The sequence below is a fragment of the Lontra canadensis genome, unplaced genomic scaffold (genome assembly GCF_010015895.1).
Source record: "Lontra canadensis isolate GAN:19392208 unplaced genomic scaffold, GSC_riverotter_1.0 scaffold33, whole genome shotgun sequence".
Lineage (NCBI taxonomy): Eukaryota > Metazoa > Chordata > Mammalia > Carnivora > Mustelidae > Lontra > Lontra canadensis.
The window spans coordinates 18516731-18588819 of NW_022631027.1; the positions used below are offsets into that span (position 1 = coordinate 18516731).

At 37.0% G+C, this 72089-nt stretch overlaps 1 long non-coding RNA gene across 1 annotated transcript in view; it reads left to right on the forward strand.

Moving 5' to 3' along the window:
* LOC116873482 overlaps positions 1–309 on the forward strand; it is a 3160-nt gene extending 2851 nt beyond the window's left edge. Inside the window, exon 3 of the long non-coding RNA XR_004383817.1 lies at positions 1–309. This exon is cut by the window's left edge and continues 222 nt beyond it. This is a non-coding gene — a long non-coding RNA (uncharacterized LOC116873482).
* Positions 310–72089: the final 71780 nt, after the last annotated feature.

A 72089-nucleotide genomic window follows, 5' to 3' on the forward strand; every position in this document is an offset into this window, starting at 1 on the left:
TGTTAAATGTACCAAAACATCAAGAAAAAGTAAGGACAAAGAAAGAACTGCTGCAATTGACAAATGAAGACATTGTCAGAAACCATTTCCGTGAGCAATCGCACTGGCTTAGTGAAAGAAATCATTAGGTTGTAGGGAATGGAGGCAATAAATAGACCCCACTCATTCAGTAAGTTTGGCATTAAAAGATAAAAAGAAGTGTCTCAAGTGTCAAGCAGATGTGTTAGTCACTCCTCTTTCCCATTCCAGATGTTAACCGCAATCCCAAACCACTGTTTCAGAAGTGCCTGCTTTTGACTGCTGGGGAAATGGAGTAAACAATTATAAATGGCTTGATGCAGATTCACCAGCGTTGAAGAAGAATGCATGTCGGTGATGTCCAGAGATGGCATTATCTTTGTAGTTGAAGCATGTGGTTGATTTTTCAAATACTACACAAAATTCTGAAGCCCTTAGGAGACAGGAACTGTGTTTAAGAGACAGTCAAAAGGAGAAGCTCTGCTTGCTATGTGCTGAAGTGCTCCCATCTGTACTGAATTCTAACAGAATGTCTCCTCCGTCATATACAGATTTATGGATGGGTTCCTTTATTACCACACATCTTTCCTTCTTGAAGATGACAGAAACCTACAGCTGTCAATCGCTAATAAGTGTAGTTTTCTTGCATTACAATCCACTCTACAGTGTGTTTTCCTTGTAAAATCCCAAGGGTAAAAAAAAAAAAATATCTGCAGCTAACTGCAGTCAAGCTGTCAAATATCTAAACTCATTCATCTCTCTATCTCGTGTCTATCTATCTCTATCTATCTATATCTCGAATTAGCACATACAGTTCTGGAGCATTTATGTCTGCTAAGGTGAAACCAAGAAAACATGCCATTCTATCATTTCTTTCAACACATATTATGACAAAAGTTACATACCAAAATACACAGGGATGTTTCAGATGTGGCAGGAGATAAATTCTTAAAAAAATTGTAATGCATTATGGTAATGTGACAAATGCCATGTAGAATTGGTCCATCATGGCCATGGGTACACAAAAAGGACATTATTAAGGAGAAAGTCTGGATAGAAAGGCAATAGGCTGAATAAAGACTCTGAAGATTATTTAGAGTTAAATTGATAAAAAATGTTTAATTTTTTTCTAGGGAATTTACTAATTTGCCACCTCAACAGGCTTTTTTTATGATTTCCTTCAACAATGTCACTATTCCTCAATCTTGATTATGCATTAGAATCACTTGTGGAGTTTTAAATACTACCAGTATCTCAGGTACAGAAATTGGTACTTTTTAGACTTTTTGTGGCATTCATTATATGCAGCCAAACTTGATTGCACTGTGCCTACTTACAAAAAAATGAGGTAGGTATAGCAAGTAGTATCTACTTACTCTATCTGTTTATGTGATAAAAATAAAGTCAAAAGTTAAAATGACCTTAACATTAAATAAGATTGCATAGCTATATCATGGCAGAGCCTGACGTGGAATCTCTGTGGTCTTAGAAGGGGTTTATACTGCTTTCTAACATTACAAACATCTTGAATGTCAGGACAACTTGTGAAAATGGTCTTTGAGGTGGATGAATCTATTCCATGTGGGCAGTGCTCAGGAAGAAGTGCCTGGTAACAGGAACAGCAAGTGGGAACCTACTAGAATATTCTGGGCATGAAGGGATGCTATAGATCTGCATAGACATGGTTAACTTGTGAGGACATAGATTGACCAGACAGCAATGTGAATTTATAGTAACATCTCCAAATTTCTAAGAAAAAGAATCTTAGAAAACCTAAAAAGCCTACTATATTACCAGATTATTTATAAATCTTTAGATTTTAATTCTTTTAATTACTGGTTAGCTGCCACTTGCTGGTGATGACTATGGAAATCAACCCTGAAAGCACTACTGTAGGTCAATGAGTTGTAATTAAATTTGAAACATCTCTACCTCATGATGAAAATGCAAAACCTCTGGTTGATTAGATACCTGGAAATGTCTGTTAGATAAAAATTCTGTCTCATAAATCACTAAGAAAAGAATGAGTCATACTTACCTGCATAAATATTGCTTAATCTCAACACTTAACTACATGTGCATTATTAATTAATAACATGTGTTGCTCATAAACTACTTTTAATGCTTGTTACCAAGTATAGTAGTTGACCTTGAATAGATCCTCTTTTAATAAAGTTTCAAATGGCATCATGCTTCTGAATGCAAATGAATTTGACACATAAGGGGGTTGTGTGTGTGTGTGTGTGTGTGTGTGTGTGTGTGCGCATACTCTTAAATTTCTGAAAAACACAAAGATTTATGTTAAGGTTTTATCAAGAAATTCTCTATTCTGGTGGAGACTGAATTTGTTTAATATTAAAATGCCATTCTTGGTCAGAGATTTAATCCTTTCATCTTAGAATTTAGTCCCTGATCGAAATAACAAAGAATGTATTATGACAGAGAACTGGTTGACCTTCTTGTCATTCACTTGAAATCATCCATAGCTTCTTTTAGGAAATTGTTATGGATCTCTGAGCTATGATTTAAACTCTAAAGATCTGAAATATATAATTGTATTTGTCAGTGTGCAGCTATTTTTGATTATTATTTTGAATCTGTGTAAATCTTCAGGGTAATGAGTTTTATTATTTCACCTAAGCTTGCTGCCTGCTGTGTCAAGCAGTGCTCTTATTTATTTAAAATGTTTGGAATGCTCTGAGTGATAACAGTTAATCATTTGATACATGAGGACAGATAGCCAACTGAAACACCCAAAGTAAAGCAGCTCAGAAAGCCACGTTGAGCAAAACATGCAAGGATAAACAGCTAAGCATCGTCACTCTCTAGAACCTTGAAGGAATTAGTTATCAGGAAGAGCTGAGTTTTCCAGGTAGCTAAAACTGTCTTAGAGTTACAGACTTGATACCCACCAGACCCACGCAGACAGAGTATGACATGGCTAAAGGAGATGGCGGCTTTTCGGCTTTAATTATGAGTTTGTTTCTCTTGTCTTTAGGTTGATTGTATTTGTTGGCACATAAGGTATCTCCAGTAAAATCCACAGCAGACAAGCATAGAGCTTAATATTGGCAAATGTATAGAACCACCACCAAAATCAAAATAAACAATTATTTCCAGCAGCCCACAAAATTCCCTTTCCAGTCAATTCCAGTTGCAATTCCACCTCAGATCCCCCAAAGACAATTACTATTCTGATTTCTAGCACTGTAAGATAATCTTTCTTATCTTAAACTTCATTACATATGAAATCAGACAGGGTGTACTTTTTATGCCTGGCTTTTTTTTTTTTTTTCCCCTCCATATACTGGTTTTGAGTTTTCTCCATGTTGCTGTGTATCACTTACTTGTTTTTGTGTTTATTGTTGTTTTAGGGTTGCATTCTACTGAATGGCTGTACCATAATTTGTTAATACATTCTCCTGTTGATGGGCATTTGGGTTGTTCCCAGCTTGAAGCTATTATGACTAAAGTTGTTAGGACCATTCTTATATAAATAATCTTTGTGGACATATGCACTGATTTCTTTAGGTTAAATTAGGAGTAGAATCTTTGGGCCATAGTTTAGTTTTATGATAAGCTTTCAAAATTTTATAATAACATTATAATAAACTTTCAAAATTTTCCAAAGTGGTGACGATATTTTTTAATTTTTAATTTATTTTATTTTTTAATAAACATATATATGTTTTATTTATATATTAAACACATATATGTTTAATAAACATATAATGTATTTTTATCCCCAGGGTACAGGTCTGTGAATCGCCAGGTTTACACACTTCACAGCACTCACCATAGCACATACCCTCCCCAGTGTCTATAACCCTCTCCCGACCCCCCTTCCCCGAGCAACCCTCAGTTTGTTTTGTGAGATTAAGAGTCACTTATGGTTTGTCTCCCTCCTGATCCCATCTTGTTTCATTTATTCTTTTCCTGCCCCCAAAAGCCCCCACATTGCAAGCGGTGACGATATTTTTAATGCCATTGATAATATATGAGAGTTACCATACAGTTGTCTTTTGGAAAATAAGTACATAGGTTCATTATCACCATATTTTCTAATTTTTCCAAGAAATGGGAGCCAATTTTAGGTGAAAGTTTCTGATTTTTTAAATATTGGCAAGTAAGTAATTCAATTGTTTTAAATAAACTAACCAATTATATTCACCAAGTCAGAGTTCTCCTGCAGGCCACCAATTTGGCAAATCTGGTATATTCCTTCTCTAACTTCTCACACAAAGTAAGGTAAACAGGTCCAATTATTTTTGATGATTTAGATCATGTATAAATATCAATTATTAATTCTGTATATTATAATCTTAGATAACATCAGAATCTATTGAGGTAAAAAGGAAGATCCATCTCATTGAAAAATAGCTCTGAAAGGTTCTAGGATTTATGCTTTTACATCATTTCTGCCTTCTGAAATTTTCTATCTCCTTTGTTGTCATCAGCCATTTGCTAAATTCTTGATGATATAGATAAGATCAGTTTTCCCGTTTATAATTTATTTCTTCCTAATTTCCTTCACAGGAATCCAGATAATCACTTTTCCATAGGAACTATGTATAAAATGAGGACAAATAAACTTTGAGTGAATGACTAAAAAAAAAAAAAAAAAAAAGCCTTTATAAGTAAAGAGTAAGAATTTGGGGCATAGGTTTTCTGACATCTACTTTTTCTTTTTTTGCCTAGAGTGGCCTGTTTATTTCCTGGTGCTGAGCCATCATCGTCCAGAGAGAGTTTTCCAGAGAGCTGAATTTTTAGATAGCTAAAGTATTAGTCTTATGTCAATAAGGGATTTCACCCAAGGACAAAGACCCAAATAAGGGATTAGTAGGCAGAGATATAAGATGTTCTCATAAAGCAAGTTTCTTCAGGGAAAAAAGCACATCTCCAAATGCATTGGCCTTTCTTTATACAACAGAGTAATGTTTTATGGTATTTACTGTGAAGATTTATAAAGGCTGGTATGAACCATTGGTTCTCAAGTAATCAGTAATTATTACATATTTTCTGGCAATGCAGAAAGTATCCCAATTTCTGGTTTAATTTTGAAACAATAATAGCTAGCAAAAATCAAGTGTTTTTGTGGTTAGTATTATCTCAGCCTTTTACATATATTGTTGGGTCTCATCATGTAATGAGAACAGTTATCAGACCCAAATTCCAAAGGAGAAATCTGTAACCCAGACACGTTAGTAAGAGGACCAAATTCATTTGGCTAATAGATGGTGGGAGCAGAAACTGAACCCAGAAAGTTTTCTTATAGAGCCCGTAATATCATCCACAATGCTACACACCTCTGTATCTAAATCTTTTTTTTTTTTCCCCTTCTAGGTTGAAATTTTGAGCAAATAATTTAATGTCACATCTTTAGTTAGTATAATAACTTACAATAAATCACTGTCACAGTTCCCTACATGCTACTGAAACTATCAGAAATCACTACTGAATGAACAACATATTCTGAATAGCCACTTTTAAAAAGCCTCTGTATTAAAGGAGAAAGTGTTAAGCCGAAGTGCTTGCCTACATGATAGATGCCTTTGAGGTATTATAAAGAAGGCTGTAAATGGTCCATTCCATTTACTTCCACAGCCATATTTTCAATATACTCACAAGTAGGTACTGACTATGTAAGTTAGTTTGATATGCCAGTTAGAAAATCAAGTGATTTGTATCCAAGGTACTTAAAAAGAACAATTAGCATTCTATCAGAAAGAAAAGAATCATGCAATTGTACATAGACACAGTACAAGCTGCGGAGTGTTTCCTTGTGCTAAATAATTAATTATGTATCTTTTAAAATGTTCCACTTTATTGATTTAAAAGGAAGGCTTTTCCATGTTTGCTACTTAGTTCACAAAGCCCTGCCATTCTGACAGCTATAATTAGGAATGAGTAGGATTTCTAAATTTGAAATATTATTTGCTTGGTAATTAACATAACTTTTAATATAAATGTATGAGTGGGTTTGAATAGGTTCTTAAAAAAAACTCCTACAAGAATATAAAATATGAGATCCTTGAATTGTGACATTCACCACAATCTTACCGATCCTCACCCTTTTCCTACTTCTACCAGCATTGGAAAGGTCAGCCTGGGGGATGCTCCTGGTTTGGAAAGACAATCTCTGCTCATGGACTATTCATCCTCATCTCAGGTCTACCAGGCCTTGAGAGGATGTGCTCTTAGAACAGCGGGGGTCCTATTATTCATTCAGCTCTTCAGTGGGTCACTGCAAAGTGCCAGGCATTGTACTGGCTTCTTCAAGTGCAAATATGAATAAAGAAAACATTTACTTTTTCCTAATGACTTAGCAACCTCTGCTCCCAACATGAACCATTGTTTCTCCCAATTTGTTAAAAATGCTAAGAAATTTCTTTTTTTTTTTTTACTTAAAAAATTAAACTACAAATAATAATGCAACTGGAGGATGTTGGTTTAGATATAAATTTAAAGCACTCTTGTTTAAAATTTGCCAGATACTTTGAAGTAATTGTCATTTTTATTTGGTTTTCTGTATAAGCTTTCAAATTATTGTTGCATGGTAAAAGATTGAAGAGGACTAAAAGATTCTGGTAAATAATAGCATCAGCTGTTTAACATAGAAGTGAGTTTTACAAACAGATACAATAGTGAATGCTGGAGAACAGCAGGTTAGAGTCCCATCAACCTACAAAAACCAAAATTCACTTTTGGAAGACCTCTGTTTATACCAAGATGGACATGCGGAGGAACACAGAAGTCTTGGCAGGTTCAGCTCATTCATTATCCAAAGCAATTGCCGTTATTAGGAAGAGCCTTTGAGGTTGTTCACGATATGACATTATGTTTTGACTAAGCATTCAGTATTAGGGATAATTAAGCAAATTTAAGCTATCAAAAGCTTTCAGAGCCACCAGGAGTTCCTTCAGTGTTTTAAAGACACCCCACTGAGAAAAGACAAGGCCCTCTTTTCCTGTCTCAAACAGGTTCCATCAAATCCCCTTAGCAAAAATCCTGAGAAAATTGTATGTGAATGATATTACAAGAATATGTTGGTACCATTTCACTGGGAGATTAATAAGTTCTCTGTGGGGTGGCTCAATCATTTTTAAATGCATTGCATTTTAATGCAGATAATGGATAGCAGTCATTGTTCTTCTCCTTAAGGACAAAACAAAAAGAAAATGGGGTAAGAATGAACACATAATAGTTTTATGACATATAAAAGGAATAACTTCCTTAGAGAAGCAACTGATAATTATTGGAATATATACAAGAATCTGTTTCTCTTGAGGTGGCCAACTAGTGACCTGGGGATTGAATCTGGCCATGAGACACATTCCTCTGCCTGCACTGTATTCTAAAACATTGAGAGATGCCATGCAAAAGTTCAGATTTCATGCTTCCATCAGATGCTCTGTGCTCCTACAACTGCCTGACTGCAACAGGTGGGACTGAGCCGGGACTGGCTTTTACACACTGGACATGCTCTCCCCGATTTACCTTGGTCCCCTCAACTTCCCATTGCCTGTTTCTCTGCCTACTTCATACTTTTATTTTGCCTGCATGACCCTTATAGGTACCTGTTTTCAACCCCTATTTCATTCATGAATCCTAGCTAGTCACCATGTGCTATATTTACGTTTCTAAAGTTTCAAAAATATACTCATTCCCTTTCCTCCTCCATCTTGACTAAAGTCAGAGAATGAAGTAGGAATGCACCCAGTCTACAAAGAATTAGAAGGGAAGGCAACCCAAAGCACACAGCCGCATATCGTCCAAAATCTCTGGGAACCCATAAGGGTTAAAATATTCAGCTTAAGAATTAAGTGTCTTCTGAGACCTCATATGGGTAAGAAAATGTTTTCTCTATTTCCACCCTCATGTTAAGTGCTGGATGCAAATCAACACAGGGTGAAATCTAGGCATCTCTCAAGTTCCTGTCACTCTTCAGATATGATTAGAAAATCTCTTGCTTGGGGCACCTGGGTGGTTCAGTCAGTTGAACAGCAGCCTTTGGCTCTGGTCGTGATCCCAGAGTCCTGGGATGGAGTCCCACATCAGGCCCCCTGCTCAGTGGAGAGCCTGCTTCTCCCTCTCCCTCCGTCTGCTGTTCTGCCTACTTGTGCTCCCTATCTCTCTGTCAAATAAATAAATAAAATCTTAAAAAAAAAAAAAAAAAGAAACTGTCTTGTTTGGAAAAGGCAAGACATGAAATACTTAAGATAAATAATCCTTTCCAGGAATAATCATTGGTCAGCACTAGGTAAGCTTTAGACCATTCTAGCATTCAAGTTCAGTTGACCAAACTACTGTCAGGAATAGAAAAGTCAATCACTATACTGCACATCCAAAAGTAATATATCACTGTATGTTAACCTTATTGGAATTGAAAAGAGAAAAGAAGAAAGAAAAGAAAAGAAAAGAAAAGAAAAGAAAAGAAAAGAAAAGAAAAGAAAAGAAAAAGAAAAGAAAAAAGAAGTATCGGTACCAACTCAGCTTCTGAAGTATTTAAGGCATCTCCTAGAACTGTGCTTTTCAAGCTTTATTTTGCATATGAATTATCTGGGGATTCTTATTCCCTGGGTGCAGGATGGGGTCTAGGATTTGCATTTCTAACTGTCAGATGATGCTGATACTTCTGGTCCCAGAACACAGGTTGGGTATCTTTGGTCTAGAAAAATCTCATCTAACCAGTCTCTTCCTTGATTCTTTCAGTACCTCCCAAGGGGCTTGGATACTGTCACTGAAGCATGATGGGTTTGCCGCATTATCCCCTTCAGCTATTTGGGCAGATATAACAAAATACCATATACAACAGAAACTTACTTCTCATAGTACTGGAGACTGGAAGTCCAAGATCAAGGCACCAGCATGGGCAGATTCCAGGTTGCAGACCTGTCCTCATATGGTAGGAGGGGCTAGGGAGCTCCTGGGTCTATTTTATATTAACAAAAATCCCATTAATGAGGACTCCATTCTTGTGACCTAAGCACATCCCAAAGGCCCCACCCCCTAATAGCATCACTTCTGGCATTAGGCTTTCAGCATAGGAATTCAGAGGGGGCATGAACATTTAGACCAAAGCACCAGTTAAAGTGCCAGAAAGAAGGAAAGAAAGTGCAAAACTGGGTGATGGGATAAGCATAAGTCTGAAAAACCATTCATGCAACGGTTGCAAATTGTTTAAATTAAACTTTCAAACATCACAATAGTTGATCAGGAAGTATGGTTACCAATATCTGATAAAAGATTATTTTAGTTTCAAACTTGTTTATCTGTTTATCTTTTTTTTTAAAGATTTAATTTATGTATTTGACAGACAGAGATCACAAGTAGGCAGAGAGGCAGGCAGAGAGAGAGGAGGAAGCAGGATCTGCTGAGCAGAGCGCCCAATGCGGGGCTCGATCCCAGGACCCTGAGATCATGACCTGACCCAAAGACAGAGGCTCAACCCACTGAGCCACCCAGGTACCCCGAAACTTGTTTATCTTTCGATTAAAAATCATGTGCTTTAATTTTTGGTGATTGTCATAAATAAAAATCAAGTGATGCTAATGATTCCACAAGTCTATTCTGTGTTATTCTGATTGTGAATTTTAATGATCATTGTTAAGTGATTGTTAGTAAATCGCATTGAGGCAATTGCTAATTTTAGATCATCCCAATGCTGTAAAAGTCCAAGTTAATTTGCAGTTTATCAATATTTATATATTAATAAAAATGTTAATTCTTCATACAATTGACATAGCACTTGAATAGATTCTTGGTACTCCTCCAAGTTATATAGGTTAAAACAACTGATCAGTTCTAGATTTTTTTGTGTGATAAATTCCATCTGGCTAATGCAATGGAGAGATTTCAAAGTCATTTCTTTGGTCCAGATTTCAGAATCAATCCTTTAGTATTCTTATGTCTTCCTTCCCTGCGAGGTAACCAATTTAAGTGAAATAAAGCGATTTTTAATGGAATAGACTGTTCAAATGACCCTATTTCCTGAAGAGGGCATTTTCATGAATATTTATTTAATCTCTTTTACTTTTCTCAGGTTTTATTTTAAATTATGTTCACCAGTATAACCTCAGGAGTTGAAAAATCTATTTTTTCATGAAGGCATTGAATAATAAACATATACCTGTTGCATAAGTTTCTAAGAGATTTCTATAACTTGCTTTTAAAATATTCATGTAATGCCATCCAGACACAAATAACAGATATACCTGCTCTTTCCTTTAGATTTTTAAAAAATAGGGTAAAAAAAAATACATAGAACTGATATAAGTGAAAGATAAAACCAAATAATTATATTGTTTAGAAAGCTATTACAAAGTGTTGATCTATTTGTGATGAAATGGGGAAATGTGCATACATACTGAATGCAAAATTTTATCTCTCTGAAATACATAAACAACACAAACAGTTTACATAAAAAGTTTGAAGACTGTTTATCCCACAGAGGAAGTTCGTGAAATTTTTACACTAGCTTAGGCAAGAATAAGTCATTATAAGTCTTCCTTACATCTGCTTTAATCAGAATCATTAAAGTCTTTATTTAAATTCTGGTTTGGAAGTGTTTTGAGTAACCAAAAATAATTGTAAGTAAATTTGGTCCACAAAGATTCTTTTCCCAAAAGATCACCATTATTTGAGTCAGTGAGAAAGAAAAAGATATATATAGTTTCCAAAAGATGTTCTATTATGATTCCTGCAAGAACTAACAAAGAAAATAGAAAACACGCATTGCATGGAGCACTGGGTGTGGTGCATAAACAATGAATTTGGAACTCTGAAAAGAAATTTAATTATTTTAAAAAAAAGAAAACATGTCGCACTGGACTTGAGGTTACAGATTTTTTTTTTTTTTAATTACCTCTAGGTACACATGGCTTTGGCCAAATCCACCTTATCTTGACCCTTCAACCGCCTGGGAAATTCCTTCCTATGCATCCTGTGTTTAAAATCATTACCAGCTAATCTTTCACAGAAACAATGTCAAAAATGGTATTTAATAAAAGAACTTGGCCTGACAACTTTGAACAACTTTCAACTGCGTTTAACCATCACTTTGCACACTTGTACCTCTGGAAGCCCTTTGAGCTTCAAACAAACTTACAAAAATTAGCACATTAACCTGTACATAGTTTGGAGACTGCTAAGTTGATTAACTTCTCCTTTTCTCCGTTTCTGTACCTTCTGTGTATAGAACAACATAAAATGATGAATGAACATTGTGTAGCATCATGTCTGATTTATAGAAATTAGTCCATAAAGTAAATGTTTCATTTTTTCCTCTCTTATTGTTCTCCCCAACAACCTATTCTAGGAATCCCTGAAGTATATGGCTACTTGAAGTTGGTTTGGGGTAGGAAAGGTATTATGGTTCAGAGCCTATGGTCAAGAAAGAATTCCTGACACAACTTTGTTGCAAAAAGGTGATTTTATTAAAGCATGGGGACAGGACCTGTGAGTAGAAAGAGCTCTACTGGGGTCATGAGGAGAGGCTGGTTATATACTTTCAAGTCGGGAGGTTGTTAGTGATAGCTTAAGTCTCTAAGGAAATTTGGAAGCAAGGTTTCCAGGACTTTGAGGGGGCTAGCTATTGTTAGGGAAAGGTCATTTATTACCGTCTAATAAAACCTTAGACATGAAACACTTCAAATGCATATGGGTGGGTCATATGCTTGGGGAATGATCAGATGATTTCCAACACATATCTTGGGGCTAGAGATATAGGAAGTTTCCAAAGGGACTTTTATATGTGAAAGTGACTCACAGGATCCTGGGGTTTGGGCTAAGGTTGCCTTTTGCCCTTAACAAAGTATGAATATCGAGGCAGTTGAGTCCCTACAGGAATGTCACTCTGCCTGTTTCAAGGACTTGTCAGTGGGCTGTAGGTAGTATGGAAATTTAATTTTTCTTGTTGCCTTTATTTCCCATATCAGTTTGTCCTTATATGAAATAGTTCACCTCTTAATTTCAGATTTTAGAGCCAGAAAACCCAAATGTGCATGTTAGAGCTGACACTATCTATAGTGTGAATCACAAATGTGTTCCGTTTCCTTATTAGTAAAATAAGAAAAAGAATAATCCTAACTCCATGGGCTGTTGTGAAAAATCAAAAGCAGTAATGTATGTGAAAGTGCTTTGTTAGCCAGTTCAGTTAACAATTATCATGAAAGCAAGCAAAAAGCTAATTCTAAACTCAAAGGTGGATAGCAACTTAAGTAAGCCCCACTAGAACATCCAGAAAAAAAAAAAAAGAACTGTTAAAAAAAATAATAAAACAAAAGAAAAGAAAATAACAAGCCCCTAAGCAAATTTCTATCTTCATACATTTCTTTCTCCAGAAAACCAAGATGAGGACTAGAAAGGCAGCTCCAGCATTATATAAAAAGCAGCAGAGTGCCGGATCCATTTCAATGCAAAACCAAGAATCAAATTGCTATTTCTCTTCACCTTGATATTCCTTTCTCAGTGCTGTGGATAAAGGCCACAGGCATTAAGTCTGGTTCACCTTGGAATTTCCCATCAACCTTCAAAAGGAACCAAAGCACAGCAAGGTCTGAGCTTATTTTGTTCATAAGTATGAGATTGCAAAGGAACTGACTTAACAACTCTTCATGTGAAAACATCCTGAGGCTTTTAGTTGACTGTAAATTCAATATAATCTTGCTCTGTGAAACATCTGAAAATAATACTAGTAAAGGGAAAACAATAATAATGACAACAGTTAATATTTGTTCAGTATTGACATTATACCAGGGTATTGTTCAAAGAGCTTCCTGTGCACTGACTCATTTAATTCTCCTTTTTATACTGTGAGGTAGGTATTATCACCAGCCCCATTTTTTCCAGATAAGCAATTGATAGTAACAGCTACCACTGACTGCAAGCTTATTCTGCAAGCTAACCTAGATGCTTTATACACCTAATTTCATCAAATTCTTAATATAATTAAGTGGCCAGTTTGTAAGAAATGGAAGTCAAAAATTCTTATTCTTCTTATCATACACTAAAACTCAAATGCCACAAGTGTTTTTCAACAGAGGCGGACAGGGACTGTTCAGAGTCCTTCAAAATATCACTATCCCTGGTCCTAACTGATAAATGTCAGTAATGACCCTTCCCTAGAAATTGTGACAACCTAAACATTTCTACTCGTGTGTCAATCCTTTGAAGGGGACTATATTAGCCCTTTTTGAGGATTAAATAATAAGAGGAATGACAAAATAATTCCTTGGTTTGAGCCAGGAATGGATTTTAGATATTTGTTCATTCATTCATTTATTCATTCATCCAATAAATATTTATCAGGCATATTGTGTTTGGAAGGCAACAGATTCGGTATCACCATGTCAGAATGAAGAAACACAATCCATGTCTTGTCTACAGTCCTTGTTTTACAGGAAGTAAAATAGGAATAGGAACAACTATTTAAAAGAAAGAAAGTGACATGAAGCATAAGACATGTGCAAATGAGAATGTTCTTAGAGCTTAGAGACGAACAGTCATTACTAGCTGGGAAGAGACAAAGAAGACTCCATGGAGAAGACATGTTTGGGACCTGGGCTTTGAAGGAAGCTGGGCTCAAGTAGAGTCTGAAATGAAGAGAATATTGAGAAAAAGAGCAAAATGAGTCAAGATACAGATACGGTAAAGTGTAGGGCATTTTCAGAAACTGTGATAATACCATTATGACTGAAGTAGCCTGGTGTGAGGGAGGAGTGGAAAGATAATAGGAGAAAAGGAAGAGAAGATTGGAAGGAAAATTAAGGAGTATCATGAGGGTCAGGCTAGGATGGTGAGGTAGAGTCACTGAATAGAGAACTACGGCAAAAACTGTCTTTTGGAGGTATTTATCTGGCAGCTGAATTTAATATATTGAAGAGGGCACAGCTTGGAGATAGACATATAGAGTCCATGTCCACAAGAAAACCCCAAACCAAACCAAGACAAGCAGACAAGAAACTAGCAATAGAGGGAAAAAGAGGTGGATTCAGAGAATGTTCCAAAGGTAAGCTCAACTCTTTGGTCACTGATTGGATGTGAGTGGGTCAGCTTCATTTAGGTTTGAAGTTTGAGCTTAAGTGAATTCATGGAACTATTTATTCAACCCCACGTTATGGAATACTTATGCCTAGTTGGGGAAGTACTCCATTAGGCACTGGAGATACAGAGATAAATGATTCCCAGACTTGGGTGAATGGACAGAGATTATACCAGGTCCAGAAGGGGAAAAAAAAAAAAAGTCAGGAAGAGAAGTAGATTTTAATGGCAAAGACAGATGCAGTTATGGAAACACGGAGTTTGAAGACCTGACTAAAAATCCAGGAAGATGTGTCTAATACGTAGATGAAACTTGTCACAAGCCAGCTTTACTATTCCTTTAATGAAGTACTTTCCTGACTCATTCAACAAACATTTTTTAGAGTGCCATCTATGTGCATATCACTGCACGAGGCTCAGAGGACACAAATATCTAAGTGTTTTTGACTCTGCTTGATTTCTATCTTTCCAATCTGCCCCAACCTTCTTTATCCCCCAGTTACCCTAATTCACGGTTTCATGGCCTCTCAATTCAATTAGTCTAACTAGCCCTCTTACCTGCAGTTTTAACCCTCTACAAATCTATTCTCTGTACTGGAGCTCAAGTGGTTTTTTAAAAACATAAATCTGATCATGACCCTCCCTTGAAAATACCTTCCAAAACACATATTCCAGCTTGAAAAGTCAAGTCCAGATCATTCAACATGACCCACAGCTCCTGACTCTTGCTCACCCCTCCAGCATTTTCTCTCAATATTATTCTCCCCTTATGCTAGACTTTAGTCACACACTCAGATTTTCAATTATGCTGTTTTCTATCTCACTGTCAAGTCTCCTAGGATGCATTTCCTTCTCTGTGCACTACTCTAGTTCCCTCTTCATCTGCCTGACCACATTTTATCTTTCAGTCATCAATTTTGACACCTTCCCCTATACCCCAATGTATAGATCAGATGTTCCTTTAAAGCACTTTCATAATAGTATATTTCTCCAATCATAGCACTTATCATACATTTTCATTTTCTGTTAATTCTTAAGTGCCTGTCACCTACTGGTTAATACATCATGAACTCTTTGAAGTCAAGGATTACATTTTATAATCTCTGTATGCCTTGTATATTCCAAGCTGACTTTAACATGGTAGGAATTCAATAAATTTTTGCTAAGTGAAAAAGTGAATAAAGGCTATTTCTTTACATATACTATCACACCTAATTTTCCCAGTAACCTTGTTATATTAATAGATGAGGTGTGTGATACTTTTGCAGCTTATCAGCAAAGCCAATTTTCTAAAATTCTAGATAGATGCAATAAATCCATGATAGTTTATAGCATATATTTCCCCAAGATATTCACTCCAATCAATTGCCACCTTCCTAAGAACTATTTAGGGTGCTAGTTAAACATACAGATTCCTGGCCCTACCCAGAACTTTAATCAAAATCTTTTGATTAACAAAGTTTGGGAAGTGCTGGAATAAAAGAATAAAAGAATTCTCATTCATGCTAACCTGAAAGATTCATTTCCTGTAATGTAACAAAAATCCAAACTGTTGTCCTTGACAAAATTATAATCACATCTGTTCTCAGGAATCTCTATTTTAGGATCTAGGCATATTTCAATTACCAGTTAAAGAGCAAAAATTAAAAAAAAACCTGCATTCTTTGAGCACTTCTTATGTAAACATTGTTCTCCCTTTATACTCTAAGGCAATCACATTTTTGACATTATTTAGTAATGCATTGCCCCCTTGCAGGAGCATAATTGATCCTTTGATAGGACACAAAGCTTGTGCTGGGAAGAGGATGTATTTACTGTCTAAGTACATCCATATTTAGAAAGATGCAGCTGATGAGGCAAGTGCTGTTCAGATTAATAGTCACTAAAAAATGAGAAAATTTAGCTCATTCAGAGTTCTCTTAAGAAAGACCTTTGGGTTTTTATTTTAAGTCCATCATTAAAAATGTGGCTAGTGCTACTGAATGTTCAAATTCTCATGTTTTTATTAGTATATATGTTTATAACAGAATGTGATTTTGGAACTGGGTGGGAGATCTATTTGTCAATAACAGAAGCTTCATTATGTGAGAATACACCATTTTGTTCTCTATTTGAACAGCTTATGAAGGAAACATATGATGGGAAATTCATGGATCACAACATCTTGCAAAACTGTATTATGAACTCTGGTCCTGGTGACACCATTTTGTCATTCCAGTTGTCTCATCTTCTGTATTAGTGAAGGTTCTTTCAACTATAAGCAATAGAAAGCAATTCTAGCTTACCTGAACAAAAACAGAATGTACTGAAAAGATATTAAGGTATCTTATGGATTTCAAAGAAGAGTTCAAAATTTAAAAAATAAATAAAAGACCCCTGAAAGTAAAGGATGGGAACAAGTCATAGTATTTCAGTAGCAGCTCATGCTGTCATCAATGTATCTCAAAAATCTATTCAGCCTTTTTGTCCCTAAGTTCAAAATTTTAAATTCTAGAGAAGCAGAGCCATTTATTGACCCATTCCTTTTCTGGCATGATTGCTCCGAAGTGAAAGATTTCTGGTCAATAAGAATACTACATACAAAATCAAGAAAGAGATGACAGAATGGGAAAAGATATTTGTAGTGCTCAAACTGATAAGGTATTTATAATCAGAATACACGAGAAACTCCTAAAAATTATCCAAGAATAAAAATAGAAAAAAGGATACAAGTAATGCAAGACAGAAAATGTAAAAATTCATGAAGCATGGAAGAGATGCTAAAACCTTACAGCAATCAGACATGTAAATTACAGCCAGAATAAGATGTCAATCTAAACATATTAGTTCAGCACACATTAGGTGGTAATGCCAAGTGTTGGCTGTAATGTGGGGCTGTAGGAACCTTCAGACTATTGCTGGGAGTGTGAACTAGAGCAGCTATTCTGGAGAACAATCTGGCTCTACATAGTCAAAATAGTATGTGTACAATTTACCATCTCCAGTTCTATTTTGGATATGTATCCCCAAAAAGCTTGTGCAAAAGTCCCAAAGAGGACATGTGCAAGGATATTCCCTGGCGTATTATTTGTGGAGGCAAACTTGAATGTCCACTCCTGGAAGAGTGATAGGTAAAGTGTTCTGAATGCACACCATGGAATTTAATGCACAGTTAAAAGCAACAACTTCAATGTAATCATGGCAACATGGATAGATTTAAAGACATCCCTCAGAATGAAAAGCAGAGCCTGAATAAAGAATGTCATACAGTGTTATTTATGCTAATTAAAACTGCATACTAACAAAACAAAAATATGCATTTTGCAAAAGTACATGCAAACAAAAAGATACAAGATGTATACATTTGAAAATTTGCCTTTGGTGGAGAAAGGGAGGAAGATGGGAATTGGGACTGGAGATACAATGGAATCATTAAATAAATGAAATAAGAGAGGGATGTGTATGGACCAAAGGTGATAATGAATCATGAGATATGTAGTTAACCACAGTACTCATCACTTGCCTATGTATTTACATATGTTTCGTTTATGAAAATCTGATTAAAGAAATTAAAAAAAGAAATCCTTTTAAACATAGTATCTTTATTATCTAAAGAAGAATCTAGGCTGAGGAGTAAGGAAGGTAGATATGAACAGAAATAAAAAGTAGCCTCTCTCAGCTTCTGAAAAATTTTGTGATCCACAATCCTTTTACTATTCTAATATATTTTACAATGTTTTTTACTTTACTACCACAATTTCCTAAAACCCCACAGAACCTGATTTTAATTGTACAAACTGTATATGCATTTTCTCTTCAGCCTGATCTTCCCTTCCATTTGTATTGACTTTAATGTCCACATCATGACACATTCATTCAACTTTCAGTGTCATTTTTTTTTAAAGATTTTATTTATTTATTTGACAGAGATCACAAGTAGGCAGAGAGGCAAGCAGAGAGAGAGAGGAAGGGAAGCAGGCTCCCTGCTGAGCAGAAGCCCGATGCAGGGCTCGATCCCAGGACCCTGGGACCATGACCCGAGCGGAAGGCAGAGGCTTTAACCCACTGAGCCACCCAGGCGCCCCTTCAGTGTCATTTTGAGACCCCTCCATGAATCAGTCAACAGCTTTCTCTACCTTGTAGCATTCTCACACCAGCTTCATCAAGTCTTAGACCTCATTGTTTCATGGTTTTCTTCTATACAGGTCTCTAAAAACTTCATTACAACATATTCCACCACCTCCTCTCATTCACCAACACTGCTACGTTTCACTGCCACTGGTACTTCAATAGCACAAACATAAATTATTAAGAAACTTGATTCCAATTGACATTTTGATACCATAATCACTGATTTCTTCAATATCTAAAATCTCACCACTTCTCTTCACAGATGGCTTCATTTCAGACTTTATTAAGCAAACTGAGCCCCCAAACCACCCTGCCCCTCAGTTTCCCCAATGTGATCATTATCCCTGTCTATTCATCCTTTTATCACCTTCATAGGGACAGAAATATTTCCCCTTATTGAACTTCTCCACCTTTCAATTCCTGAGAAACTTTGCCCCCATTTTATCTCATCTCTCTTAGAAGCTCCAGTTTCTCTATCTTCACTAGGTTCTGTTTTTCTTCAAGCATCCTTATATCTTCTCCCATCTCGAAAACAATCTTTGCACTGAAATCATCCTTCTATCTTAAACCTCCCTCTCCCTGATCCTATGGAAGGACTGGCTATATTTCTTAAATGAGGCATTTAAACACATAGTATCTTGCATTGTGGCTTCATATATACACACACATATATAATATATTATATGTACATATATAATAGAATATATAATAGAATATATATTATATATAATATATACAATATATAAAATATATAATATTTACATATTATATATTGTATATGTACATATAATATATTCATATGAATATATTAATATATATTGTCCAATTTTTTCATTCTTTTTTATATATTTATATTTTTTATATATTATATAATATATATTGTCCAATTTTTTTTTCGTTCTTTTTTTTTCCTTTGCCATGGAAGTAGCAACATCAGGACAAAAACACTTACATGCATAGATACATTTATTTTACAGAGATACAATAAAAGTGTTTGTGATAGAATACCACAAAAGCCACATCTCTTTCCTTTTATCTCATGTTCAGTTTTGATTTAAACACATTTCCTTACAACACTTAAATATACAAAGAGCAAATAGAATGTTGTTAAGGTAAAACACAGGGTACAAACTCTGGCCAGTGCCCTGCTAATTGTTAATGAGGGTAGAAAGCAGATTTGAATGCTTCTTTTAATTAGCTTCATTAGTCGTTTCCCTCCTCCCCAGCTCCCTTTCCCCACCCAAAGATGTCCTCCGGTGGATCTTTTTTCGTTTTCTCTACAGTCTCCCATTAGCCCAGGTTCATGGAGTCCTTAATGTTCATATTCAGTCATTTTAATACACCAATAAATGCAGGAAGGGCAATCAAGACTAAAGAAGGTGCAGTGCACAGAGCTGGCACTGGTGGCTAGCTACAAAGGTGACTTGTCTACTGAAGATGCATGGGATCCACCTGTGATGAATGAAATCTGAGATGAAGGCACGCATTCTGCATTACTCTGACCTTTTAGCAGACCTTCTGGTCTGGCAGTAGTGGATTGCTCTGAAGTGAATTCAAATGGCCATTGATGAGAGCTGTGGGTCTATCATGTTCACAAAATAGACTGCCATTGATGTAGTGAAACAGATGTCCCAGGACCAGGCAATTCCAGCAGGTAGAGCATGTAAAACACTTAAGATGATACACATTGCCTTGGGCCCTCATGACGAGTTCACTTGCAGGGATTGACTGTCCACAAGCACTGCAAGCACCGCTATTATATATATATAAATATATATATAATATATATTCATATTAACATATATTCTAATATTATATTATATTATATTATATTGGGTAATTGTTTCACTGTACCTACTTCCCATTCCCCACCAAACACACACATACATGTGGACACATACAATTATTTTCTTAGAATATAAACTCTTTGTTACAATTTTAGAAACAATGCTCACTCTGTAGACATATCCTTTCAAAAGCAAAGACCCAAAAATATGAATTATTTACAACTCTTGCCTGGATAATTTCCACTGTTTCCCAACTGAATTCTTTGTTTCTGTTTCTCCCCACTCCAACTTTGTCTCTTTTTATAACACAAATATCTCTATTTCTCTATTTCCTGGAAAATAAACTTCATTTTCAGCATAACATGCAATGCTTTAGCAAAGCATAAAATCTGTTGCAAAAGTTTACTCCCAATTCATCTCCCCAGTTTCACCTTCTATCAGAACCCTTTTTCTATATGTTCTGTGTCCTAATAGTATCAAACTAAGCATTTACTAAAAAACAATCTGCTAGCTATCTGTTTTATTTCTATGCTAGCTACATTCTGTTCTATCTACCTGCAATATCTATTTTCATCTCTACCTAGTAAATTTGTATTCAACTTTTAAGATCCCTCTCTAATATTATCTCCCTTGTGATACTCACAGGTATTAGGTGAATAGTCACATTCTTTCTGTTCCCATGGTCTTCTGTTAGCACCCCATAGTTCTGCTATCATAACACACATCATACTTTATAGTAATGACCTAAAGGATATCTAAGTTAACTACCATATTGCAAGCAGAGACAGTCTATCTTATTAATCACTGTATCACAGTATGTAAGTGACGGTCTATCATACAACAGATAATCTGTAAAGGCTCTTTGGATGAATAGGAGAAGGAGTGAATGAATTAGTTGTATTCATCTTTACAAGTCTTCCACTTCATCCACTACCTACAGAATTGTTCCAGAGTAAGAGTTAGTGCTCAGTAAAATGAGTGGATAAATAGAGGGATGAATGAATTTATCCTATTTTTCTTTGCCTGGGCTTTTTCAAACCACTTCCCTTCCCACCTGAAATTTTACAGAGTTTTCTTTTTATCGTTATTATATCAGGGGCAAAGGAGTGGATTAATCCTAATCCTTGGCTCATGAACATTATCATTATTGGTTATTAATGCCCTTTCATATTTGATTTGTTTGCTTATTTATTGAATGGGTTTCAATAAATCCACCAAACCATTTAAGAATAGAATATTGCCAGTGCCTTATATCTATCTCTGCATTACTTGTTATTCCGCACCTCCCCTTCCTCACTGTGCCAGAGTAACCTCTATACTGAACTTTGTTTTTATCGTTCCCTTGATTTTTTTTTCTCTTTTCCCACATATAGATGTACAATGGCTTTGGAACAGTATAAAAAATATATCATATTGTACATATTCTTCCAGGAATTTCTTTGTTTACTGAGTATTACACTATGAGGAATCAGCCAATTTCTGTTTTTCCCTACAGTTTTAATTTTTTTCTTCTGGAATGATTAAAATCCCTTGTATCATAATTATACAATTAGTTACAGGAGAACAATGCTTCCTTTCTGAGAAGTCTGAGTCCTAGATACGTGATTTCTAAACACTTATACAGTGATAAAATTAGTATGTTTTTAGATTGAGACTTAAAGGTTATATCTAAAAACTCTAAGCACACATTGGTTTTGTTTGTTTTTTTTTTTAAATAAGACATAAAGTTTTAAGCGTATGAGTCTGCAGCTAACTACCTAAATACATCTGGGATTACTCAATGGCTCACTAACAAGAATGCAATCTCTTCGTGTCCAATTTGTGCATTCAAGAAGCATATTTTTAGCCTGCCTACTGTGCACTCAGCACTGACTATAATGTCAGGTTCTCCTTTTGTTTGGTCATTTTCCTGATTTATCTTTTATCAACCACTCACATAAAGTGTGCAGTGGTTGGTATATAATTCTCACCAGCCAATAGAAAATGATTTTAGCATGAGACAAAAAGCAGGGAAAGCAACAGCAAACATTAAGGTAGTACCATGAGATTGACTCCAAAGCAGCAGAAGGCAGCAGAGTGTAACAATGAAGGACACGGCCTTTAGTACCCAGCTCTGCCATTTTTTGTCTGAGTATTCTTGAGCAAATTATTTAACCTCTCTGTACTTCAGTTTGTTCATCTGTATAAAGAAACTAATGACAGGGTTGTCACAAAGATGAAATGATTTAACATTTATGAAGCTCTTAGAAAAATGTCTGTTGCATAATACAAGCCAATATAAGTATGTGATAGGTAAATAAATGATTTTACTGATATTTCATACTTGTTTGCTTCTAACTTTATCTGCATTTGGATTCCTTCTAAAAGAATTATAATAGTAGTCGGGTGGCATTGTATGTTGATCTTTCTTTGTTGAATATCATGATTCTTATCCAACATACCAACTCCGATATAAGACCCTGTCCTTGATAATTTGCATATATGCAAATTTCAGGTGAGGCCACCATGTTGACCTAACTCATTCATGCAGTTACGCAATGAATATTTATTGAGATCTTAGTTTATGCAGAGAACTGTGCAAGTGCTTCAGTGAATATAAAGATAAATCAGATAGAGGATTTGACTTTGAGCTGCTTATAACCTTGTAGCACAGATGACATGAAGATGTCATATAAGAAGTGAAGATAAATTGTTATGCAACACAGGAAAGGGAGATCTTTTACCCAGACAGAACTACCAAGAATTTTTTTTTAATAGTTTTATGCTTTTTTTAAAAGATTTTATTTATTTATTTGACAGACACAGATCACAAGTAGGCAGAGTGGCAGACAGAGAGAGGGGAGGGGAAGCAGGGCCCCTGCTGAGCAGAGAGCCCGATACAGGGTTTGATCCAGGACCCTGAGATCATGACCTGAGCTGAAGGTAAAGGCTTAATCCACTGAGCCATCCAGGTGCCCAGTACCAAGAATTTCTAAAGAGAATGTAATTCAGGAAGACCCTGAAGGGGGAGCAGAACACGCATAAGCAAAGTGTTTCCAGTGTGAGAGAACATAGCATTGTGTAGTTGGGCAGTCAGTCAGCCAACTTTGGCTATACATGTAGTAAGAATAAATTAGGCTAAAAAGGTAAACTAAGACTAGATTTTAATAGCTAACCATTATTAAGCATATGTTATGCTCCAGGCACTGTGATGACTGTTCAGAATATATTCTTGTATTTAATTCTCACAATAACCCTGTAAGTAGGTACTAATATCATCCCATTTTATAGATGAAGATGCTGAAGGTCAAAGATGTCAAGAAGATCGCTAATGTCTCACACTAGTCAAGCAGGAGATCTGGGTTTTGAGTTAGGTCACTCAGAGACTGGTCTCAGCTAAAACTAATAAGCATAATGCCTGATATTTATTTTGAATTATTTTTTTTATTTCCATTTATGTTATAGTTAAAGCCCCCAAAAGGAATATTTGAATTCTAAATGAGTATTAAAATCCTTGTGGTGCTATTTGGGGAAAGGTGCCATGCCTATATGAAAGAATGTGAATCTGGGATGCTTTTATAGCCTTTAACTCCTTGCATCCCTGACAGAGATTGCCCTGCAAGACATTCGTATAAAGGGAGTGTTCTCAGTATCAACACCTGTGGAAGGAAGAGGGAAAATGCAGGACTGGGTAGAAGAAACTGTTCTTAATGAAGTCTCAACAAAGTCCTCAGCCCACCCCATAGAGTGCTTTGTTGTCAAAATGGCTTTTAGATTTATCCTTAGTTGAGTTTAGGGGACCATGAGAACAGGGGACCACCTGTTCACCAGTCATTGGATGGAATCCTGTCCTAGAAGGGAGTATGACTTTGGATACACAGAACTCTTCAGTTCAAGTTTTCTCAAAGGTTACTGACACCTGGGGACTATCTGCTGGTAGCACTCCCTAGAAATAAATCCTTCATTCCTAAAGAAGAATCTTTTTGAAAAAGGCTCATCATAGTTTTTACCACAGGTAACAGATTATCCCCAAAATCTTGAAGACTTAATCCAAGAGAATTTAATTTCTTGCTCATACAAAGTCTAATTGGCATTGGGAATTGCAGGTTGCTCTGGTCAGAGCACCAGTTAGGAACTGAGGGTCATTCTGTCTGTGGATTCTCTCACCTTTAACCCTTCAGCACAATTTCCATTCATCCAGAGGAAGGGGAAGGAAAGAGTAGTGAATCACAAAGGAGATTTCCATAATCCAAGACTGGAGGTAATGCATATTACTCTTGCTCATATTCCAAGGGGCAGGATTTAGTCACATAACCATACTTACCTGAAAGGGAAACTAAGAAATGTAGTTAGTCCGTGTACTCAGAAAGAAAGAGAAACACTTTTTGACACAACTAGCTAGTCTTTGCCAAAAGGACTTTCTCAATACCAATTTTTCTGTCTTTTTATTATTCTAAAAAGCAATGTGATTTCCAGATCATTCAGCATGGACGTCAGCATAGTAGAATTCCTTAGTAGTGAATGGCATCTTTGAGATCAGGCATACCTAATAACTGACCTAGACTTAGAGAGAACTCGGAAAATGTGCAAGTGTATGATAGTAGGGTCAAAGTGATTGTTCAGAAGTGCAAATTTGTTGTACTTGTATATCTCAAGTCTGTTTTTCTTCCCCAATGCTCTCCCTCCAAAAAAAAAAAAAAAATTACACTATAAAACATTTGGTCTATTTACAGTAATATTCCTTTGTAAAGATAATTATATTTTTCTTCTTTTGGTTAAACTCTTTAGAGTTTGGGGCCAGGAGTCAAGAGAAAACCACCAGTAGTGCTTACTGTTAGGAACAGTGCAACATACCTACTGAAAATTTTTCAGTGAGTAAAGGGCAAGTGGCAAGAACATAGCAAATACCACAGTTTTATATTCATAAAATTCCAAGTTTTTAATAAACATTTATCCTAAACCTAGCAGTAAAAGAAATACATGACTTTTTTTTTTTTTACTTATCTCTTGCTCAGATGTGTTGGCATGCTAAATAATATACCATGATGACATACTTATTTCCTTGAGCTACACAATGCAGTCACTTCTCTCCTTCACTTACATTGCTGTATTTCTGAAATAACATCCTGACACTTTATATCCTCCATTTGTATCATTCCAGCACTTCCTTTCTTCCAACGATAGCATGAAATGTGTATTAACAAGTTATAAGACATCCAGGGATTGTTTCATATGTGCAAACCAGCCCTGCACTAAATGCAACTTGAAAACTCAAACTTGTTATTGCTCCTCTTTCTGCCTGAAAAAGCTTTAGGGTCAGACTCCTTAGGTCCATCTGTTGCTACTTTCTAAACCCTATGTGTAGGGGCAAATCAATTCACCTTTTCATCTATGGAATGGGGGTAATGATAATGTGATATTGTGATTTATAATAAGAAATCTCTATTCAGTCTTCGTCCCTATTTCTGGCATAGAGTTCATAAAACCATTGGAATTTCTAAAGTGCTGAGAGTTACAAGGGTATTTTCTGGTAGGTTAATGAAGTGATTTTTGGAAAGCAACTAAGGATGAGGGCTGGTCTCCCGCCTGTGATGAAAGGGTTGGAACTTTCAGTCACCCCCTGAACTCCCTTGAGGGTAGAGGGTCTAAAGATTGAGTCAGTTGCCAATGGCTAATGGTTTAATCAGTCATGCCTATGTGATGAAGCCTCCTAAAAAAATCAGAGTTCAGAGAACTTTCAGGTTGGAGATGCGGGGAGATGCACATAGGAGAATGTGTGGACACTCCACAGCCTTTCTGCATACCTTGCCCTCTGCATTTCTTCCATCTGGTTGTTCCTGAGTTACATCCTTTTATAATAAACCAATGATCTACCAAGTAAAACGTTTTTCTGCATTCTACGATCCGCGCTAACAAATTAATCATGCCCAAAGAGGGAGTCTTTGGAACTTTCAATCAGAAGCACAGGTGACAACCTGTGGGGTGGGGTGGGGGGACAGTCTTGGAAGACTGAAGTGTTAACCTGTGGAATCTGATGCTATCAAAGGTAGAAAGCTTCAGAATTGAGCTGAATTATAGGACTCCTGGCAATTGTGAGCTGGTATGGGGGGAAAACCACTCCCATACATTGGAACCAGTGACAAGAACATTTTAGCCTACCATATACAGAGCTGTTGGGGATCATTAGGAATTAACACTCATTATTATGTGCCTGCTACTGTTCCTAGTGATTTACTTGTTTAATTCTTATACACCTAAACTGCATGAGATGAAAGCAGTTATCCTCCTGTCTCCTGTTTTATAGATAAGAAGAGTGGTGGATAGAAAATTTAAGTAACTCTTCAAAGGTCCTACTGATAATATGGGAAGGGCCAGAATCTGAGTCCAGCCAGTCTGACTCCAGAAGTTACACTTTGAACCAACACACTATATACTGAAAATTGAAGCTAATTGATTCAGGGTCACTTAAAACATCCCTGCTAGGCAAAAAAGCACTCTGGGTTACAGAATGGGAACCTAAGTGACATCTATGACTTACTGGCTCCAGACCTGTGCTGTTGCTTGCTTCTCTCAGTTGATACAGCAGTGGAAAATTTACAAGTCCAAAATCCTTTGAATTCTCCAATAATAATGATGATAGTAATCGATACAAGTAGCAGTTTACCAGTACTCAGTTTATTTCCTGGTAATTATTCTGTATGGATCCAACAGGTAGTTTTAAGATTGTTTTCTTTAAAATAGAAATAACTTAGTGGAAACTATATAAATACTAACATTACAGAGATAACAAGTGAAATCAATCACGGTTCATGACATGAAAACAAAATCTCCCCAAGAACTAAAGTTTTGAATGAGAGAATTGTTTTTTTTCCAAGTACAACTTCATTTTCCATGTATTCTTTCTTTGTAACCCCTAAGAAGTGAAAGATAAAGTCCAATCCTTCATTTAAAATTGTCACTTTTTAGGGGCACCTGGGTGGTTCAGTTGGTTGGGTCTCTGCCTTCAGCTCAGGTCATGATCTCAAGGTCCTGACATCGAGTCCCTCATTGGGCTCTCTGCTTGGCGGGGAGCCTGCTCCCCCCCGCCCCCACTCTCTGCCTACTTGTGATCTCTGTCAAATAAGTAAAATCTTAAAAATAAAATAAAATAAAATTCTCACTTTTTAAAACATAAGAAATTGGAGGTGTCTTCTCTTTTTGTTACTAAGCAAATCTTCCTGAAAAATAACTTTTTCATATTTATATGGCTCACTTCTTTAAGAAACTCAAACTGAAATACTCATTATAACAAATTATCCATGAAATAAAACTTGAACTGTAACATGACAAAGTGTTCAAATTTAGAATTTCATTGCTAAAGTACCTCAAAGAATCTAAAGGACTCCTGATTTGACGCTGGCTCTGAGAAAAATTGGAATGGAGTATTGCAATAGTGACATGGAGGGAAAAAGCTACGGATCTATTTGTTTTGAATACCTATGTGCTCCTCGGAAGCCACTGCTCTGACCTCTATGTTTGGGACCAGGAATTTTTAAGGTAGGATACCTAATCCTCTTGAATGATGTACAGTGGCTCACCACAAACCTTAGCTGCTATTATAGATGTTGGCCAAAAAGAAATTTGTTTTCCTGTCTTCAAATATCCTACAGCATTTTCATTCTTCATATGAAAATTCTTAATGCAGTCTACATTCTATCATTGATTGTGAGCCTGTATCTTCCCTACTAGATTAGACATTCCTGAAGAAAACTGATCATGACTTTAGTTTTGCATCTACACAACACTTTGTAGATCCTCACCATTTATTGCATGAATGAATGAAAGAATAAATGAGTGAGTAAATGAATAGACGGATGGATGGTCTGTGCATTCCTGTAGACAAATAGTCCCTAGAATTCTACTCCAGTCAAGTTTTGCATTTCTTTCTAATATAAATGGAGACAGCATATTCAGGAGCTGGGAATTGTTGAGCCTGTTCCTGATAAACTACTACTACCTACCAATTACTGAGTAGCCATAATATGTCAGGCAGTGTTTGGATAATCATCACAATTTTTAATCCTCACAAACATGGTTCAACATTCACAAATCAATCAATGTGATAGAAAAAAATCAGTAAGAGAAGAGAGAAGAACCACATGGTCCTCTCAACTGATGCAGAAAAAAAATACAGCATCCATTCCTGATTAAAATGATTCCAAGTATAGGGATAGAGTGAACATTCCTCAACTTCATAAAATCCATCTATGAAAAACCCACAGAAGATATCATCCTCAATGGGAAAAAGCTGACAGCCTTCCCTTTGAGATCAGGAACATGACAAGGATGGCCACTCTCGCCACTGTTGTTCAACATAGTACTAGAGGTCCTAGCAACAGCAATCAGATAACAAAAAGAAATAAAAGGTATTCAAACTGGCAAAGAAGTCAAATTCTCTCTCTTTGTAGATGACATGATATTTTATATGGAAAACCGGAAAGACTCCATCCCCAAACTACTAGAACTCATAGCAATTCAGTAATGTGGCAGGATACAAAATCAATGTACAGAAATCAGTTGCTTTCTTATATACCAATAATGAAAATATAGAAAGGGAAATTAGAGAATCGATTCCATTTACTATAGCACCAAGAACCATAAGATACCTGGGAATAAACCTAACCAAAGAGGTAAAGGATCATCTGTACTTGAAGAACTACAGAACACTCATGAAAGAAATTGAAGAAGACACAAAAAGATGGAAGAGCATTCCATGCTCATGGATCAGAAGAATAAACATTGTTAAAATGTCTATACTGCCTAGAGCCATCTATGCTTTCAGTGCCATCCTGATCAAAATTCTACCAGCATTTTTCAAAGAACTGGAACAAACAATCCTAAAATTTGTATGGAACCAGAAAGGAACCTGAATTGTTAAGGAAATGATGAAAAAAGAAAAACAAAACTGGGGGCATCACGCTGCCTGATTTCAAGCTTTACTACAAAGCTGTGATCACCAAGACAGCATGGTACTGGCACAAAAACAGACACATAGATCAGTGGAACAGAGTAGAGAGCCCAGATATGGACCCTCAACTCTATGGTCAAATAATCTTTGACAAAGCAGGAAAAAGTATACATCTTTTAAAATAAGAATATTATCCCCGTTTTCTTAATGGAAAATAGATGCAGAGAGGTTATGTACCCTGCTCAGTACAACTAGTAAACAATAAACCCTGGCCTAAATTCAAAGTCTGTGGTCTTAAAAAGGCATTTGAAAGGAAGTTTTTTCTCAGAGTGCATTGTTAGTATTATCCTAATTTATAATGTAATAGACAATAATGTGTGAAGGTTAATGCAGTGTCAATGAACTACTTGCAGACAATAGGAAGATAAGTGTTGTATCTTCAAACCATTCTTTTCTTGTTGGCAATTTTTTGTTTTTCCTTTCTTTAAAACCTTTCTTTATTTCTCAGAACTCAGGGTATCTCTCACCACTCCTCTTTTCCAGAAATATATGGAGAATTTTACTAGCCAAAGCCAAACAGAAAATAAAGTTCTAACTTATCAAACTGTGTTGTATAAACTCGGTTGAAAAATTGTAGTGTTGAAGAAGACATGTAGGCCTGAGCCTGAAGTGGGATTTTCTGTTCTTCCCCGTTAGTGGAAAATCGCAGGACTCATGGGATAGCCCCAACAGGGCTTACCTGCCACCTCCAACAGAGAGGCTGACATGCAGAGGGAATTGGAGGGAAGATTCTGGTGAGATGTACTCCTTCAAGCCAACCAAGAAAGCCAGCCATCCTTAGGCTCAGGGGGTGAAAGAAGTCTTATGGAATCGCTTTCCTGCCTTTAGGTATAATGATTCCTTCCACAAGTAAATTTTAGTCCAGTGAAATTCTTAATTCTTAGATCATAACGATTCAGATAAACCACTCCTGTCCACTGCAGAGACAGGGAGGTTGTAGGCTCTGGTTTCAGTTCTCTCCCTATAGGTAGAGCAATGAGGAAAAAAAGAGAGAGAGAGATTCCCTTCCCACCCAACCCACATAGCCTGTAATACTAATATACAATCTGTTTTACAATGTAGATTGCATTTAGATGTCACCTGCTCTGTGGGGCCTTTCCTGAACACAAACTCTAAACCAGTTCTCACTCCAGAACACTATGACATTGCCCCATTTTATTTGCTTCATAGTATTTACTACTAATGAAAATTATTTATTTTTTTCCTTGCTTACTATCTGATTTTTGCCATTAAAACATAACCTCCATAAGAATAAGAATTTTTCTTCAGGGACTTAAACAGTGTCTGGAACCTAATGAGTATTCTAATTAATTTTTATAAATGAAAAATGCACTCTTACTCATATGCAAATATTTGAGCTTATCACTGAGATTGCTTGTTGTTTTATGGGTAAGAGCCATGTCTTATACTTCTTTCAACACACCCATAGAATTTGCCACTTGGTGAGAAGTTAATAAACATTTGCTCTTGTTGATATTTTTGTTCAAGTTTTTCTAGCAATTTCTTTGATGGGTTCACAGTCTTTTTCCATTAACTACTAACCATTTTCTCAATAAGAGAAATGTCTGATAATTTTCACTCAAATTGACAAGTGTGAAAATCAAAATTACTGGCAATAAATGGTTTTCACTAGGCCACACAAGTCTTCTGGGAAGAGGGACACTAGGAGTTTCTATTAAGAGAATAATATTTCATGACCCATCCTCACCTGTTATTATGAGATCATAGTCCTAGAAGATATCTCTCCCAACAAGTAAAAATGATTTTAGAATCATAGAATCTAGGAGAGTTTTTTTTATTAATAAACTTTATTTTTTAAGATTTTTAAAACTATTTTTGCAAGAGAGGAGAGAGAGCCTGCGCTGAGCACTGGTGGGGGGGGGGGAGTGGGGTAAGACCAAGAAGGAGACTCCCCACTGAGTAGGGAGCCTGAGGCAGAGCTCAACCCCAGAACTCCAGGATCATGACCTGAGCTGAAAGCAAAGCTTAAGGGACTGAGCCACCCAGGAGCCCAACATTTTGTTAAGTTTATTTTTGCACATGTGCTCATGAGAGAGAGAGAGAGAGAGAGAGAGAAAGAGAGAGAGAACACCTGAGCACAAGTGGAGGGGGTGGGGCAGAGGGAGAAGCAAACTCCCCACTGAGCAGGGAGCCTGATGTGGGGCTGAATCCCAGGACTCTGGGATCATGACCTGAGCTGAAGGCAGACGCCTGACTGAGCCGCCCAGGTGCCCATTGAACTTTATTTTTAGAGCAGTTTTAGATGTACAGAATTGGACAGAAAGTATAGAGTTTCCATATATCCCCTCCCCCATCTTCCTGTACAGTTTGCCCTATTATTAACATCTTGCATTGGTGTACTGCATTTGTCACAACTGATGAACCAAATTTGACACAATTATTATTAACCAAATCCATTGTTTACATTAAGGTGCACTCTCTGTGCCATATTGTTCTATGGGTTTCAGAAAATGCATAATATCTTATATCCACTATCACAGTATCCTACGGAATGGTTTCACTGCCCTAAAAATTCCCTGTGTTCTACTTATTCATCCTTCCTCCTAGGTAGAATCAGGTTTTAAGTCCTGTATGTTCATAAAAATCTATTGGCTGCCGTGGGATGACTTCTTTTTTATTCTCCTGTTCATCTTCTCTCAGGCAGGTCTATGGTCACAAGCTGCCTCACTTCACAAAGATCTAGCGCCAACTTGTGGAACCGTCCCACACAACCAAGGTTCATTTGGTAGCCTCTGCTTGTGGCAGCCAGAGCTCCACAAAGCCTCAGTAGCCATCTTTAGGAGAGAAAAGCCACCATGTTTCAGGCCTCTGCTCTTTTCTTGTGCTTTATTTGGTCTCATGCAGACAAAAATGGTAGTCTTCTCTCCAGTATCTTCAAAAATCTTCAGTGAAATCACTTGTTCAAGTAATATTCGCTACAGTTTCTCTCCCTACTGTTGAGAGCCAAGTTCCATGGGGTAACTGACCCCAGCAATGATTCTATGGGTCTTGGCTTACTGGGGGGACTTGGGATTGCTGACCCAGAGCTCAGCAAAAGTTCTCCATAAAGGGCCAGACAGTAAATGCATCAAGCTTTGCGCACCTCATACAGCTGCGGTCGCATATTCTTTGTTTTCGTTTTGACTTCTCTAAGAAACCAAAAAAGTATACACATGTTTAGTTTTAAAGGGGCATAGAAAAACAGACCACAGTCAGATTTGGCCTGTAGTTGACCAAACCCTGCTCTAAAGTCAGACCAGTCTGGGTTCGGATCTGTCTCTGCCACTCACTAAATACATAACAGATGTGTTTGATCTCCCTAAGTTTCCCCATTAAGAGATGGATCATAGTTAGTACCTTAAATAGGGCAAAATGAAGATTAAGCAAGATAATGCTTACAAAGAAACTCTTAGTACTATGCCTGAGATTTGGTAAACACTCAATAAATGTTACCTATTGATATTATCATTTGTCAGAAGGACATCTCCCTGACTGCTGGGTCTTTATTACTGATCAACCTTGACTGACTTCATCTGCCTTTAGGATAAATTCTCTTCCAGGACTTTCCTTATTCCCTTATGCAAATTGAATCTTTATGGACCTTCCCATCCATCTGCCAGATATGTCCACATGTGTTTACTTGCACTGTGGAATGCGTTCAGACCCAGGCGAGGACTCCTCCTACCAGCGTGGAAGTAGATAGTAAAAGATAAGATGGATATCACCAATTAATACGTGTGTGGCAAGTTATCCAATAATGAACAGGCCAGTTCAGTTGTGAATGCCCCAAGGACACCTGATATAAACCAATTAACAAAAACCAGGGTGGATTATAGCTAAATCTCATTACACAATTTCTTGCTGAATTTAGGTACTTCCCCAATCAGTTTCCAGTGATAAAAAAAATAAATAAATAAGGCAGGTTTTTTTTTTTTTTTCTTGACACAAACTGCAGTTTTTCAATTCAACAAATATTTACTGGACATCTGTTTTGTGAAAAGCACTGATCCAGGCCTTATAGGGGAAACAAAGATAAAAAAGACACAGCTCTACCTTTATGGAAGAAGGAAAAAAATAAGGTGGGTGTACAGACAGTCATGATAGAAAGTGTTGAAGAAGAAAATGAGGTATAAAGAACAGAGTCAGGAGTTGGCATAGCTACTCTGAGCAATGAGAAATGGCTCCAAGCAGCTTTTTGGCGGCATCTTAAAAGATGGGTAGGATTTCAACAGGATAAATTCAAATCATAAGAATGGTTGAGTGAGATACTAGTGAGAGGCACAGTTGACCAAAGCACGGGGATCAGGATGGAGAGTGGTTAAGTGCTGAGTGACCAAAGCACGGGGATCAGGATGGAGAGTGGTTAAGTGCTGAGGCTGGAATTAGAGCAACGTGCGTGTTCTTTCAGTCCTCAGTTCTTAAACTGCACCCGAGGAAACTGAATCACAGGGAGAATTAAGTGCACTTCCCATGTTGCACAGCTAATGGCTGAGTTGAGGTGCCCCTCAGCAACCCAGCTTCCCAGGCTGGTTCACTTTCCATTACCTAATAGCTAGGGACAGATAATGGATGAAATTGAATACCATACTGAGCTTCTTGGTTTTCCTTCTGTTAGAAGTGATTCTACACTGGAAAACTTTGAGCAGCAGGGTATCACGGTCAGAGGTGTAAACCTCTGATTTCAGCAACACCATGAAAGGGAACCTGAAGAAGAAAGGCCAGGGGCAGGGAGACAGACAAAGGTGGGGCAGGCTAGTTGAGGGTCTGAGCCAGAGTAGTGGCCCTGGGAAAGCCATGGATGGGACAGAGAGAAGAGTCACTGTGCGAGGAGAGCCAAAAAAACTGGAAGAAGGAGAAGTAGAACCGAGAAATGAGAAAGAAGAAATCGTTACACCAGCTGGGTCACTGTGGACAACTTGTGCAACCTCTCAGTGCCTCCTGTGTGTAAAGAAAGAGCAATTGCTTCTGGCCTTGTTCTCTGCAGACCTCATGCATTACCCTGTTCTACATAAAGGAGACAGAGCAGAGTAGAAAGAATTCTGTGCTCCATCCCTGACCAGCTGCTGACTCTGCACGTCTTCTAGCAAGTCACTTCTCAGAGCTCTCATTGCCCCCACTCTAAAACGGGAGGCATTGCCCGGATGAGGTCTGATGCCCTTCCCAATTCTTATGCTGGAGGCTCTAAATCTCAGTTGCAAGCGGGAGCACAGGGGACCAGAGCTGCCATATAGAAAGACGCTTCTGTTCGGAACAACTCTGGTGCCCACATCTTTGGAGTTGCAGGGGCACAGACTTGAAGAAGTTGCTCTTCTGTCTGAGCTCAAGGAGAATCCTGCTTGATTGTTCCTCATCCTCCCTGAACTCTGAAATGAAACACATAGCCTGATGAGATGGCAGAAGAGGCTCCAGAAAGATGTAACTTAGCAGCTTGCTTGTGTGCAGCCAAGTCCAGAAATAGCACACCCCACATAGGAGGCTGCTCTGACATGTGCCCTTCTTGATGGTTCGCTCAGCAAGTCTCTGAAGTGTCACCTGTCATGGCAGCAAGGCGGTTAGGGAGTTGTCCTCGGTGCTCAGGAAAAGGGTGTCTGTGAGTACACCTCCTTGAACCGTAAAGCTTTCTGAAACCATAAAGAGGTCTTGGGGAAGACCTCTCACTTTTCATTCTGTCGTCCATAGCTTGGTGTCAAAAACCAGTGACTAATCAATACTTTACCCCCAGCCCCCACAGTCTTCTGTATTCACTGTGCCGAGTCACCAACGAGAGCTCCAAACATGCATTCTTCTGAGTAGGGCTCTGCCTCGGAGCCTATGAGAGTGCCCTATGGCACAATATGACGGATATATCTTTCAGTATCAAGTAATCAATTATTCAGAATGCTTCATTAACAATAACTACTAGAGTCAATAGCCAGGGTCATTGAAATGTGGCTCATCTGTGCTTGAATTCACTGACCCCTCCCACTCTCCTTGTCAAGAGATATCAAGGAACAGATTCATCAGGAATAATGGCCAGATGTTTGCTTGTTAATGATCGTTCCATAACCAGAAATGCGATGACCATGGGACACTTAATCTTGTCAATTTTAGTGACAGAAAACATGCTTAATTTATCACCAGCTTTGAAGAAAATGGAGCTCTCGTTCCTCCAAACCAAACTGGAACACAAAAAGATTATAATTTCGTCTTAGTTGCACTATAAGCCCAATACAAGTTTTGCCTAGCTTGGTCAAACTGCTTCTGCTTCTTGCAAATCCCATAAAATTAGCGTTGGTGCCTTGACTGACCAAGCTCCCTTGACCAAGCAGCTCTGAGCGTTGCTGCATGTTGTGCTAAAATGAGCTGCTAACGGGATTGATGCCACACTCTTCATCTGGCCTGAGGTCTGCATCAGCGGTCTGTCTCACCTGCACAGTAGGGAAACCCCTCACCAGCGTCTGCTGCTCTCATTGCTCACATTCACCTCTGCCTTGCATCATCATGCCCTCCACCCTCTTCTCTGGCAACCTAAACGTCCTTGTCTCAAGGTGTGCGCACATGTGTGTGTCTGTGTGCATGTCTGTGTGCGTCTGTGTGTGTGCTCCTTCAAGGCTACCATTAACCATAATGCACTTCTGTTTTCCAAATGAGAATGAGCGTGTAGTCTACACTCTACACCATGTGTATGCAGTGTCATCTGGTCATTTGATAACCTGTCTCCCCAGCTGAATCAGGCAAGGCCTGAGTGAAAGCTGTCTCATAAATTCCATGATTGATGAATTGGGTGGAGGTGAAAAACCCTCACAGAGGCCATGTAAGAAACATAGACAAGAACATGGGTTTGGAAGTCCAGAGCCAACTTTGAAATTATAATTCAGTCTTCTACCAGTTGTAGAACTGTGGGCAAATTATTTAACCTCCCTCAGCCCCAGGTTCATTGTGTGTAAAATGAAGTTCTTGCGAGGACCCAGACAACGTATGTAAAAAGCTGGGCACAGAGGAAAGACTCAACAAATGTCTGTTTCCATTTCCTTTTTGAATGATCCAATGAGAAGACCAGAATCTGAAATCTTAGTCTCTCTCCCTCGGCCTCTGTCTAACTGGCTCATACATACACAGTCACATGCACACACTATTCAGTCTCACGGAAACATGATGCCCAACAGTTTATACCTGTCTCAGAGTAATGTGAAAGATAAAGAAACAACCATGTTGAAACCAACAAGATAAAAAGTATACACCCGGCCTAATGAAAGGTCTTGTTTTAATATCATCTTGATCTTCTCAGTTTAAAAAGTATACAAATACACAGAAGCATTAGAGCCATGCAAACCTAGTCTAATCAGTCTATTTGCTCTAACAATACACTGTAGACTGGGTGACTTAAATAGCAAAGACTGATTTCTCCCAGTTCTGGAGGCTGGAAGTTCAAGATAAGAGTGCCAGCATGCTGGGTTCTGCTTAGAGCCCACTTTCTGGCTTGTAGATAGCCACCTTCTTACAGTATCCTCACATGGTCAAGAGAGAGATTCGTGTCTCCTTCTCTTTCTATAAGAGCATTAATTCCATCATGAGGGCCCCACTCACATGACCTAATCTAACCCGAATTAGCTCCTAAAGGATCCACCGCCAAACACCATGATACTGGGGATTAGTTCTTCAACATATGGATTCTGGGGAGATATATTCAGCCCACTGCAAATACCATGTAAGTATTACTCATAAAACTGCAAAATGTAGCCATCTTCTCATGTTTCATGACTGTGAAAGTGTTACATGCTTATTTTTAACACTAAAACGGTCCTTTATTGGTTTTTATTAACATTATGAATAATATTATATCATCAATAATATAAAGCAGAAATTATTTCTCCAACCCTTTATGTATAAACGAATACTGAGAATATAAACTAATACTGAGTCAAACAAATTAAGAGGTTGCTCTAAGTTAGTTTTTAACTGAATTTGTATTCCAAAAATAATAGAGACACAATAGACAAAGAGAACAAAACACTTGAAAGAGGGAATGCCACTCCATATCCCCCATTACCTTCAGTAAGGATGTCAAAATAGTTTATAGCCTTTTTTTTTTAAGATTTTATTTATTTATCTGTCAGAGAGAGAGAGGGAGAGAGAGCGAGCACAGGCAGACAGAATGGCAGGCAGAGGCAGAGGGAGAAGCAGGCTCCCTGACAAGCAAGGAGCCCGATGTGCGACTCGATCCCAGGACGCTGGGATCATGACCTGAGCCAAAGGCAGCTGCTTAACCAACTGAGCCACCCAGGCGTCCCGCGGATGTCAAAATACTTTAAAATGCTATAATCACCATCAGGACAGCAGGAGTAAAGCAGGCAAAAAGTACCATTTTCTCCATATTTATTTACTCTTGAGTATGAGATTATAGCAATGTGGAATGTCCTAGCATTCTCTAACTTTTGGAATTGAGAAATCTCCTTTATTGTTCCCATTCAACTAACAGAGCAAGCTCTTGAGAGAACCTCTTCCCTTCTTCCACTTCAGTGGCTGGTGTCTACACTTCATGGTAGACACCATTTTTTATAGCATACTTTTTCCATCTTATTTTTGTCTCTCTTCAGACAGATTGCATGGAGGTAAGTGCCCACGATGATGGACTCTAAGGTATGAGAGAGAAAGGGGGCAGAGAAGGAGGATAAGAAGGGGGAAGACAGAGAGATTCCTAAATAACGAAAGATGTGTATGTGTAAAATCCACTAAAAACACCAGAAGTGGAGCGGGGCATACATAAAAGGAAAGAGCTTTTGCACTGGAAATCTATATATTTGGTACTTTATTACAAAACGTTATGAGGAAATATTTGATTATGCCTTCCCAAATTTAAATTGACAATCCTGACACCAAATGATATTAATCTATTTATATAATAAAAGAGCAAATCCTTAATGGCTATCTACGAACCTTGTCAACAGCAATGTTATTAAGTGAATGAGCTAGCTTATCAGGAATTGACATGTACATCTATCTATTTGCTTGAACCAAGACATCAGTGAGTCATCCTTCAGCCTGCCTCTCTTTCACCCCCATGACTCCAATGCACCACCAATGCCTCCCACTCCAAATTTCCGAACACATCTCTAATCCAATCAATGTGCCTATATACACTCCTACCGCCCTCTTCATTGCCTTTTACTGGGACATCTCCAGTGAAGGTCTACCTTCTTTCTGTACATGCATTTCTTCCTTGCCCTATCCAATCTCAAACAGTAGCCAGAATGATCTCTATAAAATAGAAGTCTAATTTTGTCCCTTGCTGTGCTCCAACCTCTTTAATTGCCTCATGACATTTTTTAGAAGAAAATGTCAAAATGTCAATAAAAGCCTAGAAGTTTCTGCATGACCTGGCCACTACTTGAATCTGCAACTTCTCTCTTCACTCTCCCTTCCCCTCTCTCACTCTCCTTCTTCTCATTGGCCTACTCTCTTTCCCTCAAATAGGCCAGGTTCATTACTGCATCAACCCTTTGGTACACACTGTTCTCTCTATTTGAAGCACACACTGCCAGCTCCAAACCCCTTTTATCTGTCTAACTCCTACCGATCCTTCAAGTTTTGCTTTGAATGTTACCTTCTCAGGAAGATCTTTCCTGACACTGGAGTCTAGTTTAGGGTCCCTATTATATCTCTTGTGGCATTAGTTATATTTTCTTTGAGTCATTTAGCATAATTGTATAGAGCTATTTGAGTGATTATTTATTTTTAAAGATTTTATTTATTTATTTGACAGAGAGAGACACAGCGAGAGAGGGAACACAAGTGAGGGGGAGTTAGAGAGGGAGAAGCAGCCTTCCTGCTGAGGAGGGAGCCCTATGTGGGGCTCAATCCCAGGATTCTGAGATCATGACCTGGGCTGAAGGCATATGCTTAAGGACTGAGCCACCCAGGCATCCTGAGTGATTATCAATTTAAAGCCTGTCTCCACCCCTCCACCCTAAACACCATGATAGCAGAGATTAGTTCTTTTGTTTGTCATTGCATCTCCAATCCTAAACAGCATCTATATACAGTAGCAGTGCTTTGTTGAATTAATGCATTAGTAAATGCCGTTTACCTCTCCATAATCAAGCCGCTGCATCTCCACATTTCTGTGCTCATCAGTGGCTGACATATTTTGAGTACTTATTATGTGCCAGGCACTGTGTTAAGCATGTCTCATACCTTTTTTTTTTTTTAATTGAACTATAGTTGACACACAATGTTACACTGGTTTCAGGTTTATAACAATGTGATTTGACAATTCTGGATGTTATGCTAAATGCACCACACATGCCTTATCTTTACGGCAACTATATAATGTCATGCAGTTATCATTCCCATTTTATAATTAGAAAACTGCATCACTCGAGGTCACAGATTAATAAAACTGAGATTAAAAAGCAAAGCCTTTCAGACTCCTCTGGCCCATATTCTTAAAGAAATCTCTATACAGTTCCCTTGCATGTGGAGGTCAGTTACATTTTTGGGGTGGGAGAGGGCACAGGAAACCTGTGTTCTGTTAGAGGTGGGTCTATACATTGTTACTGTTTCACGCTGACCCAAGTATTTCGTTTTTCTCTGTATTTGTAGTTTCTATTGACAATTACCTCTACCATGCCATGCTAAAAGGGGAAAATGTGTTTCCAGTTTCTGCAGGACACTGAGCCACAGACAGGAATAAATTGCAGCATGTTTCTTCCATCTCTTCCAGCTGTTTCAGCTTGTTTGCTTGTTTTAAATAGAAACACGTAAGATTGCTCCCATACTGCCCTCTCACTGGTCTCCCTGCTTGGCATTCTTGCCAGTCAAAGATTGTAGATGACAGAAACAGCAGTGTGCATGCGACAGAATTCACCCCAGGGTAAAGGAAATAAGGTTATTTTCAAGGGAAATTTAATAGACACCAGTTTGGCTTTAATCAAAATGCTGAATGAGGTTGTTTAATCACTTTTTTAAAAAGGTGACCACCTCTCCCACCATTGGATTATTGTAGCCTGAAACTGTATCCATTAAAAATTCTGGAAATAGCCGACTCCTCTGTCTTATAAATACCCCTTCAGCCTTTGCTCCTCCAAAATTGTTCCCTTGGTGACAAGTCTGTTCCCTGGGTGATAACTGATGGATTCCTTCCTCATGTCACTCAGATGATGACTTTAATCTGAAGAAAGGCTTCAGCTCCTTTAAAGGCATTAAAAACAGGAAGTAATCATGGCTCTCCAGAGGATGAAAAATGGAACTTTCCTGTAAGCAAGGAAAAGCCCCATTGTGTGCTAAAACTTCAGGAAAATGCCAGCAGAGATGTCTTGGAGAAATATTTCCATGCTCTTGTCCATTTTGGCTGGTTCTGCCCTGTGTCTGGACTCTGAGCAAAGAGGAGTGAAATGTCTGCATTGCACAGAAATGTCACTAGTGACTACAATTTACTTAGCCTCCTCTCATCATTGAAGTGACAGTATTTCGCGATCCTGGAGAGATCCTTAAGACAGCACATCCTGTTAAGCCAATTTATGGAAGAGAGCCTTATTTTTTCTATTAATCTATTTTTGTGGGAGGCTTCAACTGCAGTCAATAATATTCTTTTTTGCTTATTGTTTATTTATAAAAATGTTTATTCTCCATGTACTTGTTTGTGCCTGTTAAATATCAGGTGTTTCAAGGGGGAAAAAATAAAGCAATTAAAAACTTTGAAGCTAGCCAAAATCATTTTTACAATACAATTATTTTTCTCTGATTTCCTGCAGATGATAAAATAGCCTAGTCCACAGGGGCGGGAAAGCAAAATTGATGTCCATCTAAGACTGCTTAATGTTTTTTTTACAGAAATTATTAGGAGACAAATAAAATATGCTAGTACTAAATGTCCCTTTTGATCCTCGTTCTGAGAATCCTATATTATTTTTAGAGTGTTTTAGGTAGGAATGCACCTGGTACATATGTTAGCTTTCTAAATTAATTCTTTCAGATCACAGTTGAAGTTTTATTTTAACAGCCTCTTTTAGATGCCTTGATATAACTTCACTTCAGTCATTGCTGCCATTAAAAATGGGATTTTTAGAGTTGATGTGTGACATATTAAAATGCTAAATTTTGGTTATTACACAATGGATCATCTTAAAGTCACAGATGAATATATCAATAGGCTACCAGATAGAGCTTTTAATACTCCTGTCCCATTGCATTTCAACACTCTTGGCTCTTCCAGTTCCTTTTCAAAACTCTACAATAAGTAATCACCTGCCAACTTTCTCTTAATATCTTCTAAATGAATAGTCCAGGGGGACAAGGAAATACAGAGACATTGCCACATGAGTGGCAAGGGAAGTAGAACTGTGAATCCAGAGGTGAAAATGAGAAGAAACTAAATTTTAACCAAAATTCTGTTTCTCATTTCTTTGGCTATTTTACTCTGAGCTCTCTGGTTGATTTTTCCGATTATGCTGTGATGTCCATACTACTTTTTTTTATCTTATTATTACTCAGAATATCAATGTTGATATAGTACTTCGACTCTCTAATTGTGAAGACAATGAATTAGAAGCAGCATTTTGCTAATCTCACATTATGTAGGGAGAACACTTAAAAAATATTTATTTATTTGAGAGAGAGAGACAGACAGCACGGGCAGGGGGAGTGGTAGAAGGAGAGGGAGACCTCACTGAGCAGAGAGTCCCACATGGGACTCGATTCCAGGACCCTGAGATCATGACTGGAGCCCAAGGCAGACACTTAGCCAACTAAGCCACTCAGGCGACCCACAGGAGAATATGTTTTATCTCAGTTTTCAATTCTATTGCCATTTCCCCAAGTCACAACAATTATTAGCAGACAAGAATGGTAAAGGTGACCTAAGTAAGCTGTTCAGAGGCAGACATTCTTTACCATTTTTGCTTAACATTACTAGGCATACAATAGGTATTTAATAAAAACTTTATGAATGAAAATACAGTGGGTGAAGGGAGGGAGAATGTGATCTGAAACACCAACTACACTATGGGAGCTTCTGCTTCCCAAGAGAACGGCATACACATTCTGGAACATAGCAAAACACATTGATGAGTTACTTGGTTGTGGGAGAAAAATAAATTTCAGAAGGTAGAGGAGAGAAATGAGAAGAACTAAATTATTTCTCTGCATAATTAGGTACAAATGTGGGTGTTTCTAGGAGGATTGGGAAAATGGAGAGAGGAAGAGAAGTTTGCAGAGAGAAAGAGAAAGTAAAGCACAGAGTGAAAACCAAGCCATCTAGAGGCAAGCCATTAAGAATAGCTTAAGGACTTTTAAGAATATGGTTAAATCTCAATTTTAAATTGTTTGCCTATGGGTTGCAATGGAACCCACTGCCGACAGGCTTCAGTAGATGACTGTTAATCACAAAGCCTGGGGTCACTGATACCTGGCACAGGAAGGATCAGACTGTTATCCAGTTGTGGGAAGTCACTGGAAATTAGTCACAACATAGTTGCGGTGATGAGATAATCTACAACTAAATGAATCCAATAGTAGCAGAAACCCAAAGCCAAGAGAGGACAAGAGAAATGTAAACCACTCAACTTGCCCCAGATATGTAGAGAAAGACATTTCAAAAGTCAGGATACCCCCACATATATCTCTGCACCAGCCGTAAAATTAATAACTTCTCATTAAAATATGTTTCCAGGCTTCCAGATACTGGTAACATAAGTGGTATGTAAACAATAAACTTGAGAAGTAAGCCTATACTATGCAACATTTTGTTGGCTCTACCTAATTGTGAGGTTTTTGTTTGGTGGGTTTCATATATATCTTGAACTGCATAAATATAGTGCTATGATCTCATTTAATGCCCACACAAAGTATATATAGTGTATCTATATCTCCATTTCACCAATGAGAAAACTTAGGTTCAAAAATTAAGTAACTTGCTCAAGAGTCACACAGATAATAAGACACAGTGTTAGGGACTGAACTTACGCCTACCTGGCTGCAAGGCCTATGAAAATCCTATATTTTGGATTGAACTCAAAAGAGAGGAGGTGTGTCTTTCTAGAAAGAGAAACAAGGAAGATCCCCCTGAATCAATCTCTGGTGCTGAGAAGAAGTTGGTCAGCGGGAAGCCTTTAATCAACCTGTGTTATATGGAAAACTGTGAGTCCCAACAGGCTCAAAGATAAAGAAGAGAACTCTAAGTCCCTCCTGTAACACATGGGAGAGCCAAAAGAAGTTGGGATAGCCTTAATAATACAGGATGAGAAGGAATTTGGCAATGTGGTTAAGATCGCCTTGAGATATGCAGTGAAAGCCTGGGTTCAGATCTCCACTGCAATATACACTTCTCTGATGGGCACCTGGGTGGCTCAGTGGGTTAAGCCTCTACCCTCGGCTCAGGTCTGATCTCAGAGTCCTGGGATCGGGTCCCTCATCAGGCTCTCTGCTCAGCAGGGAGCCTGCTTCCCCCTCTCTCTCTGCCTACTTGTGATCTCTCTCTGTCAAATAAATAAAATCTTTAAAAAACAAAACAACAAAAAAAAATATATATATGTATACACACACACACGCACACACACACACACACACACACACATATATATATATATATATATATTCTCTGTGCTTCTATTTCTTCATCTGAAAAATGGGTATTGTAATAATGTCTACGTCCCACAGTGGTTGTGTGGATTAAATGAGATAAAGCATCTGGGAACTAGGCATATTCACACCAAATGAAGCTAGTGATAAAGACAAAGGTATGGAGCACCACCACTCCAGCTGAGATAAATAAAAGTATCCTGGAGTCTAGGTTTTGGTTTTTTATTTTAGTCAAAACTCCTCCTGATATATTGGATCAGGAGTTTTCATAAGGGGGTAACAAAAGTCTTTCCAGTCAGACCCTTATCTCAGTATTTTTTATGACAACCAAGGCATGAAAACCTAATATAAATAAACTGAGTCCGTCACCTTGTGTAGGTAATGACAGCAAAAGGAGGTTACTATTTTCATTATAAATGAAAATGGCTACTTTCATTACATGCTATTGTTCTAAACTGTACAACCATTTGAAGAAGAATGTACTCTAAATATGGCAGCCCCTGGAGGACCAAAAATATAGGAAGACGTGTTTCCTGAGTGAGTAGTATTGCTTTTGAGACTTCTTCTTTGTTAACCTAGGAAAATCATAAAAAAAAACCCAAGCTGGTTAATACAAAATAAATAAATGAAAATCTCTACATAGGTCAGGAAGAAGATGAGAAAAATGGCACCTATTCCCAATCTCACTGACAAAAACACTTAAAAAAAAAAAAAAAAAAAAACAAGCAGACACACTGCTGGCTCCTAGGTGTGCTTAACTAATTGGAAAAACACTGAATTTTGAGCAGATCCCTCTACCTGCCAAAGGCCACATTTTGCCACCCAGGAACATAGCTGTTAATGGGAGTTCAAGCAATGCACTCAGAACCATCTAGGTACCTTGTAGAAGAGACACAGAACATGGGGTGATGTGGTCTGTCTCTGACCAATGGACTCCAAGTGAGCCATCATATCCCCAAAGAGTTAACCACAGTGACATGTTAAGGGGGGAAAGAAGCGCTTGGGAAATAATCAATTTTCATTGCTGTATGGTACTTCCAAAAGGTTGCTACAGTAATAAAATTAGGATGTCATTTTATTATTGCAGTTAGAGTAATTTTATTTACTTTTTCAGTCAAAACACACACAGCAGTGAGAGCAATCAGCTGCTGCACTTGTTAGCTCACTGATTAAATATGTTGTCACCTAACTCTGAACTAATTAAGAAAATTAAAGCCGTTTGTGCATTAGCCAACATGGTATTAACATTGTTAACTGAGGTTTTTGAGCTTGCTTACTCTTTTCTTGGCTACAGTTTTTTAAATTACTCTTAAACCACTTTTCTTTTTCACTAGCCATTACCAAAACCCGTTAGAGTTATCTTTGAATCTTTGGGATATATATATATATATATATATATATATATATATATATATTTTAAGATTTCATTTATTTATTTGACAGAGATCACAAGCAGGCAGAGAGGCAGGCAGAGAGAGAGAGACAGAGAAGCAGGCTCCCCGCTGAGCAGAGAACCCAATGCGGGACTCAATCCCAAGACCCCGGGACCATGACCTGAGCCAAAGGCAGAGGCATCAACCCACTGAGCCACCCAGGTGCCCTGGGATGTATTATTGATAATAGCTGTTCACATCTCTTGCCATTTGATTGTCAGGGAAAAAGCTCCAGTTAAGAAGCATTAGAGAATTATAGAAGCCAGAAATGCCAAATTAGTTTGTATAAGTTATAACTATTTTCCCCTACAGAATGCCTCTATTTGTGGCTGGATCTATGAATGTCAATAGAAGTAAGCCTGTGAATGGTCTCAAGCAGCTGACCCTATGAAACCAACCTGAATCTTGAGAACTCTGGGACTCCACTCCCCTGACTTCTCTTTTCAGATGCCTGAAAGTATTCTGGCCAATTGTATTGCCCCTGTGTATGCCTTTATTTTTGATAGCCCCCTAATCCAGCCATCCCAATATCCTAATGTTGATTTGTCTATTTCCAAAAGCAGAAAGATGTCAGTAGGTTGTTTTTCCCCAAATGCTAGCTGTGAAATATTTATTTGTTGCTTTGCTTATTCCTTATGCTAGTGGAAAAGCAACTTCAGGGCTTCAGGGATCCAAAAGGGAAAACTCTTGAAGTACTTCAAAAGAAAGGGAGGAAAGAAAGAAAGAAAGATCTAGAACAAAAGTCAAACTACTGTGCTGTACCAAACCTGCTTCACCCAGGTTACTTTCCCAAATAAGAAAATATCAGTACTTTGTATTTGTATGATGCTTTTAACTTTTTCAAAGCACTTTTACCTATATTATTCTGTGGAAACCAGGAGCTAACTTTTATAAATGGAAAGGACATACATAAGTGATCCTAGGGTGCTTCTAGAAGTTCCAAACCAAAAAAGCTCTCGGGTTTAATGAAAAGAAAAGTGCCCAGAAGAGAATCAAACCAGTGCTAATCAAGCAACATGCAGGTTATCAGCAGAAGACAAAAGCTGTCCATTTAAAAGGTTGAGAATTCAACAGTTTAAGCAATGTAATAGCAATTCTAAGCAGGACTAAATGTACAGGGATCAGCTGGAACCACTGTTAGCCAAGATTGATTGATTTAGTTTTCACAACACCAGCCAGCCAAACAAGTAAACAAAGGTTTTTCAACTCCAACTGGTTATATCGACTTTAAACTCATTGTCAGTATTTTACCAGGTTTTGAAAATTATGAACCCAGGAGACAGACAATCTGGGACCAGATCAGGGGTAGGGGTTGTGAAGGGGGGAGTGGTTAATGCTTGTGGATTTTATAACACACACAACAAAATAGACTACATACACAGCATGAAACAGTAAGTGGAAAATAAAATGAGTACAGATAGTGAGCAACACACCCATTATATTAGGTTGATTTTTTTTTAAGAATTGCATGTCTATGATTTAGAAAAGAAAGAACCTGGGTAGGTAAATCACTGGACAAGGTTTTTTCCTAAAATCCCTTGCAGCATTAATAGATTATAATTCAGTGAAGAACACCTTGAAAACATGGTTTATCAGCAATGTCTATCTTCAGTTAGAGTAGCCCATAGTTGTTTACTTTGTCAGTTATTAACAGAAAACGGAATGACCAGTTTATGAGAGAAGAAGGAAGGAAGGAAGAAAGGAAGGAAAGAAGGGGGGAGGGAGGGAGGGAAAGAGGAAGAAGAAGAAAAGGAACCTTCCTAGGGGCCATCAAATCCATTTCTATACTTTGTTTGGATACAAACTCTCTCAGAATTTTCCATGAGCTTCCAGACACAGTCCCAATATGCTCTGGTGGCTGGCCCTTGTTAGCTGCCAACTTAATCCATCAACTGCTTTAACAGAAAGCCCTGGAGAGCTGAGGCAGCCAAAGTATTGGCCTCGCCCAGCACGGCTGAGAGACATCCCCCTCAATAGCTATGGAGACATGGCTCAGGATGGCTTTTTCACTAAAAGGATGTAATTGCTAATGTAGTTATTGACTTGATGGATCTGTCCCAGCTTAGCTTATTTCATTAGGGCTGTTTCCTCAGCCATTTAAGGATGAAATTTCCTAGGTATCTTACTACAAAGAAGATGTCTGTCTTCCTTTCCTCCATTTTTTTCAACATGTCATTCTAATTGATTCATGGTTTTTAAGGGCTCACAATGTACTCAACACAATATAATACACAATTGTGATCCCTTAGCAGTTTATATTCTAAACATGCCCCCCTGGTGAATACAAAACAAACAAACAAATCCCACAACAAAAAAAACAGCCTCCATATTTGAGATCCCTAAGATGTCTGTGAAAAGCTTTACTGATTTCATGAGTCAGTTATTTTAGGCCACTTATGGTTCATTGATCCTCTTAAACAGTTGCTTGATCATTTCCTTGTTCATCAAAATGTGGGCAACATCGCCAAAGAAACAGTTGTAGTCAAAAGCCTTGGATTTTCCTTTTGTAGGACATGAGTTTTTGCAGTCATTTCTCAGTTGCAAATTAGAAGACCAAGCTTCTTATTCTTCTGTTAGCCAAAGGAAGGTCACAGTGACAACAGTCCAAAAGCAGCTTGTAAATCCAGGTCTGATGTTTGCTACAACAGCCTAGGAAGTTTCGTTAATTCAGAGATGGCAGATTGCTTTGATCCAAATCTGAGGAATAAAACTTAGAACTCTAAAGATAGTATTTCTTGGAAGGGACAAAGAAACCAAAATAAAAAAGAACGCATGTACAACCCCAGTGACTTTGAAAACCATGTTTTCACGATTGAATCACAAAGCCCACCTGGATCTGAAGGAGAGGGTGAGTGAAGGCAGCCTTCTCACCCCAGTCCTTGCCACACTGTAATTAAAGTGGTGTCAGCCTTCCACTATAAACTAGTGGTATGATTTTCAGAGGTTTATGACTCAACCATAAAAATTCACTCTGGGCTGGAAACTGGCACAAGACAATGAAACTTGAGAACACAATTTTTGTAGAGAAAATTATTTCAGCTCTTTTAAGGTTATAGAAACATTTTTTTTAGTCTTCATTCTCACCTAATGAAAATAAATCTGCTTTATATACACAAATTTTCTATGGGTTTATTGAATTTCAATAATCTATGATGTTTAAAGCCCTAAAATATTTATTTTTATGCTGTTGTTAGCCCTCAAAAAAAAGTTTTTGATGCTGGGGCGCCTGGGTGGCTCAGTGGGTTAAAGCCTCTGCCTTTGGCTCAGGTCATGATCCCAGAGTCCTGGGATTGAGCCCCACATAGGGCTCTCTGCTCAGCAGAGAGCCTGCTTCCTCCTCTCTCTCTCTGCCTGCCTCCCTGCCTACTTGTGATCTCTGTCTGTCAAATAAATAAATAAAATCTTAAAAAAAAAAAGTTTTTGATGCAAGTAAGTATTGACTTTGTAGAATTTAAGTCAGAAGAAAGCATGACATTTTCCCTGAAGATGCTTCTCTTCTTCGCCTTATTTCCTTCTGCACATTATTAATATGTTAAGACAAATTTCTTCCTTGGGTTTCTCAAAAATTCCTTTTTAAAAAATATGTAACACTTCTAGGAAGATGGCTATAGATATCCTCATTGGAAATAAAAGGGAATTCCACTATTTTTATAAACTATCACTGGAAGAATCTATGTAAGGAAGGGAATGTGATTGGTGCCTCAAAGACCATTGATTAAAATAGTTGTTTTGGCTGTTCTGGATGGTAAAAGAAATCTTCTCCCTTTGGGAGGAAAGGGTTCATTCTAAAGTAATAGAATGAGAAGGATGGTTCTATTTTTCAGATATAGGAGTTACAAACCTGTTATTATAGTAGTTTCTTTAGATAAAACCCTGATAAAGTCACCAACCATTAGATGGCATTCGCTTTATATAAGTTCTCACTTTAAGAAGATCTTAAAATGTATGAAGATCCATTTATGAATCCAAAATTTCTCCCTTGAAACAGCAAACAAATATGATTAGCCACAAAAAGAGAAATTCATTCTTTAAACATATTGGTTTCTCTATTCTTGTAAAAACTATAAACAAATAAATCTAGCCCTAAATCTGTTCTTGGATGAACTATACATCTTTCCATATTAAGCATGTTATTTTAATGCCATTGATTTAAAACAATTTGAAAAGTGAAGGATATATTTTGGAACTCCTTCAAAGAAAAAGGGAAGCATTATTATTTCAATTATTTTAAAGGATGAATGAACTGGAAGACATGAAATAAAGTTACCACTTAATCAGCATCCATTATGTGTCAGGCAGTTTGCTAGGCATTTCACATTTACATATTACATTTCTTTACACAGTGAAGCCAAAAAAAAAAAAATTCCAATTGAATCCGATGCTTTCTCCAAGGGGTTAAAAGAGTCTAAATCTGGAGAACAGGGGGATGAGTGGAAGCAGCAGATCAGAGTAAAATTCAACATTGCCACTAAAGAATGTTTTTACATTCTTGTGCCTAACATACCATAAGCACCAAGTCCACAGGCAGAGGGCATACACTGTCCTCAGAATGCACATGGAAAAAATTAACCCCTACTCCAAATCCATCAAGCCAGGCTGGCAGTGACTTACACTCTCCAGATAGTATGAGGGCAATGAAGGAAAGTGCTCTCACATTCTGGCTCCTTTTGCAAAAGTCAACTCCAAATGGCAGAGTTCCACCCTAATTCATTTTTGAAAAGTTGAGCTTCCTCTCCCAGGAAAAGAATAGAATACTCCAAGGGATCAGGAGAATAACTAGAGGAAACTGAAGGAGTTTTGGCTTGTGTGCAGCAGGCAAGAAAAATGTTCCCAATGACCCAGTTTAAAGGACTATAACTTTGTAAGGCACAGAGAAGACACAACAGCCTGCAGGACAAGTAGTAGTTCCTTGATCAGAGGTGAAACAATTCAGTTTGACATCACTCTGACTTTGAGGCCAAGACCACCAACAGAGCGCTCTTGGCAAGCTGCACTTAGAATCCTTGCTCAAAGGACAGGCTGGACTGGAAGTAAGAGTGTGCAAAAACTGCTGATTGGCCACTGGGATTTTCAGCCACATCAGCACACACAGGAAGGAACACTGTCAACTTGGCCCCCTCTAAACGCAATGGACAGAGATGGAAAATGAACATTGCTTTGAAAAACAGGGAAAGATCCTTCTGAGCAAACAGTTTTTGAAAACCAAAAATATTTTTCTCCCAGGTAGGACATAAGCTTTTCTCTGTTTATTGTTGCTGTTTGTTTTAATGTGCTCACATTAATTTGCCAAATGAGAATATGCACTTTATACTTTCCCTCTAATATTATTTCTCTAAGACAAGAAGGTACTTGATCAAAGGCTGTATTTTGAGCACTTTCTACCTTCATTCCAATCTGAAAGTTTGGACAAAGCAGGATTGAGGTTATAGATATGGCCTCCTCGTATTCTGAATTTTCTCATCATCCCTGAACTTATATAATGTTTTCAAGTAAATTATTTGTGAGATAATTATGCACAAATGGATCAAAAATACTTTGATATCTTTTAAGGACTTTTTACTCATGAATCAATTTAGATTTTGGATCATGATTTATATTTTGATGTTTGATAATTAGGGCAGCTGTAGATTTGTAGATGAGCTCTGAACAGGTCTTTTATTTTTTATGGACACCAGCAAGGAGAAATGATCACTTAATTATTTGTGCCTGAAACTACTAAGTTCTCTTTGACTGAAAAAGCTGCCCAAACTCTTGAACTATTGACTAACCCAACTTTTCTCTTCACCATTTATACTCACAATGTCTTGGAACCTGGAAAGGAAAAGTGTGAAGTTATAAGCATGAAACTTCCCTCTGCCCTCTATGATATATACAATGTCCACTATCTATGCTGAGCAGCAAACTTGCATGCTTCCTCTTCCCCATCATGGATCATACACCCCCACAACTCATTGCTCTGAATCCCCAGCATCAGATGGCTCATCTCTGTTTCCATTTCTTGGTTTCTCCTTCTGGTCTTTATAAAAATTTATTTTCTGCAAGCTGCCACCTTGGCAAAGACCAGATCAAGTAAATCATCACCTAGCTACCACTCACGCTTCAGGTCACTAACTAATTCCATTCCAGGAGCTTTCCCTTACACTTGAGATTAGATGAGCTTTTACTATCATCTGTTTTAAAGACCTTGTCCTTTGTAGGACTCACCCCAACTGTGATCATGTAAATATTTGTATAATGTCTATCTTTCCTACTGTCTTCTAAGCTGCCTGAGAAAAGGAACTTGGTCTGCCTTGTTTCCTGCTGTGCCCTCAGCACCTAGCACAGTACCTGGAATAGTAGACCCACATGAAATACTCATCACTGCTGTTAAGTCAATAGTCACTGGTAATTTTGTATATTATTCTTCATATGGAATATATGTCCTTTAAAAGAAGAGAAGGGAAGCATGTTTGTTGGCTTCTTCATGTGCCAACACTATGATAGAGTTGGTCTTCATTGGCCCTCTCAATAACCCTATGAAGAATGAATTTTTCTCATGTAAGTTTCCTCATTCAAAGTCACATAGCGGGGCTACAGTTTAAACCCCAATCTGCCTGACTCCTAAGTATTTTCATTACATCTTACTTCTTTTGTTCCAAATGAAATAATCACTGTGATAGAATGCAAGACTTTGCTTTCTGACTCTTCATTCACATTACAGAGGTGATCATTTATTTTACTTATGAGCTTTTAACTGGTGTCTCATTATGTACCCTCCTGCCTCCTAAAATCCTTTGTCTATACAACAGCCAGAGGAATCTTCTTAAAATATAAATCAGGCATGTCACTTCCTGCCTTGAATCTTCCAGGTTTTTCAGTGCACCTAAAATAAACTCCAAATTCTTTGCAATAGACAATAAAGCCCTTTGTGATCTGGCCTCTGCCTACTTCTCAGACCTTAGTTCCTACCACAAACCCTTTTGATCATTTTATCCACCATGATCATCCTCTTAGTTTTCCTAGGCTATGCCAAGCTCATTCCTGTCTTTTGCACTCTTCTCTCCTTTGAAATTCTGCTGTCCTTGCATTCATATATATGGCTCCATCCTTCTTGCCAGTCAGGTCCCAACTCAACTTTCACTTCCTCAGGGAAACCTCTCTGACTCCCATTCTAAAACAGCACCCCGACCTCGATCCCTGTCACTCCCAGCATACTACCCTGGGATGTTTTCTTATCTAGACAAATCAGATCTTCACCTTGCTAATTCTTACTACCCAGGCCTCGGCCTAATGATCACTTCCTTCAAGAAGCTATCCCTAAAATTCCAGAGAGGGGAGGCCCCCAAGTGTAGATTTTGTACAATGGATGTTTTTTGTGGAATTTTGAATGTAGGAAATAGATTTTAAATAGTTACTTAAAGTAATTATAATCTTAAGTGATTAAGTATTTATTATTATTATGTAAATATAACATATAATTTAACATTTACTATGACTATATGAGTATAATTACTTCAAGTATCTAATATTTAAAGTGATAATTATTTTAAGCAATTATTAAAATGCTTTAAATAAGTAATTTAAAGTGTGACAAGTATTACAAAAGAGAAGTCACAAAATTGAGAAATGACAAAAGAGAACTCTGGGGCATGAAAATATAAAAGCACCTATTCTAGTTTGGATAGAGGAGAGATCAATCTAATCAAGTGATAACCAAGCTGAGACCTGAAATATGAGTAGGAGTTAGTCAGGCATGGGGTAGAATGTGGGATGGAACAATGACAGAAGAAGGTAAGAATATTCCAGGCATCTAGGCACACATGTATATCCTCCTATCCTCTACCCCAGACATCCACTCACTGTCTGTCCCATTGCCCTGTTCTCATAGAACTCACAATCATCTGAAAATACAGAATTTTCTTTATTTATGGTCTGTCCCTCTAAACCATTAAGAGAAAAATTTCCTGAGATCAGGGACTTAGTGTGTCTAACTATTTGAGTGCTTAGAACAGTGACTATTATTTAGGAAGTAATTGATAACTGACTTCTAAATGAATTTGTGAAGGTCTTAAAGGAATCAAGGCACAAGTGAGGTACCACAAGAAAGTCACTATGGCTGTAACATAAGATGGAAAGAGATAATTGTTGGGACAAATGAGTCAGCAGAGGACTGAACTGGTTGAGGGAAGTTGGACATTACTCAAAAGTAATAAAAAGATGTAAATTTTAAGCAGCTGTGTTACGTGATCAAATATGTAATTTTAAAGCATTGCTCTAGCTAAAGTATGGGGAATGGAGAGAAGAGGAGCAAAACTCAAAGAAGAGCAGCCTGTATTGGAAAAAGTTATAGTTGTCCACACGAGAAATGACAACATCTTGGACCAGGGCAGAGGCCATAGCAATAGAGAAGAACAACTGTATTTAAAAGGCATTTGAGCGATAGAACTGAACTGATGTGATAGATAATTGGATGTAGCATGTGAAGGGAGAGAAGACCACATTGATTCCTAGTTTTGAGCCATAGATGAATGACAGAGCCATTGCCTAAGGAGGAAAATCCCTGGAGATTGAGCAAGTTTGGTGCACAGAGTAAGAGTTCAGTGACTCTGTGGATGGGAGGGTGGAGGGGATTCAGACTTTCTAGTGGATATGTCTGGTAGGAAGGTAGACATACACAAGCCTAGATCTCAGGCTAAAGATAAACACATTTAGGAGTGATCTGTATTATTGTTGGTTAGCTGGTTGGATTTGTTGTCACCAAGTATTATAAGGGTCTGGATTGTCTGAATTGGAATCCTAGGTCCCCACCACTTTTGTTGAGTGGTCTTGGCCGAGGTACTTATTACCTGCAAGCTTCAGTTTTCTCATCTGCAAAGCAGTTAATAAAAGGGTCCACTTCACAGGATTGTTTTGAAGGTGATGTGAGACAAAGGGGGCAATGTGCATAAAAGATTGCTTTGGATAGCGTAGGCTCTTAATAAATGTAAACAATTCTTAGCCATTATTACCCATTTGGCATTATAAAAGCTAGCAGATTCATGGATTTTGTTAAATGTTACAGAGACAATGCAAAGGCAACAGAATCTCACAGGTTAAGTTTTTTGTAGACTTCATCCAAATATAAATCACATAGCTCAAATCTTCAACAATAGTGATACCTAAATTGCTCTTTACAAGCTGATGCCCGTAATTGACACAGCATGGACTGATACCATTTTTAACACATTCTATTCCATATTTATTCTGTTCTTCAGATTGTAATTTTGTCATCTTTGGTAATCAGTTACTGGAATATGAATATGCATATTTTGAGTAAGGAAGCATTGATAGAAATTAAAGTTACATATCCTAAATTCTTGTCATAATTATTTTTCCTGACCAGTCAATAAAGAAAGCATTCAAAATGTAATATTATGTTTCCCAGAGGTATACACTGAACTCTTCCACTGAATAAGTGGCTCCCTTTTTACCTATAATAGATAATATATGTCTAAAAGTATAAGTAACTTTATCAGCTGTCATTATCTTGCTCCTTTCCTTCATCAAAAGGTACTACAGAATGGAACAGAGCACTAGTATAAATAAAGATAAGGATAGAAGTGTGTATGGAAGTGTATATACACATATACATATTCTCATATGTATACCTATATGCATATGTACAAAGTAAATTAAAATGGAATGTGAATTATAAAAACAGAATAGTTTTTAAAAGGTAATGAATTTTTGCCCTGGAAGGAACCCTAAAGGTCACATAGTCCAGTGGCCTCATCAAATAGATGCAGTATCTGAAGTCCAAAACATGGGATAAATTGCTTGAGTTCATGGAATAATCTATGGCTGGGTCACAATAGAATGGTGGCCTCCTAGCTCCCAGCCCAGGGTTTCTCCACTATACTGTGACTGACAGATTTACTATGACATTTTATTTAAAATGGATTCTGGTGGAATCATATGTATGTTTGTTGTGTTCAACGTTCCATAGCTCTACTATAGTAGCTAAACAGATTCAAAAGCTAACCAAAGGTTAACTGATTACTTATATCTCCTTTATTTAACCATATATTACAGGGTTAAAAAAATAAATAACCCAAGATACACAATTAAAAGATTCATACAGCGACTCATTGTCTACAAAAGATTTGAAAATAAGGTTGACATCTGTTACGAAAAAGGATTAATTAGGTATTACTTTAAATGATGAATTTTGGCTCCATTTCCCATGAGAACAGTTGGTAAATGTACTGTTCTAATTAGGGATTTGGATCAAAATATCATTTTATTCTAATCATGAAGCCTATTAAGATTTTTATTAATACTATCAGTTTTACTAACTATGTACATCACACATGTTTATATGACAAGCACAAATACTTTGTCTGGTGCAAAAAACAATCTTATAAATGGTGTAACATTTACAGTTGAGGGTTATTAATATAGGGCTAAATTGCTATATCATAATTGCCTTTCATCATGGCATGCTTTCTTCATATGTTATTAAAGATATTATGCTCTTAAAATCTCATAAGATCCTATAAAATGAGTGACAGACAAAGCAAGGCTATCCCAAGAAGTTTAAATCATGGGCTTGTTCCTCCAAAAAGTTCTTTCAAAAGAAAGCATGTGCTACATACCACAACTCTCATCTACATTCTTCCCACTGTATCCAAGTCCAGTCATATGACTTGTCCCAGCTCCTACCACACCGCATTTGGAAGGGCAGTGCAGATAATAAAAGGAACACAGAAATTCGAATGTGGAGTCCTGGGCTTACTTACTGCCCTTACTACTTACTCGCTCCTTCCCTTTAAGCTGGTTACTCAATCCCCTAAACTCTTCCTATCTTCATGTGATAATAATACCCCAATTTCTCAGGGAGTAGTGTGAGAATTACATGAGATGATATATGGGTGCAACATACAGTGTTACTTATTTATTCAATAATTATCAAGTACCTCTCCTAGAATTTGAGAATAGCTGCTACACATTTCCAAAAGTGAACTAAGCCACCGGTTGGTGCGGTAGGGCTGAAGGGAGAGAATGGAGGAAGTTAAAATGGAAACATATGTATGTGCATAAATAAATATTAAACTGCTTGCTGATTTCCACTGATAACATGCTTATTTTAATGAATGTTTGATTATTTATTTATGGAAAAGAATTATCTTAATCTTAGAGCAATCACAGAAAATTACCTCTTTTTAAATTTTCATTATAATGGGCAGAACGATAAAAACACCAAATCACACCATTAAAAAACTGACATTTGGAAATGCCAGTTGCATGAGGAGGCCTGGTCTGTTGTAAATGTGTCCTTACTGCCACCACGGAACGCTGTCACCTCAAAGGACAAGGAGGTAATTGTGGCCGAGACAGAGCTCAGAGTCCGGGCTTAGATGGGAGAGGAGGTATCTGCTGGATGGATTTTCATAGACAGAAAGGAAGGGGCCTCGCAGGAAGAATGTGAGTGTATGAGGGTAATTAGGTAGTACATCTTTAAAAACATCTATTGAATGTACTTCTTGAGAGAGTAGATTGTAAGCAGGGAAATCTTATCCAAAAATGTTAAAAACCATGTGTGCACTCTAAATTATATTCTTATTTAGACTCATATTTTTAAATTTCTTAAAGTTAATTTGTAACGTCTTTCACCCAGTAGGCCAACTAAACATTTGTGATATCCAGTGATAAGGAAGTATCTGGAAGCAATGCTTTTAGAAGTGTGTTCTAAGTGAAAGAGGCTGCCTCAAAGTCATTGCCTTTAACCTCTGATCCTATGGTCGTTCTTAACAGCCACCATGCCCTCAGTCTCAGCAGTAAATGAAATCTTTGCATGAAGACCAACTTGGAATAAAATTTTTAAAAGATGTTTACAAGACCCATTTTTAGAATTCAAAATGAAAATAAAGTTTATAGAGATCCATAAAAAATGCTTATTCTTACACCTTATTTGCTTCACTGAAGAGAAGAATGCCAATGAGAAAAATTGGCACTACATTTTAGCTACTAAAATGTTCATACCCAGACATATTTCAGAAGTAGCAATAAAGAAACAAGAATTACCTTCACACTAAATATACATAGCAGGGCACATCTCAAAAGTAGTTAGGCCACATGCTGCTTACTGCTACAAATACAAAAGTCTGCATCAGTCTATTATCAAAAGTCCCAAGCTCAACTAGCTAAAAGCACTCCCTTGTAAATTGCCATTGTTGGTCCCTCTCAGTCTCATGAACTGCTCTGGCAAAACTCCACGTGGGATAAACCCAATTACCTGACTCTAGGCTGTATCTTTGAAGCTGGGCATCAATGAAGAGATTTATACAGCTGAATAAATTTGGATCACCACATTTTTATGATCATTAACCTCTTCCAATAGAGTCCTTCTTCTTCAATTCTGAATCCTAGGCTCTCTTGCCCTCTCAATGAATTTACTTCTTTGGTTGGTCTTTCTCTCCCCTTCATCTTAAACCCCCACTCCAATTGGATTATTTCATTAACACGTTAGGTGTTTTCTACTGTTTCGGATCTTTAAAAAAGTTGTTTGGGTTTTTGTTTTTGTTTTTGTTTTTTTTGTTTGTTTGTTTGTTTTAAGTATCTCATAGTCTCACATTTACTGCTCTATATTCCTCTTTCTGTTTGTATCCTAATCTTTTTAAAAACGTTCTTCTGGTCTTGGCTTTATTTCTGAACCTTCTGTTTACCTTTCAACTCACTCAAATCTGTCATCTGGCTGCAACACTCCGTCTAACTCACTCTTGTGAAGTTGACACTGACCTCCATAATGGATTTCTAAGAATTGACCCAAAGGGCCACCATTTCTCAAAACCATGGGCTTCATTGAGTCTTTGACACCACAGTTCCGCCTACAACTTTGGCAATTCTTTCTCAGTCTCCTTTGATAGTTAGTTAACTCTTATTTCAACATCTCAATGTTGAGTTCCTTGGGTTCTTTTCTTAGACTCTCTACCTAAGTAGTCTCATTCAGTCTCATGATTTTAAAAATATTATCTGTGCTAATGATACCCAAATTGATACTGCCAATCCTAATCCCCAAAATGACAGATTCATATCCAATTGACTACTTGACTCACCATTTAAATGCCTCAGGATCATTGAAAACCAGCTTTTCCAATATGAACAAGTTCCCTCCACTATCCCTTTCAATGATTTTGCTTTCTATTTCACTTAAATCCAGTCTCTTTAACATGGTCCCCAATGATCTGCAGGATTTGGCCTCTGTCCAGATCTTCAAACACCATCTTATATTTCCACACGGCAACTTCAGTGAACCAATTCTGAAAAGGTTCCTAGAGAACACCAACCTTTCACCTGCCTCAGGTCTTACACGTTATTTTCTCTGCTTAGACAACTCCTTCACTTCTCCTCACCCATTCATTAACAGTCTTCACTTGGCTAATATCAACTCATTTATTAAGATTCAGTTCAAATATTATACACACCAACTCTCCAATATAACTTGGCTCCCACTCCCCAGCTGTTATTCTGTCTCTTAGGAGCCAGTTAATTTACTTCATAGAAGTTATCACAACATTTAATTATATAATTATGTGAGTGTTTATGTCCAACTTTTCTAGTAGATGATAAACACCATGAAGCAGGGACATTTTCTATTTTATTTACCACTGTAACATACTGTGTGGTTCAATATACATGAGTTCCTGAACCAATTGAATAAAAGCTTATTATTAGTTAATCAGATTAAATCATTTAACCTTTGTAATGATAGTGCATATAATATTGTTTGTGTGTAATAGAAATATAAAACATTTAGTATTTGTGTCTCATATAATATTCAAATGTACACAAGGTGTGGCATAGCATAACTACCTTGAAAGTTCTCCAGTTCACAGTGTCTCTATTTTGTATTATTGCATTTGGAATCCCAAACATAATTTCTGTTAGCAGATAATGCAACTGAGGCTTAGAAACCCATGAGATTAGTAAAATTCACATTTCTGTAAGATGGTAGATCTTGTCATGCTAAGTGTTCCCTACCATGTATTAAACTGCATCAAGAATGTAATTGTATAACACTGCCTCAGGAATAAATTTTAGGGGTGCCTGGGTGGCTTGGTCAGTTAAGTGTCAGACTCTTGATTTCAGCTCAGATCGTGGTCTCAGGATTGTGAGATCAAGTCCCATGTCAGGCTCCATGCTCAGCAGGGAATCTGCTTGAGATTCCTTCCCCTCTCCCTCTTCCCCTCCCCACTGCTCATGCAACTCTCTCAAATAAAGAAATAAATCTCTAAAAAAAATAAATTTTAAACCATTAGAGTATTAGGGCAGAAAAACAACTTTGTCATTTAGTCCCTTGAAAGACAATCACAAGAAACATTAACTTTGATGCCAGTAATAAAATTCTATTACCAAATTCACCCCCACCCTTCCCACTAAGGACAATGATAAATAACCCTGGCAACAGAATGAAATGTTTAAAATGATTCCATCTAGGGATAAACTACACCATCTTGATTTCCTGGTTCCATTGACTCATTAAAATCAGATAATGTGCTATGGGAGGAATCCCCCTAATTTTTAGGAGAGGAATAAGATAAAAATTGTAACTGGTTTGGCCCATTAAAACACTGTCCTCAGGGTGCCTGGGTGCCTCAGTCGGTTAAGCAGCCACTTTTGATTTTGGCTCAGGTCAAGAACTCAGAGTCCTGGGACTGAACCCCATGTTTGGCTCCATGTTCAGAGGGGAGTCTGCCCCTTCTCCCTCTGCCCATCTCCTCCCCCTCAAATAAATAAGTAAATCTTTTAAAAAAATGCTGTCTTCCACATACCTATCCATTCATTGGGTAACCCACAAATTTATTTTGACAGCTATTTTCTAAATTTAAACATACAAGCAGCTAAGTCCTATTCATACAGTGACTCAGGCAGGTTGCTGTGGCATTAGCAAGCAGACTCACATCAAGCCATTTCTCAAAGAACTACTGCTTTGCCTTATTGTTAATACAAACAATAATAATGATAGATAATATTTACTCGATACTAGCAATGGTAGAAGCACTATTCTAGATTTTTTTAAAGTGCTACTTTACTTTATTCTCTAAACTCTATTTTATTGTCAAACCACTCTTTAAGATAGACATTATTTTTGCCATTTTGTTTATAGACTGAAGCTCATGGATCATGAAAATGAGCTTCAAGATTGCTCAGCTGGTAGGTTGTAGAGCTGGAATGTTAACTCAGGTTTATCTACTTAGAACCCCTTTTCTTTACATACTGGCAATACAGTAGTCTCCTCTTATCCTGAGGGGATACGTTCTGAGACCCTCAGTGGATGCCTGAAACTGCAGATACTATCAAACCCAATGTACTCTGTTTTTTCCTATATAGACATACCTATGATAAAGTTTAACTTAATTAAACTTACTGTGCCTAATTAGCAGAGTAAGAGATTAATGGTAATGATATTCAAATAGAACAAGTATCACAATATACTGTAAATAAAAAGTTGTGTGAAGGTGGTCTCTCGCTCTCAAAATATTTTTGTATTATACCTACCCTTGTTCTTGTGATGATCTGAGATGATAAATTGCCTACAAGATGAGATGAAAAGAAGTGCATGATGAAGGCACCATGACATAGCATTAGACGACTACTGACCTGCTGACCATTCATCCTAAGGACCCCATTGACTGTGAGTGACTGCAACCACAGGAAGTGAAGCCACAGGTACCAGGGGAGGCTCTACCATGTTCACCAGACTTTGTCCTTTCCGATTAGCTAATCTTGTTTCCTTTATTTTCAAGGTAATAATTATGGTTCTATTTCTACGTATCTCAGGTTTTCCTAAGAATTTTTTAAAACTTCCATTAAGAATGGGTGTGAATAACAACAAGATGGCAATTATGTGAGGTACAGAATGTGTGAACTAACTTCATGGCGGTAAACATTTGCATTATGTACATATATCAAATCATCATATCATGCAACTTAAAATTCCACAATATTATATGTCAATTATATCCTGATAAATATATATCAAGGGGAAGGAAAAGTTATATCTTGATAAATATATATCAAGGGGAAGAAAAAAAAAGAAATGGGTAAGAGATATGAGGTCAGAAAGAAGAAAGAAATCCAATTTTTTCACTTACCAGATGTTGATCTTGGGTACATTATCCTATTTCAAAAAGCCTCAATTTCCTTGTCTGTAAAGCAAGAATAAAAATAATTATAAGCTATTTTGTGGCTTCTCTTGAGAAATAGAGTGCATGTCATACACCAGATATACTCCTCAGCCCATAGGAGATGCCCAATAAGTAATAACTGAAATTACATTTTTAAAAATTGTTTTTCAATATCACTTTGGCACTTGTTAACTGTGTGACTTTCAGAGGATTACTTAACCTCCCCAGGTTTCATTTCTGTTTAACTAAAATAGCAATTATATTATTATTATCTGCTTAATCATTTTGTCCAAATCAATTTTTGTTCAAACTGGCATACTTTTGAGAATGAAAAAAGGAATCAAAATAAGTCATATGACTTATGAAATATTCACTAAAATTGGTTTCATTTATGCTTATAGACATAGAACATAGTTCTGTAGAAAAATAGTTATAAAATGAACTTATTTCTTAAAAAGCTAAATAACATATATTTGTGTACTTAAAGCCAAGTGAAATTTTTTTTCATAATATCACCTAGAATCATTATCAAAATTATGTTTTTTGGCCAATATATTTTAAATTCTTGATGCCTCTAATTGACTGTTCTATGTAGAACATAACATTTGAGAAAATATTCTGTATACAGCACTGAGGAATATGGTCTGTTCAGCATAAATTCTGCTAAATCCAAATAGTCTCAATTTTATTTTTTCATATTTAAGTGGAAATATTTCATCTTAAATATTTTTTGCCTCCATTCAAAATAACAATGTTCAACAAACAGAATTACAATTGTAACTTGTCAATAAGTTGATACTTTTTATTATTCTTTTGAATGTTTCACCAAATTTGGATTCTCCAATATCATTGATCCTCTCAATTTCTCTTTATTGTGATACAGAAAATAAATGTATACAAATAAAAACCAGAAGTTCATCAAAAGATTCTTTCTACCAAATGAAATATTCTATAATTGTAGAATTTTAGAACTAATTAATGTACATTTACATTCTTATCATTTAATTTGCTCAATTGTTTCCTTTGTGAAAATAAATTTCGATGACTTCCTGTTTTCATTCTTTGTCTTCAGTAATTGCAGTTCCCTTCAAAGTTTCAAAAGTTGAAATTCCATTCTGACACAGTGATTAAATATTTCTAATTTTTTTAACAACATGAAATATTAGGGAACTTGGTTACAAAAAAAAATCAATATAACTCTAGGACAATTAGAATGATTTACAAAATTGTTCAGTTGAAGCTCAAACATTGAATTTGTGACATGTCATAAGAAGAGAAAATGTATATTGCCATGATAATATGTGTGTGTTCAATACAAGCTCTTTCAAAAAAATTTCATAGTTCAATTCTCTGTGTATGTATAGAATATTTATAAATTTTGATCATTATAGTTTATATTTCAAAGAACAGAATATTATAGCTTATTTGAATTACAAATTATGAATGTACCATAACAAATTTCCTGTACATGTCTCCTTCATAAATTTCTTAATTCACTACAAAACAATTTTTTTTACCATACATTATGCTACACAAAATTTATAATCATCTTATCTCCATGACAGCAAATATATCCTCAGTGTTCACCTTTACAAATAAATTAACAAAGATGTTCAAAATAATATTTCACTTTCAATATAATGAATTTCCAAAACAAAGAAGTTTTACTTAAATTCTGTGAATTGGATTTAGAAGGAATCAAACCATTTCCAGAATGTAACTAATTTTTCAATTTGCAATTTGATGACTGACGTAAATGTATATGAGCTGCTTCTACTATAGAGGTGATAATATGTGTATGTTTAAATATGAATGAAATTCTACTGTGAAAGCAATGTGTGAACAGCTACCACTGCACACTTCATACGTACACAGGAAATCTTCGATATCCACAGCACAAATAATTTACAAAAATCACGTGATCTAGATGAAAACTCATGCTTCACAAAGTGATTATGTACATAAGTAAACCTTTTGTAGCTATATGTATTAAAGCATATTTTGGCCCAGTGTTTGTAAACAAATACTCATTTGGGAGGTTATTTTTATTGTGGCATAATGTGTGCAACATAGAATTTACCACTTTAATGACTTTTAGATGTATGATTTAGTGACATTAAGTACATTCACAATGTTCTGCAAACATAACTACTATCCAATAGTTTTTCATCATCCTAAACACAAATTCTGTGCCCATTAAACACTAACTCCCATTTTCCCACCTATGGGCCCCTGATACGTTCTATTCTACTCTTTATCACTATGAATTTGCCTATTCTAGGTACTCATATAAATGGAATCACACAATATTTGTCTATTGTATCTGGCTTATGTCATTTAGATAATATGCTTAAGAGTTTGTCCATGTTATTGAATGTATCCAAATTCCATTCCTTTTCAAGGCAGAATAATAATCACTAATACTAATATTTGAAGTAAATACTAGTATTTCTGGTTTGTATAGGGTCTTATTGTCAATGACATCACACACAGTGGGTGGAAAATGTCATCAAATACTGTGTAAATTACATTTTCATCACCAAAACTTAATTGAGAAATGGAAATTCAGAGCTCAATTTTTCACAATACATGTTCTTTCATCTTCCAGGGAAGGTGTGTGGGGTGTGTGCGTGTGTGTGTGTTGATGCCAGAATATTCTACTGTCAAAAAGTTACCCAAAAAAATAGGTATAAATTTGTAAGTTCAGACCATTCTGTGAATAAAAAATACATTATCATAGGAAGAAGAGGCCACACTCTAATAATGTATCCAAGTATGTAAGTGATATTAATCTTCAGGATTCAGGAACTAGAAATAAGAATTCGTGGTATATCTCACAAAAATCTTAAATTATTCTATATTTTTTGTAAAATGTTATTTTTGTCTTTAAATAATAATGAGTGACCATTATAAGTAAATCATTTTGCTGTGATAGAATTATACTAAAATTTTCAAATCTGTGTCAAGAAACTATAATAATAAATACATGGGTTTTATTATTATTATAAAGCAATATGTTATGATAAGGTTATATAATTCAATAACATGTAAAAATGAACTCTACCATGTAGACATTTGAGAAACTTAAATTAAGGTAATATTAATTTTAAAAATTATTTAGCAATTGGAAGATACTACCAGAAATATTTAAAATTTAAATACATTATTTTTTCCAACTTTATTTAGATATAACTGACATAACATTGAGTAAGTTTAAGATGTACAAGATGATTTGGTATGCATAAATGTGAAATAATTACTACAATAAGGTTACATCTCAGTTATGTTTTTGGTAAGAACTTTAAAAATTTACTATTCTAGCAACTTGCAGGTATATAATATATGATTATTAAATGTAGTCACCATATTGTACTTATCTCTTTACTCACTATTAGTCTATTCAGATGTATTATTTTTTTTATGATGTAGTCCAGGTACATTGTATGTTTCTAGAAATTTATCCGTTTATTCTAGGCTGTCCAATTTGTGGTGTAGAATTTCTCATATTAGTCTCTAGTGATCCTTTGTATTTATGTGGTATCAGTTGTAATGTCTCCTCTTTCATTTATAATCTTATATATCTGAATCCTCTCTTTTTTTTGTTGGGTAGTCTAGCTAAAGGATTGTTATTTTTGTTTATGTTTTCAAAGAACCAACATTTGCTTTTGTTATTATTTTCTATTATTTTCCTATTTTCTATGTCATTTATTTCTGCTCTGCTCATTATTTCCTTCCTTCTGTTAAAATTGTGCTTCGATTACTTTTCTTCTAGTCCCTTGAGGTATAATGTTAAATTGTTTACTTGACACTTTTCCCTTTCTTTTTTAAATATATACATTTATAGCTATACTTTCCTCTTAGAACTCTTTTTGCTTTATTGCTTTTGTTTTGGTATGTTATGTTTCCATGTTCATTTGCCTTCAGTTAATTTTGGTTGCTTTTTTAATTTCTTCTTTGATCTACTGGTTATTCAGGGTGTGTTTTTTAATTTCCACCTACTCAGGAATATTCCATCTTTCTCCCTGTGACTGTTATCCATTTTCAAACCATCATGTTCAAAAAAGATACCTGGTATAATTTCTATCTTATTGAATGTATTGAGTCTTTTGGTGTGTGTGTGTGTGTGTGTGTGTATGTGTGTGTGCCCTAACACATGATCTATTCTAGAAAATATTCCAACTCTCCTTGAAAGCATTGTAATCTGCTGCTGTTGGATGGAATGTTCTAGAAATGTCTGTAAGGTCTATTGGGTCTACAGCATTGTTCAAATCCACGTTTTTCTTATTGATTCTTTGTCTGCATGATCTATCCTTGTTGACAGTGTGTTATTAAGGTCACCAACTATTATTGTATTAATGTTTATTTCTCCTTTTAGCTATGTTAGCATTTGCTTTATATGTTTAGGTGCTCCGATATTAGGAGCATAAATATTTATAATTATTATATCTTCTTGAAGAATTGACCTCTTTTTCATTATACAGTGAAATTCTTTGTCACTTGTGACATTTCAAGCTTAAAATTTATTTTGTCAATACATGTATTTATTAACCCTGCTTTCTTTTGGTTACTATTGGCTTTAAACTATTTTCTCCACCTTTTTTACTCTAAGCCTGTGTGCATCCTTAAAGCTAAAGTGAATTGTTTATAGGCAGTATATCCTTAGAGTTTGTTTTTTCATCCATTCTTCCATTCATTGTCTTTTAATTGGAGATTTAATCTGTTTATATTTAAAGTAATTATGGGTGGATAACAATTTACTATTGCCATCCTGTTGTTTTCAAACTGCTTTGTAGATCCTTTATCAGTTTCTTCCTTTCTTGCTCTTTTCCTTTGTGAAATGAGAACTTTTTGTCTTGTTATGCTTTGACTTGACTGTCTTGACCTAACTTTTGTATATCTACTACAGGTTTTTCTTTTGTGGTTACCATATATCCTATATATCCTATATATCATATATCCTATATATCCTATAGTCATAACATCCTATTTTTAACCTCATAACAATTTAACTTCTATAGCATACAGAAATTATATACATTTTACTTCATTCCCTCCCATCACATTGTAGGCTATTGTGGCTATAATTTATATCCTTTGTAAATTGTGCCTACAATAATAAATTATTGCAGTTAGAGTTATTTCTACTATTTTTTTTAACTTTTAAACAAGTTGTAAGTGATTTACACACCACCATTAGCAGTTAGAGAATCTGATTTAACTATATATTTACCTTTACTGGTAAGTTTTATACATTAATGTTTTTCCAATGTTAATTAGCATCACTTCAATTTAATTAGTAAAATGCTGTTCAATATTTCTTATTTGGCAGGTCTGATGGTAATAAACTCCCTCAGTTTTATTTGTCTGGGAAAGTACTCTTCTTTCTTTCATTTCTGAAGGACAACTTTGCTGGATATAGCATTGTTGGTTGATAGGATTTTTTTCTTTCAATATTTTGAATAAATCATCTCACCCTCCCTGGCCTATAAAATGTCTGCTGATGATATATTGGGTGTTGTTTTTCTACTACTGCTTTCAATTTTTCGCTTTTTATTTGACTTTTGACAATTTAATTATAATGTGCCTCAGTTTAGCCCTTTTAGGATTGAAACTTTTGGGGGTGATTTGAGCCTCATGAATCTGGATGTGCATTTCTCTTCTTAAGTTTCAGAGTTTTTCCATAGAAAACTTAATTTTCAATAATGAAATAGATTCATTTCCCCTTTCTCCTTCTCTTCTCCTTCCAGGATTCTATTATGCATAAATTTATTTTGTTTTGCTGATGTCCCATAAATTCTATAGGCTCTCTTCACAATGTTTCATTCTTTTTTTTTCCTTTTGACCCCTAATTGCATAATTTTCAATAGAAATTGGAAATTGATTTTTCTTCTGCTTTTTGAAATCCACTATTGAAGCTTTCTTTTGAATTTTTCAGTTTAGTCAGTGTATTCTTCAGCTTTGGTATTTCCACTTAGTTTGCCTGATGATTTTTTTTTCTTTGTTAAACTTTCCATTTTGTACATGAATCCTTTAACCCAATTTCATTTAGTTGTCTGTATATTCTTGTAGTTCCTGAATTTCCATAAGAGGATTATTCTAAAGATTTTCTTAGTTCAATTATCACATTTTAGGGTCAATTATGGGAGCTGTATTAGTTTCCATTGGTGGTGTCATATTTACCTGATTCTTTGTGATCCTTACCTCCTTGTATTGCCATCTGCATTTGAATAAACAGTCTCTTTGTTCAGATTCTGCATGTTTTGTTTCATCATGGAAAGACCTTCACCAGCCAGCTCGGCTTAGGATACTTGGTCAGCTGGTAGCATCTGTGAGCAGACGGACTTTGCCACTGGGGTCTCTAGTTAGGTGAGGCCAGCCCTCCTGCTCTTGATGGGGTGGAGTTTGTCACTGGTTGAGCTGGACTTCTCACTGGACTCTGTTCAAGTAGTGCTGCTATGTGCACCACCTAGTTGGGCAAGGCTGCTGGTTGTTTTCCATGTTTAGATGGTGCATTCTCTGGGCTCTGCAGTCACCTCTAGTTGGGTAGAGTTGCAGGCTATACTCTCCATTGGGCATTGCCACTGGTGAAATTTTGAAAATTTTGCAATGGTATAGGATTTGAGGCTATGCTCTGCAATCCTTCCTTTTCAGGTAGTGCAGGCTGTCCTTCCAACCTGGATGTTCTCACCGGCTGGACTCAGCATTTAGACAGGGCTGAGGCTGGACTTCATGGTCAGATAGGAGTTCAGTCTGTGCTCTGCAATTAGGGCAGGAGACTGTGCCTCAGAGTTGGGCAGCACTATAGGCTGGGCTTCAGAATTCAGCTCCACTGTTTAGAGAGGTTCCTGGCTGGTTGGGTGAAATTGGTGACCATGCTCTGCAGCTGGGTAGGGTCACTGTCTTTACTTCTCAGTCAGGTAGGGCTACAAGCTATGGTCTGTGATTCAGTAAGGTCACCAGGTGAACTTCCCGCTTGGGTAAGGACACAGGCTATTTGGCCACCCATTAAGGCCATATCCTCTGCTCTACTACTGAGTGGGGTTATAGGCTAAGCTTGGCAGCTGGGTGGTTCCCATAGGCTGGACTCTAAAGCTTATCAGGAAGCTTGAGCCTCCCTGGTTATGTGAAGCAAGAGGCTATGCTCAACAGCTGGGCAGGGCTGCTGGCTTGGCTCCCTGCCAGGCAGAGCCATAATATACCTTCTGCAGCTTCAGGGTGTTGTGGCCAACTATTCCTGAAGCAGTGGGTCTGGATGCTGTGCTCAGCAGTAGAACTGTAAATGTCCTCCCCTGCTCAGGCAAGGCCAGAATATTTGCTTCACAGCCAATGCAGCCCTGTGGCTGGCAAACAAAATCAAGCTGAACTGCCAACCAAGCTTCCAGGCCTGACAGGGTCACTGTTTTGAGTTGGTTAATCTACAAAGTGGCCAGCCGAGATCTCTGTTCAGATGCCACAGCAAGCAGGAACGAAGTCTGTCAAAATGTAAATGCTGGTTGCTTTAAGCCCCTACCCCCTTATCTGTCTCTATCTTAACCCAAGTACTTGAACTCCACAGATTCTCCCCATGATCTAATGATTTCTTTGAGCCCCCTGGGAAGCATCTCATGATGCTGGGGAAATTGGATGTCCCTCTTGGGTCCTCTTTTTTCCCATTGGAGAAACTGGAGGACCAGGGAGGCTCTCCTGGTAAGGCACTGTGCCTTCCCTCCCAGAGAGGGTTGATATGATTAAAGTGAAACCACTTCTCTAACCTTTCAAATGCAGTCCTGATCAGTCCCTGTGGTCCAGGGGAGTGCTACAGCCTCCTCCCTGGACTCCAGTTTCACCATGGTGTCCTGCCTATGCATAGTGGCTAGTTGGTCTTTGTATTAGGGGGACTGAAGTCAGTAACCAGGAACAATCTAGGTCACCATCTTGATGATGTTATCCTCCTCCTTTCAGCTATTAGTCTTAAAATGAAATTTTAAAATACACAAAGCAGCAATTCCTTAATAACATTGACCTTTGTTTTATAAAAAATATTCCAGACATAGAACACCTTTCCTTTTTCATTTTTCTTGATTATATTTTTAAGAGAGGTTCCAAAAGTATTTTCAAGTTAGGCATTACAGTATATGTTGTTTCATATAAGCTCATTTCCTTTTTTTAGTGGTGAGAATATCTTTTCTCCTTGCTCCAATTTTGGTTTTGCCATTGAAGTTAATATTGTTTTGCTAATTCAGAGTTTAAATCAATTTCTGATTTCATTTAGAGTATTCCACACAACGTTCACATCTTTTTTCTCTTCACATCCCCTCCTTTAAAGTAAAAGAACCATGGGAGATTGATTCCAAGATGGTGGAAGAGTAGGAAACCAAGATATCATCAGGTGCCAGGAATTCAGCTAGATAGTTATCAAACCATTCTGAACACCTACAACTCAACAGGAGAATGAAGAAAAGAATAGCAGCAACTCTATAAAAAATTAAAAACCGACCAGGTAGGTTTTTGGAAGGTAGGACATGCAAAGAAGTGAATCTGAGGCAATGAGAAGATAGACTGTTGGGGGGAGGGAGCCTCCACCACAAGCTAGTGATAAAGCAGTGGAGCACAAAATCAGAACTTTTGGAAGTCTGCTCTGCTGAGGTACTTTATTCCAGTGGCTAAGCAGGGGCAGGGAGATGGAACACTCCCTGCGACAGTGTGGTCTCAGGAAGGACTTTCGGGGTTACAGAAAGACTGAGGGTACCTGAATGCAGCAGAGCTCCTAGTATTAGAGCGGGGAAACCAGCTACAAAGAAGGAGTTGCCATATACTGTATATATATATATATATACATATACTATATACATATACATATATCGGGGTTGCCATATACTGTGAACTAGGGCACAATTGTGCTACACTCTTTGAGCAGGGGCCCAATAAGTAACAGATCTGGGAGACTCGCCTTCCTCCTCTGGGAGGAGTGGTACCAGAGCACACTGCAGGAATCTGCTGGGTTTGGAAACTCTAAATGGGGCCGTGCACCAGAGATGGAAACACTTGGTCACAGGTCAGGTGAGCACAGAATGTGGCCAAAGACCAGGGAGATCGGTGTGATTAACTGCTTTTCTCCAAGGCTCACTGAAGAGGGGGGCCCCCAAGTTCTCAAGTCCAGTGCCAGAGATTGGGAAGCCACCATCTTCATTCCCATCCTCCAAAGCTGTACAGAAAGCATTCAGGGAACAAAAGCTATAGAAAGCAAACCCAAGTAGATTACTTATCCTGGCTCCTGGCAAGGGCGGTACGATTCTGCCTTGGGCAAAGACTTGAGAATCATTATAACAGACCCCTCCCCAAGAAGATCAACAAGAACATCCAGCCAAGACCAATTTTACTGATCAATAACTGCAAAACTCCAGCACTACAGGAATACATCACATAGAATTCAAGCTTTTTTCCCCATGATTCTTCAGTCTTTCAAAGTTAATTTTTTAGTATTTTTTTAAATTTTTCTTTGTTCTGTTTTCAACCTTATCATTCCTTTTTAAAAATCTTGTTTCACGTTTATTTTTACAGTCATATTCTACCCCTTCATTGTATTTAACATATTGTTTGTATATATGTAAGTTTTTCTTTCTTTAAAATTTTGAGATACATACTCTTCTAACAGATCAAAAGACACCCTAAATCTAGTATATGGGTTTTTCTAGTCACCCACCTGAACATATTCTCTTTTTTTTTTTAAATTTTTTCTTCTTTCTTTTTTCAACCAATTTCTTTTCAATTCCTTTTTAAATATCCTTTTTAATTTTCATTTTTACAGTCATATTCTACCCCTTCATTGTATTTACCCTTATTTTTGTATATATGTAAGTTTTTCTTTCCTTAAAATTTTGCGGAGGCAGTTTCTTCTAAAAGACCAAAATATGCCCCAAATCTAGTGTGTGGTTCTGTTCTATTCACCAGCCTGATCATATTATTCTTTTTTTCCTCTTTTTTTTTCCTTCCTTTTTTTCCTCTTTTTTTCCATTTTGGGTCTCTTTTGATTTATTTATTGTATATTTTGGGGGGGGTTGTTCTTATCCATGTAGCATTTTGTTCTTTTGTTCATCTATTCTACAGACAAAATGACAAAATGGAAAGACTCATCTCAAAAATAAAGAACAAGAGGCAGTACCAACTGCCAGGGAGCTAATCAACGTGGACATTAGTAAGATGTTGGAACTAGAGTTCAGACTGATGATTATAAAGATACTATCTGGGCTTGAAAAAAAATGTAGAAGATACTAGAGAATCCCTTTCTGAAGAAAAAAAATCTAACCAAGTCAAAATCATAAAGGCTATTAATGAGGTGCAATCAAAAATGGAGGTTCTAACTTCTAGGATAAATGAGGCAGAAGAGAGAATTAGTGATACAGAAGGCCAAATGATAGAGAATAAATAAAAACTAAAAGAATTTGGAAACACCCAACCAAATTTACAGGACATACTGAAAGGGGTCCTCAAAACAAAGAGAGAGCCTAAAAGTAACATAATACAATAATAGCAGGGGACTTTAACACCGCCCTCACTGAAATGGACAGATCATCTAAGCCAAAGATCAACAAGGAAAAAAGGGCTTTAAATAACACACTGGACCAGATGGCCTTCACAGATATATTAAGAACATTCCAACCCAAAGCAACAGAATACACATTCTTCTCTAGTGCACATGGAACATTCTCCCAAATAGATCACATCCTGGGTCACAAATCAGATCTCAGCCAGTACCAAAGATTGGGATCATTCTCTGCATATTTTTGGACCATAATGCTTTGAAACTCAAACTCAATCACAAGAGAAAAGTTGGAAAGAACTCAAATACATGGAGGCTAAAGAGCATCCTATTAAAGAATGAATGAGTCAACCAGGAAATTAAAGATGAATTAAAAAAAAATTCATGGAAACAAATGAAAATGAAAACACAACTGCTGGAAATCACTGGGATGCAGAAAAGGTGGTCTTAAGAGGAAAGTATATAGCAATACAAGTCTTGCTCAAGAAACAAGAA